We start from the raw sequence: 72,089 nt of genomic DNA, 5'->3' as shown, positions 1-72,089 counted from the left end.
TCTCCATCTTTCAAAGGTCAAGCTTTCCAAAATGTTTCCTAACATAGATCCTTTGTGTGACCTTTGTGGAGCATTTCCTGCTTTGCTAGGGCACATGTTTTGGTGGTGCCCAAAATTATTAACTTTTTGGAACTCCATATTCAAAACTCTATCTGATATTTCAGGACACACAATAGAACCCGATCCACTATTGGCTGTGTTTGGGGTACTACAGTCCTCTTAAAGGTATAGTTGGTAATGTTGGAGAGCTAGCAAGATTTGAAAGTGGCACCTCGTCTACGCTCCACCCCCTTCTCCCCCTCCCGCCAGTGCTCCGTCCAAAGCCCCGCCCCCACAAACTTGAACGCGCATCAGACAGTCCGTCAGCAGGGCAGAGGAGAGCCGTTAGCATTGGGCTAATACAAGCTACAAAAGTAGCTAAGTTGGCTAACGTTACATATTTCATTAAAATAACAAATCCCTCCGAAGCAAAACAAATAATTACCTGTCCAACAGAAAGACAGCAACCTCTGCATCACTTCTGGAAGTGCTACTTTTGGCTGCATTTTCTCTGCCATTATTCTCTCCTGCTAACTGTGCTAACTCTTCTTCTTCTGCTGTTGTTTTATGGCTGTTGGCAAACAACTGTTAGGTGTGCATTACCGCCACCTTCTGACCTGGAGTGTGTATCTCCTGCTAACTCCATATGGAGTGTGCTGAATATATCCGGCAACGGTGACACGTGATGAGTGCGCGCAGGGAGGAGGGGGGGACAGAGGGGGGTGCAGGCAGGACGAGACATGAAGGCATCTGATTGGTTCTTTCAACTTATTGAAATTATTTCCTTCCTTTTTCTGAACACATTATGTATGGACTACTCTCAGGATGGGAAGACCATTTCACCCAGTATAACAAAAAGTGTTTCTGAACAGGATTACCAACTATACCTTTAAAGGACTCTCTTCAACTATGGCGAGGTTTATAACCCTTTTAGTGCATAGATTAATTTTATTGAACTGGAAACAGGCTCAAGCACCGACCTACTCTATGTTAATAAGAGATGTTCTGCAGCATCTAAAGCTAGAAAAGTTCAGATTCACCCTATGAGGCTCTGTTGACAAATTTAATAAGACTTGGCAACCCTTTATTGAACATGTAAAAGTGGGGTAGAATTGCCCACTGCGCAAAGAGACGTCCAAACGACGTCTTTTCCAAGTCATTTTTGCACGTCTAATTTTGGTCAACTCAAGGTGCAGACTGTTACTCCAGACGACGTCTTTCTTTCAACGTATACTTGACGTCCATTTATGACGTCCACAGTACCGCCGTGCAGGAGCTATTTCTAGTCCAAATATGGTCGTTGTGGACGTCTTTTCTACGTCAAATTATAACTCATATTACTCTTTTTTTTTTTGCTGGTTTAGTTCCTATGCATAACCAAATGACGCTACAGTAAAATTAGCTGGTACAGGAAAACAGGTTCCTACCTTCTGGACACGTTTCTACAGTCACGTTATAATAAATCACAATCAAATCCTGACTGTTTTGTCACCCATTTTTAATTGCAGACGTCAGTTGACAATACAACAGCAGGCAGTATATACAAACGTGTAAAAAAAAAAGAAAAAAAAGGTTAGCTCTGATGTTCATCTTCGCTGTCATGACGCAGAAGTTCATCCATGTCTCTTTGGCCTTTACGCCATTGTCTCATTTTCATAGCCATCTGTAGACACAGATGCAGTACAAGTCAGTTTAGTCTGACAATTTATTTGACTGGGTGTGTGCAAAGGAGCATGAGGTCACAATCTGTACCTTGTTTAGGTGGCTTCCAAAGGGCAGGACACCTCACTCACTTTAAAAAGAGGACCAAACACCACCTGACAAAAGGATAAGAAAAAAGGATTTAGAAACACATTACTAACGTGGCTGTGTCTGAAGCACTCCCTCCCCCCGCCTGTATATTGGTCTGTGCTGCTAGCCCCATTAGCTGTCCCAGGTGTTAGCAAGTGCTAATCTCTCTCTCTCTCTGTCTATCTCAGCAGCAGCACGTCAAAGAAAAAGAAATAAGCGCTGGAGCCGCGGACCCATAACCGGCTGTCACCGACAAATAAAGCCTCGACCGGTAACAAGAAAGATGGCTGTGTTGTGAGGTAGCTCGATGCCAACTTCGACTAGCATTAGCGGTTAGCATCCGCTGCTAACACCCGGCCGCTCCCCAGCTCAACACAATGGCCCTCCTGCTCGTTAACACTGGAGGCCTGTTGCCAATAACGGTCGTGTAATGGCCCACGGCTCCAGCGCTTCACTCCATGTATTTATTTTTCGCCGGTTTCGTTGTACGTTAAACAAAATTGGTCGTGTTCAAAAGCTAACGTTAGCAGATGTAATGCTAATTGTAGCAACAACAGGTTTGAGGCATAAAGCTAAAACGGCAAACGCTATAAATGCATAAATGAACATAAAATTAACTTATGGGTCTATGTGCTGACCGAACTTACCTGCAATTTAGTGGACGACGCTGATTTTCGGGTTGTTGTAGAGGTCGAAGGTGCACAGAGCTGAGCGGCCATTTGCTTTCACCGTAGAGAAACACCTGGGCCAATGGGAGAGGCTCTTATGATGTACGTTGATGACGCAATGCCTCAGCCAATCACAATGGCGTTGACTGTAACATCCCCCCCCCCCCCCCCCCCCCCTTCCCCAAAGGCTACACCTTTATTGTTGTAATAAACAGAATAACACTATTTTAAAAGAGAAAAACAAAAATGTAAACAAACAAAAATATTACTTTTATTCAAAAATAATGTGTAATCACAAAATATGTCATCATGCCCATACTACTACTACTACTACTACTACTACGATAATAATAATAATAATAATAATAATAATAATAATGTAAATAAATAAATTACATCATGTCAATTACCTGCACCTGTCTTAGACGTCGAAATAAGTGACCTAGCCCGACGTTCAAATGTTCAACTGCATATTGACGTCCAAGTGGGGTCATGATTAGACGTCCAAATAGCAGACCTAGTTTGCACGTCGTGTAGTGGTCCAGAATTGGTCTTGGACCGACGGACACAATATAGACATGATCTGGACGTCTATCAGACGTCTAATGTTTGGTGGGTGACCCTCCTGACTTTCAGGAGTCGCTAGATTAAGTGTGGTGTCGTTGATTAATATATCAAGTAACCCTGTATTTTAATTAACATTTATATTGCACACTGGGTTTTTTGTTTGTTGTTTGTTTTCTTCTTGTCTTTTGTTATTGTGGATTTGGACATACATTTCTATGCTATTTTATGTAACTCATGCTCAATGTGTCCTGTTTTATAACTGAAAAACCAATAAGGAAATGTTTAAAAAAAAAAAATCTCAGCTGTACAATCTTACATTACGTTCCCAGTAGTTTGGCAGCAAGCAAGAAGATATTAACAGAAACATGTTTTAGGGTGTGTTTCCATTATACTCAGCCGATTGTTGTCTCATGCTCATCGCACCTCAGGACTACCCAAAGTTAGAATTGTCTGGCTGACAGCTGACGTTGATGTTCAGACACGTGGGTTTATGTTTTACTACTGTCTGCAGTGTTTCCTTGCCTTTCAATTCAGCTCCAGCTTCATCACAAATCCCAGTAAGCAGAAACTGAATAGTAGGAATAAAATGAAAAAATTGCATTTCATGCGAAAACACAGTGTGAATTCTGATGGCTGAAGTGATTTAAAAAAAACTGCTGAATATACTGGAAAATACTTGCCTGAAATGCAACAAGAAATCGTGTTCCGGTCTTTGCATTGTTGCACTTCATCCCATTTACCCACCTCTGACAGCTGATTCATACCCCACCAACTCTTATGAGCACTGCAACACTTTACTTGAGCACTGTAGCACTTTATTATATTGTATGTCTTTGGTTTTGTTGTGTTTCTCAATCCATTGTAGCACAACTCCAACAAGAGTTGTGCTAAGTTTTGTTCGTTTTTTTTTTTGTTTTTTGTTTTTTTTCTGTTCGATTTCTTTGTTTGTTGCTTTGTGTGTATTACTGTCTATCTGTTGTTTTTGTTCTCAGTAGTGTTTTCATGTCCCTTGTGTCATTGTATATTTAAATGGCTTTTAACATCTTGCCAGAGGACTACAGTTGGAAATTAGCCTCTGACTAACACTGGCACTTTTACGGTTACGTTCATTAATGTGCACTGTCCTCTTTAAATAAAGGTAAAAAATATATATATATATATATATATATATATATATATATATATATGTATATATATATATACATGTATATATATATATATATATATATATATATATATATATATAAGAATGAATGGTCAAGATTTTGCAGAAAAAGCTGAATTTTTAAAAACCTGAAAAGGCAGAAAGCTGAAAAGTACAGGGTTGAAAGAGCTTAAAAAGCTGGACATTTTGATAGCAGAACGGTTTCTCTAGCTGAACGTATGCTGGAGCAGTAGCAGAATGAAATTTGAAAATTTCCCCATAAGAATGAATAGGAAAACACCTCTCAAACTCCTGCAAGTCTAGAAAAAAGTGTAATGTTTCTGGCCAAAATGTTGTTGAGTAACAGGAGACATTTCTGAACTCTGTGATGATGATTTTATTTCTGTAGAATGAAAAATTAGGGAACTAGAGCGAGAGACAAAACTGGTACCGTCTGCTCTCCTCCAGAAATTTAGGCTCAACATTAACATTGCAGCTAATAGGGGAGTTGCTGGAGTGCTTGTCGCTCTAGGGCTTCTACGGCCAAAAATGTAAGTCCTACATCTGAAATAAGACCTTCAGCTGAAAGCCAACAAGATTTCCACCATTTCTATGTATATATTGTCTATGTGAAGTAAAAGATGTGGGATCTAAATCAAGCTGAAGATAATTTTTTCTCAAGTTTTTCCAGGAGCTCTCCACTGTATCAGCCATGTCACTCACTCTAGCTCACACAATACACACCCATTATAAAATCTGAAGACCAGCTAAAAAACCTTAAAACTAAAACTGTGATGATTTCAAAACCATGAAAGATTTTAAAAAAGGCTGAATACATGCCGAATAGTTCAATGTCTTGTAACTTGGAGAAACTAGAAATTATGTATGTAGCTCAAAGTATGATGGAGGAGAAGAGGTTGAAAGTTGGGTGGTTTTGAAGAGGATTTGAAGATTTTCCAATTCACTTCCATTGTCATTTTTTTTTTTTTGAAAAAGCTGAATATTTGAAAAAGCTGAAAAGTCAGGGCAACTCTTTCAGTACAAGGCTGTTAGGGCACATTTTGATAGTTGAATGGTTTCTGTAGCTCAAAATTTGTAGGAGGGCAAGCAAGCCGAAAAACGTACGGAAGAATAATAATAAAAACTTTAAGAAATTCCAGAAGAACAATATGGGTGCCAAGAAGTCCTACAGGTTGACATCAATAAACCAAATGTATTCTCTGTATTCTCTATGATGTTGGAGGAGACTGAAGAGATTCTGTAAGTGAGCTTAATCAATCACTGCTGCTTGGATTTGTCACTTACAGTATATGTCTCTATCAACAGCACATGGAGTTAAAGCTGGCTGGGTGAACCGCCGCTGTCTTTGTGTGTGATGTGATCTAGGTAAATATGTAGCTATTGTGTTCTTTAATTTATTTCCTTTTGGTAATGGACAGCAAATGCACACCAGAAAATCAATAACAGATTAAATGTGGAGGAATTAGGCTCATATTGGTTATTCATTTGTCCCTTCTTCAGGCTGTCTTCCATTGGCAATTCTTTCAGTCCTTGCAGACTTCTTGAACAATTTCTGACCAATAAAGATGCATAATCCATGCCACAGTATCCGCCTACACAAGAGGAGGACCACTAGCACCATCACAAGAGTCCCAGAAAACATGGTCCAACCTGCAATAGATACAAAATGTTATCAATACAAAAGTAAATCCTTCTATGTATTTAGTGTCAGTGTGCTTAAAATAACTTAGGTTGTATGATGTGTCATACAAAGTGTCTTTTAGTTTTTAGAGCCACACTTGTATGTGGTGTGAAAATTCTGCTATGATCTCCACCTTCTGTTTCATCCTCCCAGATCTCTCTATAACAACTCTTTTTTTGGTCGCAAAAAATTAATAGTGCAGATGGATTTCAGGTGCCGTTTAGTGAATGGAAAAGCACTTTGTCTGGCACATACTGAGACCTTTATCCTTCTATCAAGCTGCAATCATGCTGTAGGACTTCAATATAGATGGACAAGGGTCATTGCACTGCTTGACCCAATGTGAAAAATGACTAATGACTGGCAAAGAAAAGCACTAATTCTTTAACTACATGTGCTAGTACCAATTGAATTTCTGTTCAAGAGGAAGACACACTTTAACGTTGAAGCCATGAAACAGCTAGTGAAGTGTTATTTGCATTATGACATGTTTCCTGTAAAAACAAGCAGCAAGGGAGAGGGACTAGGGAAAAAAAAAAAGACTAAACTAACAGGAATAGAACTAAATATTTTAAATATAACTATATTGTTTCTAGAGCAGTAACAGTAATTTTTACAACAAAAAAGTAACTATACACTCAATAATATCTCAGTGGAAACAGACCAAAAAATGTCAATAAAAAATGTTCCTGTCATCAAACTACTGACTGAAGTTGAGAAAGAATGAAGAACACAGACATCAGTAGCCCTTTTCACACAGAGACTCCGCATTATCGCCGCAGCGGAGGTTCGCCAATTCTCCGCCTTTGTTTGTTCACACAGAACGTGTTTCGACGTGTTTCCCCCGGTGTCTACCTGTTAATCTAAACTAAAATGTACCCACTGACTGTTTATAATCATATGGATGCTGTTATAATGTGTTGTGATTGAGATCCTGACCCACCATACATACTGGAAAGTGACAAAGTTACGTTTTTCGCTCTAAATTACATAATTACATAATCACCATCAGTAAACAGGACGCTGTCCGACTCTTTCACTCGCGGGGAGGGATGCTATTTTCTGGGGGAAAGTTCACTGAAGTCTCGGCCAGGAGGGCTGACCGTTCCGGTGATTTTTTTCAAGACAGTAACTACAACAACACAATAGTGGAAGGAGACAAACACATGGTGAGTTAAAGTCTTTTGCCGGGGACTGACGCTGTTTTTCCAGCAGAAATGTGACGAAGAGTCGGTAGGACAGACAGGATGACAGACACTTCTCCACGTATAACTGCAGTATTTTTTTAGTCATATAAGTTACCAAAGACACTACTAGTTACTACGTTACTGATGTTTGGTCCTGTGACGTTGCTTTGTAGGACATTTCTCTTAATTTTGTTGAGTGAAGGATCTGTTTAGTTATCAGACTGTGAACACCATCAGACTGACACACCCCCGTTCCGCACCGCCGGCTTATCCATTCACACAGATGCCGGTTCGCCTCTGCTGTGCCTATGATACTACCTCCGGAGGCGCAGCGAAATTTCACCCCTCACCGCATCTGAAACTTTCACACAGAGGGGGATGCGGAGAATTGCCGCAGGATCCCGGCACTCCAAAGGGCAGTGTGAATGGGGCTAGTGAGTCCTCCTCCCTCTACTGATTCCCCTGCTGCAGGTACTGCTGGTAGAGGGAGGTGTGGATTGCCAAATTTTAATACATGGTACATGATAAACTTAATTAAACAGTAATTACATACAGACATTACATTACATTTTGTTTAAGCACAGCGCTGCATTGTTTGTAACCGTATGCTATTAGCTGAGCTAGCGTGCTGTCCTTGTGTAAAACAGCAGTGGTGGAATAGACTATGGATAGAGCATATTAAATTATTGCTTTCTACATCTTTAAATGTTTATGCTTGTTGAACAGGGGTAATTCTAAAAATTATGGCATTTTAATCACAAAGGTTTTAATTCACTTACAGTAAAGAGCGTTGTTGCCGTCAACTCGAGTAAACTTCAGTTATCTTCACCTGGTTCACTTCCCTGTCTCCACTGCCACTGCTCTGCTCTGCTGTTCACTGACTTAGGGGAGCTCAGCAGAGGAAAGGCTGCAACATAATAATAATCAATTACATCACAACGATAAAAGAACTGTTAACATCCAAGCTTATCAATACTATGATATTTCATAATTTAGCCCCGGGGTTAGTTTAATACCGGGATTCGGTAACCATCCCTATTATCTAGTTGGGAAGGAGCCAGCGTTGGTGCGGGAGGTAAAGAGGTACCAACTATATATGTATATTTGGGTTCACATCCACACACAGCACTGGAACCAAACTCCTGGAGAAGGGCTGGACTCTCTCCTTTTCTGGGGTTGCCCTGGATGAGAGGCATGGGGTGGGTGTGGAGATGCTCACAAGCCCCCAGCTGAGCGCTGCAGTGTTGGAGTTCTCCCTGAGGAATGAGAGGTTTGCCACTGGGCCACTGCCATTGCCTGGAGGAAGGCTCTGACTGTCATTTCTGCAGTCATTTGCGCATATGCACTGTGCAGCAGCTCGGAATACCCAGCCTTCTTGTAGTCTTTGGGTGGCGTCCTAGAAGGGGTTCCATCTGGGGACTCTCTAATTCTTCTGGGAGACTTTAACTTTCGAGAAACCTGGTGGGGGGTGATTGGAAGAAACAGCCTGCCTGATCTGAACCTGAGCAGTACTGTGTTATTGGACTTCCATTCCAGTCACGGATCAGCCATGACAAACACCAGGTGGTTCATAAGTATACTTGGTCACCTCAGGCCAAAGATCGATGATCAACTTTGAGGTCGTATCATCAGATCTGTGACAGAATGCTATGGTATTTAACTGATTACCACCTGTGGTGAGTTGGTTTAGATGGCGTGAAAGGCTGCTGAAGAGACCCAGTACGTCCAAATGAGTAGTGAGGGTGAACTGGGAATATCTGGCAGAGGACCATTGGGTCTCCCACTTCTGGAAGAATTTCTCACTTATCCCAGGGGAGTTTGGGGACGTGGAATCTGAGTGGGCCATGTTCATAGTCTTCATTCTACAGGCAGCAGCTTGGAGCTATAGTCAGAAGGTCATCAGTGCCTGTTATGGCATCAACACAAGAACCCGCTGGTGGACACTAGTGGTGAAGGAAGCTGTCAAGCTGAAGAAGGAGGAAACATAACAACACAAACTGTTCTCGACCGAAGGATTAGAAGAAGAGCTTGTATTTGTCTCTTTTTTGAGGTTTTTGTGCTTTCATCAATTTTTGTGTTTTATTTTGAAAATTAACCGGATGTCATGTTGTTGTTTCGTGTCTGACTTCCTGTTAACACACAACTTGCCAAGGTTTACGAATGTGGGGGAGGAAAGGAGGGAGGTGGAGTGCCAAAGCAATAACATCAATAAAACAAAACCATGCCTATACTATGCTAAATAATACTACATAATATAATACTACCTATACTAAAACAATGCACGAGTGGCATCCATCCACCATTAAAGTAGTATTTTTAGACAGAGTTAACTACGTGACGAAATGTATAGGGCACCCCAACTTACCTAACACCTTTTCACCAGCTTGGATTTGAAATTGGTACCTTGGTCAGTTTGAACCACCTTTGGCAGACCAAACAGCAAGAAAAACTGTCCTTGGTAATTACTGGAGCTGTAATTTTCCGCAGGGGGACAGCTCCTGGGAACCTAGTGGAAGCACACATGATCATTAAAAGAAACTGATTCCCAGCTTTAGTTTTCAGCAGTGGTCCTACACAATCAACAATCACTCTATCAAATGGTTCACCTGTTACTGGAATGGGACAGAGAGGAGCAGGGGGAATTCCCTGATTTGGTTTACCAACGACTTGACACACATGACAAGTGCGACAGTACTGCACCACATCAGATTTAAGTCCTTGCCAAAATAAATGTTTAAGGACTCTGTTATAGGTTTTTGTGACTCCCATATGTCCCGACCATGGGTGGTCATGAGTTAGGGACAACACCTGGGAACAATAAGCTGTAGGCAAAACAACCTGATAAATCCCACCCCAATGCTCATTCTCTCAGACATTACTAGGCCAGGCCACCGTTATCAAGGACAAAGGCCACTTTCCTTTGCTTAGCTGCTTCCTGGCTAATAACTGAGGAGTGACATTTTAAGAGCGTGACATCACCTTGTTGGGCCACAATCAACTCCAACCCCTGGACTGGGGAGGGACGACATCGTGTCAACCAGTTTGGTGAGGGACGACATTTTCATACGGCTGGACCTCAGGTTGACTGTTGGACGCAGTCACCACAACATCAGGAAACTGTTCTGCACTCAGAAAAGAATCAGAAAGGTCAAGGCCATATTTCTTTGATTGGGCTATTGTAACTACACTATCAGGAAGTGGTTGTGTGATGCTCACAGACTCTAAGTTTAAATCAGGACTGTCCAGTACCTCAGGGACTGGCATAACCTTGACCCCAGCTAGGTCATTACCTAAGATAATATCCACACCATTAATGGGCAAGGCAGGGCGTACAGCCACTTTAAAGAATCCATTAATCGAAGAAGACCGAATATGAACATGGTGCAAAGGAGCAGGTATGAAACTCATTCCAACACCCTGAATGATGGTGCTTGAGTGACAGGATGATTCAGAGGACAAAGGTAATATGCCTTCTCTAATAATGGATTGAGAGCCTCCCGTGTCTCGCAGCATCTTTACTGGCTGCTGGTCTTTTGGAACCCCTGTAACTGAGACAAAGCCCTCCAAAATGAAGGGTTTGAAACACGGATAAGGGTCGCTGTCATTTTGTGAGTTCTCAGTGCCTGGTGACTTACTCTTAATCAGGCCCATGCTTTTGGGCTGTGGCACGTGAGGCTGTAACTATTTACACTTCAGAGATAAACAGCAAGAACATGACCTTTCTTGTGGCAGTAGAAGCATTCACGAGCCTCACGTGGCGGTGACAGTGGGCTCTTAGCCTTCTCAAAAGAAGGATAGCCAGGATTGGGTCTCACAGAACATGATACTGGAACCATTTCTGGGCAGGAGGACGACACAAACACATTTTCGTGGGTTAAAACAAATTAATCAGCCAAGAAAGCAGCTTAAGACAGAGTAGTCATTTTTTGCTCATTCAAGAACACCACCATTTTCTCTGGCAAAGCATTCTTAAAATCTTCCAGTAGCATTAACTGCCAAAGGGATTCAAAACTGGCTTTAACCCCGCTAGCAGCGCACCATTTATCAAAGAGAACGCATTTTTCTCGTGCAAACTCAACAAATGTTTGTCCAAATGCAAATGCTTTATATGGATCCTGAATTTCTGCCTGTTGGCCTCTGGCACAAGCTCATAAGCACGCAAAATGTATTCTTTAAACACATAATATTGAAAGCTTTCTTCTAAAGATAGAGATGATACCACCTCTTGTGCTTTGCCTACTTGCTTGCAGTTAAGTAAGATGGGCCACATGCATTGAAGTAGGGGTCGACCTCTGACTCCCAAAATGTTGGCACCAAAGCTACATTTCTACCAGCATCAAAAACTTGCTTCTATTTCTAGCTTGCGTACCTGTAGTCGAGGTCATAATCTGCCTTACACACACTCTCCTTTTCCTGTGCCTCCAGCTGAAGGCGAGCTAGGCGAACCTTGAGTCTGGCATCCATACTGGATCCATGGGACTCTGGAGAGAAAGGCTCAAAACGAGTAGCAGGAGCAGCCCCACCTTCAGCCATGTCCGCTGGAGGTGTAGTCAGTGTAACCGGATCAACTTTGTCATCTCTAGGAGACCCATTCTCAAACGCGGTACCGAAAAACAATGACTCATCAAAACTGTTGATTGTCTTTTAGCTCAGGGAAAACTCTCTTTCTTTCATCTTTGTTAACTACAACATACATAACTTTTGTTGGATGTGAAATACTATTATTTACTGTCTTTGAGGAGAGATTGTGAGAAAAGCGGGCACCCATATTCGAATTTACAAGGTTCATTGCATCTTACTCATCTTTACGTGTCCAAGTTTCCAAGTTTGCTGTTTGGAACATGTATACAACACATATACCATATAACATAACACTTTCACCTTCAGATTTGCATTTGACATGGTATTACACAGTTTCTGTTTGTTGCTAATGTAGCCAAGTCCCTGTAACCAGGTTCAAAAATCTAATGGAAAACCTACCAGATTAGCAGAGGCAGTCAAAGCAGCAGGAATGAGATGTTCAGCTGTGGGCTGAATATTAGGGTGTCACATGATATAAAAACAACTAAAGGAAAAAGAATATAATATGTGTGTATCTATTAAAAAAAATGGAAATAAGATTGTGTTGAAAAATAAAATAGACCAAAAGCTAATTAGTTTTAGTAACAAGAGAAAAAGCAACACGTGACTTCCTTCCTCCTCTGTGTGTTTGTGTGTGTGTGTTTGTATTTCTCCTCAGTCTGATAACAATGATAGCTCTGTGGAGGGCCGCTCTACTACAACCCTTGATAGAGAGATACAGAGAGAGAGGGAGCAGGATAGAAAGAGCATAGAAAAAAAGAGGTCTGATTTGTGGAGTGTGCCTCACACCCGCCCTATGGGTGCCCCCTTATTCCCTCTCTCACTCCCTCTCACTCTCTCCTCTCATTCCTTTCTTCTCAGCCACTCTGATGTAATCCAAAGGCCTCCACGGGAGCAGCTGCACAGCGAACCAGCCTTCCCTCTTTCCCTCTCCCTTTCTCTGAATTTCTTTCTCTCTTTTCTTTGCACTTTCAGAGGCATGCAAGGCGAGGGAGAGGAGGGTGCTCAGACACAATTGGGGTCTTTTTCTGCCCTGAAAAAAGGGCACTATCGCCTCACATCTACTTCTGTCGCCCCTATACTGTACTGTACTGCAGCGGGGTGGATGGGAGGGTGCACTGGCACTTTGTCTTGGTGTGCTGAAAGGGCATCATAAAGACACTTCACATAAATACTGGAGCCAGAGAGCAAATTTAGCTGCAGACAAACAGTGGTGGCTTTAAACAACAGTATGAGCCGGGATGATGCACTAATACTGAGTATAGACACATTTTCTTTTGTGGATTTTACCTATAAATCACATCGTGAGTTCGACTTTGTTGACCATAAATCAAACTCAAGACTACAGCCACTCCCCCAAGGATCTGCACAAGCTATACAGTGGACAGTGATGTTATTTATCAAATTACAGTGTTGAATGGATTGAAGGACATGCTAGCAGTGAAATTATTATTATACACCAACAGGGATTCATTTTTAACCCTGATTAGGTTGTAGTTTAGCTTTAAATCTTCTCTAAATCTCATTTTAATTTTTACTCCAAACCTAGATTAAATTTAAACTTTCAACTCTAATTTTAGTTGTCATCCAGTATTAATTAATCAACACTACAACTGTTGAGTGGTCATTTTGACCGGTAGATTCCAAATATTCCAAACTCTATAATCTCTTGTGATAAATATCCAGTATAGAGAGTGATGCATTTGCAACGGTAGGATATCTTTTGAAAAGTCAATACAGGTGTATTAACTAATATCCCCCTCACAAACACAGACAGACATTTTTTTTAAATTGTGCAAAAAATAAAAATAAAAAAACAGTTGAAAGACATTGCTATTTGTAGAAGTCTAAGTCAAAGTAGAAGAGAGCTATAACACAAACTTTCAGCTAGTTATGGGCACTGAAAGGGATAGTGTTACAACAGTCCCTGGTCCTCAGCACAGCCCAGGGCAGTGGAGCAGACCTCACCTGCATCACCCGTGAATGGATCTGGATGATCAGTCTCTGATGAAAGTGACCGTTTTTTTGACAATAAACCATGATAGCAGCCAAGCAACCAAGATGCATCTCCCACCGTGCGAAAAACCACGGCAAAGATCTGTGCATCAACATGACTGCCAAAATAGGTAAAAAATTATTATTATTATTATTATTATTATTGTCTTTTGTGTAATTTATATAAAGAAAATTTTAAATGAAAATGCATACGTTTTTAATAGAAGTCACCAGCAGCATTGTAATTTATATCTGAAACGGTCAAAGTGACCGTCATGTCCGTTCTAGTGCAAAACTTGTACTTGATTAGGTTTAACCATTAACCTAGTATTTTTTAAATGGACTGAGCAAAACAATCAAGTTCTCAACTTCATTACGTTTTATGATGCTGCTGAAATTCTGCTAAAGGGGAACACTGGAACAACTGTCAAACAGGGCAGTGAAAGAGATGCAGCTGGCTTACAAATATGGCTTTTCCACATGTGCTTGCTTTGCTTGACTCGGTTTGACTCTGCACATTAGCCCAGCTCGGCTACATTACAACAGGGCTACCTTCTTTAAGGGTGTCTTAAACTATGAGCACTTGTCTTCAGCCAAACATATTTAAAAGAAGCAGGCTGATCCATGGCTGTGACTAGTGTTCAGGAGAGCAGCTGTAAACACTTTCTTCCTGCAGTATTATCGAAGTGGTAAACACTGACACTCATGGTGCCTGTTACTGTGTAATTCACATTTGATTTAAATTCTGATTAGATAAAGGACCAATTTAGAACAGCCACTAACATGATAGACTCAGAGATCAGCTAATCTAAAAGTAAACATGATTTTGACGAATTTAGTATATCTGTTGTTCACCTATCAATACTTCCCTAGTGGAAATCTTTCCAGAGCCAGTTGTATATTTTTAGATTCTTAATAGGAAAGATTCTTATGAAAGATTGAAGTTTCTAAAACACCTCTTAAGCGGAATTATTTCTTTTAGTGTCTGAAATTTTCCACCGGGACAGGATTTTACTATTGTATTACTGTGATAAAAATTATTATTCAAGTATAAAAGTAGAAAATTTAAGATGTACCTCACCTTCTGAAAGCAGGTTGAATAAAGGTCCAAGAAACCACAGCAGTGGAATGTCAGTGGAGTATTGACTTTCTAGCTTAAATGTAGCTGAGAAAACAACTCCTCTTACATCAAGCGGTCGCCTTACCCACTAGGAGTGAGAAATATGTCCTTGGTTTGACTTCTTTGATAAAGTGTATGTCAACAGTCTGCTGATAATAGACCAGCAGACTTAGGCTGCATTCAGACCAAATCAGGTGTTGCGGCAATTAGCCCCAGAGCTGTGCAGCAGTGTGGAGTGTTACTCCATGGCCCTTTTGAATGAGGTTTTGTGAACTGCCAATCAGTTTGCCAAAAGGAGAAGCTGCTATATTGTTATGCCACTAGCATGCTGGTCCTACTAGTGATCATTTGTCGACACCGAGAGAATAAAAATAAATAACCTGGATGTGAGACATATTATTACAGTGGGATTTAAACTGGGGCACAAACCAAACCGCTTCCAAGTGACACATAGTGCCACACAAAGAAATGTCTGTTGTGTTCCCCTTGTAGCATTTAGCCATGCTAAATAGCATGCCCCGCAAGAGGAGCCTTTCTACTCTGCCTCTGATCTGGGGTCGTGCCTCTGCTGGTCCTACAGTGATCGTCGGCATTGGACCCAAAACAAATTAGGTTACACACATGCTGCTAGTGTAACTGCCAGCTTACACTAGCAGCGCATTTATGCGTTTCTCCAAAAGTCAAGTCTGTTTCGTCTATTTTGCGGCAGCTGGCTAGAATTTGTTTCAGCAACCCTGCTGTCTGTTCTGCCACAGCCAAAATAGACTACTCTCATTCAAATGAATGGGAGGACGTTGGGATTAGTCACAATGAATCCAACCTTAGGTAGATTTTCACTAGAAGGCCAGTCATTTCAGAAAACCAAAGAGAAAGTGAACAGTAGTACAGATAATAAATCAATAATCTATTAAAGGTCACTTCAATGAATGTAATCATGCTAACAATTAGTCTGTTAACACTGTAGGATTCCACAGTGTTAACAGACTAATTGTTAGCCATGGTGCTTCTGCAATCAGTAAAGTTTTTCTTTTACTTGTTCCTAGTAAACCGAACTGTGAATACACAACAAATGCTTTGATAATGTTACTGCAGTTTAAATCTCTATTGTATTACATACATCAGTCATAGGTCATGGACATTCATTGAAGTGAACTCTCATAGTTTTCAGTCAACCTTGCTTTCATTTGCTGGGAAACCTCCCAGCCAGCCCAGTGTCTTCAGGACACCCCCCTGAGAGTCATGAAACACACTAGGACATCGTCTCCAGGACATCAGAAGAGCTCAAACTCCAAATGGCAAAATGGTTTATTGCAGGATAGGGCACCCACCTACCTGATAAACTGTCATCAATTCCACCTCTTGGTGGACATGGCCCAGGGTTCACAAAGAAGTGTAAACTGCTCTCTCAGGACCTCGCACCCCAGGGTGCTATGGCCTGTGTAGATGCTAATCTACATGCCTGTCTGCTAACTCACTCTATAGTCCTGTTCTTTCAAGAGCAAGGGGTAACATCCTTGGACAATAATAGTTAATTATAGTTATAGTTTACTTTAATTCTCTGTTTCATTTCATTATGCCCGTTTAAAGATATCAAAGTATCAATACATCAGTGTATGTAATGCTTATTAATTGCCACTCATAACATTTCATATTTAATTAATAATGTTAATTTTTCATGCATTTCTGAATATGTGATATTGTGTTAATTCATGTATTTGATATTTGGTATCATTTAAACATTGAGAGTGCCACCTTGTCAAAACTGTAAACCTAAACCTCTTCACAGACATCAATAATGATTTAATAAGATTTAAGTACAATGAAAGGTTGATATCTGAAAGGGACACGGGGGAGTGAAGTGTCACCTCTGGTGACATCATACGTCACCAGTCTCAAGACTCCTTTAGAAGAAAGGATGAGCTCTCTTCACTGGATAATAGCAAGGAGATATAGCCAAGAACCTAGAATCTACAGCTCTTTGGAAGTCCAGGAAAGCTTTTGTTGCCAGCATGCAGCTGAGGTCTGGGCGGGGGCCAGTCGGTAGATTTTTATTCGGATCTGCATCGAATTGTACTCACAGTCGATACAAGGCACCTTAATACTGTACGTCTGATTTTTTTCAAGATCCATACAATATTCCCTGTAATGAAAATATTGAAAAATTCCCTATCTCACACTATTAAAGAAAGTGAATCTGTCCCTTTTAGTGCACCAAAAGTTAATGGGGTCTATTCTGGGCTGAGACTAATGGTGCAACAGTACACAAAATGTTGTTGGACAGTTATTTTATTTATTTAAAAACACAAATAAATAAAGCTTAGATGCCGTCTAGATTCAGTGGTAGTGATGGGGACTGACAAACTTTTAGACATCTTCTGAATCTAAATCTACCTACTATTTGAAAAATCTGTCTGAATATGGTAATAACAAAAATCTTAGAAAGTGGTCAAATCGATGCATCACCACAACCTCCATCCCTCAACACATAGTACAGGACACAAAAGTTGTGAATGATGATGAGATTTGTAATGCTTTTAATTATCATTTTATTAAGACAGGCTGTTTGCTTGAAAAACTACTACTGAACTAATTCATCTTTGATGAGGAACATATTAATAACATAACCTGCAATGGACTCCAGCAGCAGAAACATTAACTGCGTCTCCCCCTTAGGAGAGATGATGCTTTTACACACAAGACAGAGTATAGTTTAACTTCAACCTAAAAGAACAAGATCCCTAAACTGATGAGCACGAGACGGACACAATTTTCCACAACCGAGCAGCTCTCCTTACATTCTGATTTTTGCCTATAGTTAAACTTCATTGATTATTGAAATCTCCCAAGTCCTGAGCTCCATCACTGCTGTTTCCTCTGGAGAATATCCTCTGTACTGTCCTGTTAATAACTGCAGGTTGTTGTTTTGCTGCTTAAATGAGTCGTGATGTTTGCTACAGTGACACTTTGTGCATGAAAAGGAAGCCTTTAAATGACTGAAAGCAGCCTCTCTAATCATTAAAGCACAATGTACATGCGTTGTGAACCCGCCTATGAAGGTGCATCTTACTATATGAATACTGAGCCCTCTATATAGCAGGTAAAACACTGCGACATTGACTTTAGGTCAAGGGCCCATCTTATTACTGCAACCACTTTCTGCTGCTCCCAGATGTGCCAGCAAAGCACCTGATCACACCTCATTCTAAGACCGTCGGTCTAAAACTAGCAACGACACTTGCTGCTGTGCACCACTTCAGCCAGCAAAAAGGTGGGCCCTGGTGCTGGAGGATCGCTGCAGGTTATGCTGTTAATATGTTCCTCATGAAAGATTAATTATTTCAGCCACCCAAGCCCCATCCCCTATTAATCAGAATGATCATCTGTAATTCCTGTCCGATCAGGGGACTGAGATCAGCCAATCACATAACACACACAGAGACACAGCAGTGCTCCTCCTCCTCCAGTTAAATAGAGCATTTTGTTCATATACAGTCGAATGGAGTTGATGTCATCATCTTTATTGATTATTGATCACTATCAAAGGCTGCGCTGGGTTGCTTGTATCTATGGTGCCTCCAGCTGATCAATGAGAAGAGAGCAAAATCCTTGTGCATGGATTGTGAATCCAAGAGCACAGATTTACAAAACTGCATGTGTGTGCATTTTACTGTGTTCAGAAATCATTTTAAAGAACTAAGATTGGGTCTAAATGACTCCAAGACCAAATTCATGCTTTTAACAAGGTTGAGGAAGTGTGACCGTGACGCCTATAGCATTCAGTCACTAAAAGGAACACAACTTCCGAGGCATTTGGCTGGGTGGTAATTTCTAATTTAAACTTGTTAAAACTAAAAAAAAAGGGTGCTGTGTATGCTTCAGGCATGCTTCTCTCTAGAAAATAGAATGACATTTGTTTAGTCAGATATATTGTCAGTTTTAGATTATGGTGACATTCTGTACATGCATGCAGCCCCTTCCACACTGAAATCACAAGACACAGGTGATGGTTTTAGAACACACCACTGAGAGCAATACAAGACCGTCAGCTGGTCTTCTCTTAGTGACAGACGGGTTACCATACTACCACACTTCTCTCTTGAAACTTATATCCACTTGCCATTGGACTCACTCCCAAGAATTTCTGTCCCTTAAAGTTCCCAAGATAAATACTGGACTTGCTAATTAGTTTTTAGTTTCTCTGTTCAGTTTCTCTTGTTTTTAATATTGTTGTATATGGCTATGCCAGCCATTTTTTTTTCTAGTTATTGTTTTTATGGATCTATTTGCTCATATTTAAGCCTGACAATATTGTTTATATTGTACAATGGTTACTACCACATCTGTTTCGTCTAGCGCATATGAATGTGAATTCAGGGCATTGCTGTAAAAGAGCTTAATGCTCAGTCAATTTCCCGGAATAAACAATGGTTGATGATTGATATTTATTTATGGCCTCACTCCAGTGATTGACAGATCTGGATAATGCTGTCCAGTAGGTGTTAGCATCTTCGACACGTTTCCACTCACGTACAACTGTGAGAACATCGCCAACAATCCATCCTCATCTGAGCCACCACTCACTCTGATACTTACCTACACAACTGATGTGAAAGCAACAGGCAGGTCCTCTAGCTCCACTGTGAATTAGCCATAGCTCATCAGTTTCTTCTTCTTCAACTTCAATTATCGTGTCTCCTTCTTCTGATTCTTTTGTTGTTTAGTGGCAGTTGAAAAACAGCTTTAAGGCACCACTTACTGAGTGTGGATCAGAGCAGTCATAATTTCACCTAATGACAAATGATCTGGTCTGTAAGTCAGACATATTCATCATATGACTGCGTGCACCCAACCGTGATGTCTGTACCAAATGTTCAGGACGAATATGTTTACTGTTACACCCCTAGTTGGGACCCATCCTCTATCTACGTTTCCTGAAAACCGCTTAGTAGTTTTGTGTATTCCAGCTGACAAACCAAACAACACATACACACAGGCCAAAACATACCCTCCTTGGCAGAAGTAATGAAGAAAAATAAAGTGCAGCTTTAAAGCCCTTACTTGTGGAGTGAGACAATTTCAGACTTTGTCACCACCTAGTGGCAGGTTGAATAGAAGCCTTTTGTGACAGCAATGTTGAAAGCAATCAACTGCACCAGCATATCAGTTTTCTACAAACCAAAAAAGGTTTGGCACCAGAGTCTTTTTAAAATGTTTTAATTTATAGATAGATTGGAAGTGTCACGTAAGGTAGCTCTTTAAATGTTTATGTGAGTTTCAGTCCATGAATCTGAACCATAAAATTATCAAACAACAAGCAGGACAGTTGAGATTCCAGCATCTGAGTTCTCTTTCTAATCTCAGTTCACAAGCTGAGAAGCACAGTTTATCCCAACATCCCTCTGACTTGACCTCTAACCTCATGACCCAGGGTGCCATGGCCTGTGTAAATGCTAAGCTACATGCCTGTTTGCTAACCGTCGCTACAGCCCTTCTCATCCAAGACAAGACAGAGCAATTCTTGGAAAAATCGTGTGTTCATTTAAATCCCTGCTTTCATTTCACTATGTCAAAGATAGCAATGTATCAATACATGGATGTATGTAATGCTTATGAGTTGCCACTCATGCATTTCTTAATATTTGATATCTTGTTAATTCATCTTTGTGATATTTGGTATAATTTAAAGGCAAAGAGTGTCCACCTTTGTGAGTCTGTAAAAAAATGAGAGTTTGATAACTGATAGGGAGACAGGGGATGAGCGAAGTGTCACCTCTGATGACATCACAAGTCACCTCCCAGTCTCAAGAATCCTTTAAAGAAAAAAATGATGCCCTCTTCAGTCAGGCATACACAGGTATTTCTCTTCACCTCTAGACGCCACCCAGGACTCGCCTCTGCTGGCTTGACCCCCACGAGGGGAGACCTCAGCTGCATACTGGCAACTCAAGCATGCTCAGAGAAAAGAACTTTTGAGGCCAGAGGTCTGCTACACCTTTGTGTCCTGACCCAACAAAGTCAGGGCTGTAGAAACTGAAGACTGCCTGCCCACCTTTCCAAAGGCTGAAATGGAACAGAGTGAGAGAGAGAGAGAGAGAGAGAGAGAGAGAAAGAGAGAGAAAGAGAGAGAGCGATAACACGCAAGACCCCACACCAATAAAGACCAACTGAAAGATCAACGCAATGCCTCCTCCCTCTTCATCCTTATCAGACGCATCGTCTCCTCCTTCCCCTAGTGTCGTCAGGTATAACAAACTACTCACTATTTCTATTGTGTTCTATTGGGTTGCTGAACACAGCTCTATTTGCATCTACCTGGTCCGAACCCCAAACTTCTTTATTCTTTGTTCAATGTCTGCAACATACTTTAGTATGTGTTTTGTTGTTGTCACATCTTTATGAATACATTTTTAACCCTAAACTCGTTGTTTGTGGTTTCTGTATATTTTTCAGTTCGGTCACTGAATGCTTTCCGATTTTGCTAATGCTGTACTTAATAGGTGTGTTAATAGGTCCTTTTCTGACTGTACAACAAGAGTGGTTTATTGAAACTATTGAGTGGACTAGGCTGTTATTTCAGTGGACAAATAATAGTGGGTTGCTAAATAACTTTTATTGGCACCACATTGATAATTTTGAGCTATAATTTTAATCTTACACCAACAAGCTCTCAGCTGGTTGAAATCATATCTGGAATCTCCAAAGCAATGTGTCAAAATTAATGGTACAATATCATCCCTTCGAAATTGTAAACTGGGCATACCACAAGGTTCCATTCTGGAGCTGCTGCTCTTTTTTATAAATTTACGACCTACCAGACAGCTGTGAAGAGGTTGGCTGCCAGATGTATGCTGATGATGAAATCATCGATGTATCGTCGAAGACCCCACAACAGGCTGCAGTGTTATTGAATAGGCAATAAGTTGGTGTCTCGCAGTGGCTGCAAAATATATTCTTAACTCTGAACTGTGCAAAAACTGTTTCAACATGCTTTCCAATAAGCTGAAAAATATGTGATGGTTTTACAAAAACTATTGAACAGAAGGAAATAGAGAAAATTATTGAGTTAAATATTAAGGTGTTGTTTGAATCCCTTTTGATTTGTAAGATCTTGTTTAACATTTAATTCTGGCAAACTATATACACTGATCAGCCACAACATTGAAACCACAGAGAGGTGACGCCACATTGATCATCTCGTTACAATGCAATGTTCTCCTGGGAAACCTTGGGTCCTGGCATTCATGTGAATGCCACTTGACATGCACCACCCACCCAAAAATGTGGGTGTAGACCACGTTAACAGCCTCGAGGCAATGGCACACCACAAAAAATGGACAGGAATGACCAATGGAACGTGACAAAGTGAGGGATGGGGCAGCTCCCACAGCCTGCACACACACAGACAGAGACCTGCTCAAATGCTCATTGTCCTAAGTGCAACAAGTCCTCTGCATGAACGTGCAGGGTAGACTGGGTAGGGTAGGGTGTGGGCAAAGGTGAATAAATGAAAAAGGTATATTTTAAAATGCAATATCTGAGATGGAAGAGATGGAATGCTCAAACTGAAAGCATTTGTAAAGATGAAATGGCAAATGGTTGTTGCACGCTCATCACATAAATGAGATATTAGAACATGAAGATGGTTACTTTCTACTTTTCTTTGGTGATGGAAGGGCTGATGATGAGGTGGACTACCAAAGTTCAGCAGTGTGATATCTTGTAAATTAGTAGATTTTGAAGCAGAGTTAGAGTTTCATAATATCAAAATGATTACATGCTCTGAAACACAAAATATATATAGACACAAGATATATATATATGTATATATATATATATATATATATATATATATATATATATATATGTATATATATTTGCACATCAACCAATTTAGACACTTTGGGTGAATAAAAGGAGAAGAAAGAGAGAGGTGCCATAGCAATAAGACAAAAGAAACACAATCAAAATGGGGAATAGTTTAGCTTAAAGTGAAACTCTCGCCAAAAAGCAACCGAGGCTTTATTTATGATTGGGTATGAGTCAAACCTTCACGTACAAGCACACTCATGACCAAAGAGGCACTTTTAAGATTTACCGTAGTTTCGTTTTGGGGCAAGCTCATTTTGAACGGGAGTACATAGGGCATACCACGACGGCATCAAAATGTCTATTTTTAGACCACTAAGAAGGCTCCACACATCATGAAACTTTACTGGTAGCATCACCAGGGTCTCTACTCATGACACGAGCAGTAAGAACATTGTTTGTGTACACAAAGTGTGTGAAAAAGACGGTTTTGAACTACTTACGCTTAGCTACTGGGACTCCGGCGCGCCGCCGCCATTCCAGGCAAAAAGTGTCGATCTCCGAGTGCGGCCATCATGACGGAGAGTAACGGTGGGACGCTCTGTAATATGTGGCTCCCTTGTCAACATGGACGTCAGTGTTGCTTTTGACTAACGACAGAACAACGAATTATCCGCGAATTCATCTGGAAATAAGCCCGAGGAGCGTAAATGTAATATAAGCAATAATATAAATAACAGCATGAGTAATAATCATAATAATTATCATAATGATAAACATATTAATCATCAACATTCAGGGAAGACAATTAGCCTACATCAGGCGCTGGCCCAAAAAAGGGTGATCTAGCTGGTAGAAGCAGCGTGGGTCACGAGGTGTAACTCACGACTGCACCAAGATGAGTACAAACCAAGGTTACTTTACAAACCAGGGAAGGCGCACGCTGATGAAAGAACATAGCCTGGTATAGGAGCAGAGAATAGAAGACAGTTGTGTTGCGTTGTTATTAATCCTTGTGGACACCGGACAGAGTGGCTGCCTGTGACAGTGTGTATGAGGCACAGCAGAGCTGCAACATGTGGGAGAAGGACACAAAGCCCTGTGAGTAGTTTGCACAGAATGATGGGGACAGAGCTTTATTTTATTAGTTACTAATTTCAATAAATTCTGCTAACGTGCTTCATTCACTATGTGGCCGGTGTAAAGATTGTGTTAGGTCCCCATCAAATGTTAAGATCGCTGACATGTTTGCAGCTCACATTGCATTCACAAGAGTTACAATTGACACATGAATGAAAAAAATATGACACACATAATGTGACTTAAATGTCAACCAAACTTCCTGTGAATAGCTGAAAACAGATCTACAGTTGTGGTCAAAAGTTAATATACTTATAAAGAACACGTATATCATGGCAGTCTTCAGTTCCAATGATTTCTACAGCTCTCATTTTTCTGTGATGGAATGAATGGAACACATACTACTCTGTCACAAAAAACATTCATTTAGTTCGGTTCAATAATGAATTTACTATGAGTCTTCTGAAAATGTGACCAAATCTGCTGGGTCAAAAATATACATACAGTAATTCTAATATTTGTAGTAATAATAGGTCTCTTGGCCAGTTTCACATCAATTAGGTCCTTTTGATTGGAACAGCAGACTGCACCTAAGACCCAATCTTCTGCTGATGATTTTAGGTTTTCCTGAAGAATTTGGAGATAATCCTCCTCCTTCATTAATACATTTACTTTCTTTAGAGCAGCAGATCCACTGGCAGCAAAACAGCCCCACAGCATAATACTACCAGCACCCTGCTTGACAGTAGGTTTGGTGTTCTTGGGGTTAAAGGCCTCACCCTCTCTCCTCCAAACATATTGCTGCTCACTCCGGCCAAACAACTCAGTTTTTGTTTCATCTGACCACAGAGTTTCCCCCCAGAAGGTTTTTTCTTTGTCCATGTGATCAGCAGCAAACTTCAGTTGAGCTTTAAGGTGCTGCGAGGGAGGGCTTCTTTCTATCACAGCAGCCTCTCAGCTCATGTTGATGCAAAACACACTTGACTGTGGACACTGACACCTGTCTTCCAGCAGCTTCTAATTCATTGCAGACTTGCCTTTTGGTGGTTTTTGGTTGACTCCTGACCATCCTGACCAGTTTTCTCTCAGCAGCAGGTGATAGTTTGTGTTTTCTTCCTGATTGTAGCAGTGACACAACTGTGCCATGCACTTTATACTTACAGTTTTTTGTACAGTTGATCTTGGGACCTGTAACTGCTTGGAAATGGCTCCAAGTGACTTTCCTGACTTGTTCAAATCAATAATGAGCTCTTTCAGATCAATGCTGAGCTCTTCAGACTTTCCCACTGTAGTGTTTGTGGCTGAGCCTAATGGGTGTATCAAACAAGTCCTATTAAAATGGGCCCAGAAAAGTCACCAGCTGTTATCAATCAGAATCAGTCAGTAGAAGTTAAGAGGCCATGCTACAAACAACATTTGATTCACACAACTTTCTATAATATTATCTATTCCAAAATTGATGGTTCAAGGTGCTGTATGTATATTTTTGACTCAGCAGATTTGGTCACATTTTCAGAAGACCCATATTAATTCAGATTTCAACTAATCTTCATAAATGTTTTTTTGTTTTTGTTTTTGTGACAAAGTAGTTTGTGTTCCACTCATTCCATCACAGAAAAAATGAGTTGTAGAAACCATGATATACATTTTCATTACAAGTTCATGTAAACTTTTGACCTACTGTAGGTAGATCAATTAGGAGACTGTGACCTTCCTCACATTATATACTGTGTCCTTTTCTTCTGCAGTGGTTTAACGGCTCCAACTGGAGAATTGTCCTCAACCAGTAGTAGTGGATGAAAGCATTCATTCATTTACATTTTCTTTGGACCTCTTTCCTGAAAAAATTCTGTTCAAATATGTACAGTATTTGGATGGAAACATGACAACTGACTAGAAGGCATTCATTTTAACATACAATTCTATAAATAATTTCAGCTATACATAAGTGTAGGTCAGGAAGAAACCTGAGAAGAATTAATTTATTTCCAGAATATATTTTTAACTTAAAAGCTATGGCCATACTTGAGACAAGGTATCATATGGGACTGTGGATACAGGGATACAAAAGGATACACTGAGTTCTGTGTAATTCTTATAGTGTGCAGACATGCTGTGTTAATTTATGTATTTCCCCAGATTTGACCAGTTAATTGATCAGTCAAAAGAGTTTTTTCTGTTTGCTGTCCAAGAAGCAGCCGGAAAACCAGCAAGATGAGAGGAGTCAAAGAAGAAAAGGAATCATAAGTAGCCAGACAAAATTAGCCACATAGAACGTGCAGTTCAGTGCATGACCTAAAACCATGTTCGGAACGCACGCATGTGTGTGTGTGTGTGTGTGTGTGTGTGTGTGTGTGTGTGTGTGTGTGTGTGTGTGTGTGTGGTGGACCATGGATGAACAGGGATGTTCAGCCATTTGTCTGATTTAACTACAGCTCACCAGACACCCATGGTGCCAAACTGTTTCATAAACTCAGACAACCTTCTGCCAAAACTGAACAATTTGAGGAACATCTCATTGATACGTTTCTTTTAATTTAATTCAAGTATATTATTTGTATCCGTCATCTAAACTACAGGCCGATATTAGCGGTCTACATAGTCTTCAAGAAAATACCACTGTACAAAGAACAATTCCGTAATCATCTTACTGCTACATTAAAGCAACATTATGTAGTTCAGTCAGACAACTCATGTTTGAAATGTTTATTAGAGCAGTAAAACATGGTTAGAGTTTGGCATCTAGGCTCATCACCTCATCACTCCCTGCAGATATGTTTACATAGCAATACTGACACAGGGCAGTGGCAGCATTGACTGGCAGAGGGAGAGATGGGAGATTTTTTAGGTTTAAATAGACCACCAAATTGACAGGATAAGTTATGTAGATGAGTGTGGAGAGTCGGGCATGTCATGTGTTTATCAATGCAGCTCGAGCCTGCCTGATTAAAAATGTCTTAATCAACAATCAGAGACGGGCATGGATACATCAAAAAGTATTTACAATAACAGATAAAAGATGCTTGCTTTTCAAATATATCAAAACAAAAAGTACTGGTCTGAGAAAATGCATTTAATTAAGATACAACTAATTTGTAATTTAAAAAATGCAAAAAGACATTTGACATAAACTGATATCACATTTTAGCCATTTAGCCGCCTCAGTATGGGCTGGATTTTGTTACCAGTTGTTGAACAGTGACAGACAGAAGCTTCATAATTAAAATAAAGTTATTTCATTATTCATACAAATTCAAGTAACTTAATGTACTTTATCTATTCTTTTATCCCCTAATATAGCCAACTCAGATTTTACCTCAAACACAGATCATGTCAGTGGTTAAAACAGTTTGCTAATGGAAAAAGATCCAACATATTTCCTATATTGTTAATGATTAATCGTTAATCGCTTGTTAAGGCAGCCAATTATCAATTAAAGCAATTACTTAAAATTTGCATCACTACTTACTATTAAACAGTCTTTTATTTAGCGAAGCTGTCAACTATATGCTAGTCCAGTGGCGGTTCTAGCATGTGTGACGCCCTGGGCGAACCTCACCTTCCTCTGTATGTGAGACTTTCTCAGCAGCAGCAGACGCACCTTTACAAAACAGAGGGAGCCCAGCCGCCCACTCCCCACATGGCAATATGACATAATTGACTTGACGTGTAAATGAGCAATACAAAAACTGAATGAAATGAATAAAAACAAATTTAAGGCAGCCGGTACGGGTCGGCACCAGGGTCGATCCACCGAGATGAGATAAGCCTGGAGGCGGCTGCTACAGAGCCGGTTACTGTGGCCGACTGTCCGCTCGCTTTTGTAATCTAATTTTTTTTTTTTTTGCGGGCACTCATGCCGCCCCTCCACAAATGCCGCCCTGGGTGGCTGCCCATATTGCCCACATGAGAAACTGCCACTGAGCTAGTCTGTGACTCTTGACTCTTGTCTCTTGCCTCTCTCTTGGACACTGTTTCTTTTTCTCTTCTAAGATTCCTCTTTCAATGGTCTCTTTGCCACTGTTGTCATGTCATACAAGCTGAAAAGCCCAGTTCTGTTGCCCGCTTGCTCGGCTCTGGTTGTGTTGCCCATTTTTGCCCCGAAACTGAAACCTTCTCCTCCTGGACCCAAATGCCGCATTCTGACCAAACGTGATGAAAATATTCACGTTGCGTTACTCACGCAAGTTTGATTGTGGGTTTATTCATTTTGTAACCCTGGTTTCTGGATGGGTAGCGTGCCAGGGCCGTGGGTATTGCGGGTTACAAGGGGCTAAATACTTCTCAAATGAAAAGGGCACCGTTACGGCAGAACAGGAAGACTTTATTCTTCTTCTTCACTTACAGGTCAGGTTCAACGACAAGACAACGTACACTCGGGCGAGCTAGCTCTCTCTCTTGTGCGTCTGTATAATCTGTCCCCACCAAAACAAGGGCACACGGAACCAACATCATACAACACATACTTTCTCTCTATCTTGAAAACATCTCTGAAGGGAAACACAGAGTGATAATAAAATATTATAGACCAACTTAAATAATTAATTAAATTAATAATAAAACTAAACTTATAAATTAAACTAATAACTAATAATACATAATTTAAACCCAAAATAAAACCAATGACATCCTGTTATATAATAAAAATAATTCTAAGGGTAACAACCTAAAGTTTATAATTAAAATAATAAACACATAATAATCTACACGGTTACAATTTCTTTAAATAACTGCCAATGCACGGCACATCGGTATGAACCCAAAACATAGACATTTCTCTGTGATCTGACTGCAATACATGGATCAGAAGGACACCGAAACCGGAAAAAAGCCTGAATTCATGCTATGTCAGGCCTGTCAGCCGGATGACAAGCAAAAATGTTTTAAATGCTTGTTCCCTGAATGGAGTTTGGCTCAATCAGACCTATGCTGTGCTATGCTGACATATTTCCAAAACTTAGCAGCCTGACCTTCTCGCTCACTTCCCTCCACTGCAGCTCCTTATTTGTCCTGTCTCAGTATGAGTAGATGTGTCATTGTACAGCTCTGGATGTCTGCAAACATCCAGGATTAGTGATTATTATCCTCTCCTTTATTGTTCATGTTCAATGTCTGGACATCAGCTGTTGAACGTCATGACGTCAGTGTGAACGTCAACACCGATAGGTTTGTGCGACACAGGGTCACGCAAAAATTTTGCTTGGGTTCAATATTTTCAACTCGCGCAGTTGTCGATTGATGCAATTGTTCACGTCATCATGTCTTATCATTGAATTTGTATGTTATGTAGTCACACAAGTAATTCACGTTGCGTTTGGTCTGAACACAGCATAAGGACAGGTGGAGATGACTGCAACCTCTGTGTGGGTTTGACTCTGTGGGTGGTGTTGTCTGGCTGGAGCTGGACAAGTAATGGACGATGCGGTGCCGAGGGACATGGATAACGGATGTGAAAAAAGAAAAAAACGTCGGTCTAGGCTCAAACGATTGTGAGAACTTGAGACGAACGAGAGAGAAAGGGTAAAACTGTGCACAGGTGGTAAATTGGTGAGGGAGAGTGACATGGTCTAGTTCCTGAACTTTAGTTAATAACTTCATTTCTGAATTTGCATGGTATTTCAGTAATGTATTGTGTTGTCTGAATTTGCAGCAATTGAATGCATTGCTGCATGGATGGATGGCAGGTAGCCTTAGCGGCATTCCAACAGCCAAGACTGGCCTCATTGTCCTGTGTGTGGGAACCTCTGAACAACCTTTAAGAGTGATTAACAGGAAACCTAAGATGCTGGATTTCTGACACTTCTCATGTTCACCTCAACCTGCTGTAGATCAAGTCATTCGACCCCCTTACTCATCCTCTCTCTTTCTCTCTCTCTCACACACACACACACACACACTCACACACAAAGCTTTGCAGTACTTTTTAAACAGTGTAACCAGATTACCACTCAATGATCCTTGTAGTACATCAACACTAACTAAATATCCAGAAAACTAGTCAGTTGCAGTATTTTTCAGATCATTCACCGCAGAGATGGAAAACATCTGCAGCAGTAAAATGACACATACACATTAATGCAGCAGTAATATTAATTTAAAAAAAACGTCAGATATAAAAAACAGTGGCAGAGAAAAGTTTACTGCAGAATGAGTACTTTTGTATTTGGTACTGTACTGGCCATTTGTCGGATAATTTAAATCAAACTTTAAATCAAACTTCAAAATAAAAATCAAAGAGCCACTGCTGACCCATGGGCTTGTAATGTACGCAGGCAAAAGAAGTTCAATGTCCATTCAACGTTCCTTTGTTTTTTGTGATTTATTTTCCAAAAACAAGCAAGCAAACAAAGATCAAAGGAAAACTGCGTGCCTCTCTTGCTCTGGAGCAGCAGTAGCTTTTTGATTTTTATTTTGAAGTTTGTATTAAGTTTGATTTAAAGGTCCCATATTATACTGATTTTCATCAATTTCACACAGCTGTCTGAAAGTCACTCAAGTGAGCTCTACTGACAGCAGGCTGTTTCTGTGCCTGCACCTTTAATGCTAATGAGTTCCGTCTGTCAATGCCTGCCCTGCCTGCTACACGCCCCTCTCAGGGAGAGGATGCCGCTCACGCTAGCGGTAGCATGCGCTAATGTTTACGGTGAATGTATCACTATGGCTCGCTGAGATGCTGTCGTTCAACCACACCAGTTTGACCCAGAATCGGACCCAGAAGGAGAAGCTCCTGAAGTAATACAGACTCTGCGGCTGCAGCAGGACATTTCAGAAGGGTTAGTGTGTCTGAATATGTTACTCAGTTACTATGGGTGTGCAGCGCAGCCGATATTTGTATCTGTATTTGTATTTGTTGAGGGGGGAAAAGTATTTGTATTTGTATTCGAGTTAAATTCAAAATAGGCGTAAACCTTTTTTTTTTTTTTTTGAGTTACACTTCTAATTTTCGTTATAGTGTAAGTATTCTTTAATTATCCATTATAATAATTATGGATATGCAATATTGGTTGATGTTTTTCCATAAATCCAGCAATGAACATGTAACAAGGAATGTCATTGAAAAGAAAATAACATAACAGCCATTACCTCATCCATGGTTAAACCAACAACTAATAAAATATCATTGTGAACATTATGAACCCCACCACCACCCGTCCTTGTTGGAGGACGTTGAACAGACAGAATAAAAACAAATAATACTTAAAAGAACTGTTCTTTCTAATGCACAGAGCTCCAAGAACTAAACTCGAGCGGAGCGGGGGAGAGAAACAATGTGTATTTCTTTTACTCTGTGGAAGATCTCCCAACGGAGTGAGGGACAAAGCAAGTGGGACAGATCTGCCCAGTCCCTGAGCAGCGCGCGTTTCACAGACAAGCCACAAGGCAGAGTGTAAACAACGTCACCTGGTTCAGCAGCACCATGGACAGCTGCGGGGGCGGGGGGGTCGGAACAGCGGTGTTTCGACGCCCCCACCCCCGACTCCTGAACGTCACTCACTCACTCACTCATCCGGGCATGTACTGCGGTCTCATGAGGAAACGTAGCTTTTTGATATGATGTTTTTCTTGTTCCCGAATACAAATATTTTTTAAAGTATTTGTTCGAAATAAGTATTTGTAAAAAACACGTTATTTGTGCCTTTCCGAATACCGTATTCGGGTTCGGCTCCACCACTATTAGTTACCAAGCTCCCTCGAAATATTACTAACATTAAACTTGCTACAAACGCCGTTGCATAGCGGACCAAAGCGGAGCTAACTAGTTAGCCAGTTTCAAGCTGACTTCACCATACTCGCAGGCAACTGTAAATACTATCAAAACGTGGCGACACTTACCTGTGGCTCGGGTGCAGCTGCTGGGTCCCGTATGGTTGGGACTGATCCTTTTACGAGGGTCAGTGTCGAGCCAAAGCCAGCTTTGTACTGACCCTCGTTACTGAAGCAGTCCGATGTGAAGTGGTTAGCACACACAAACAGACTTACAGGAACTGTAGCCGGCACGTTGTCGTTAAAAATGAAACGCAACCACTGTCTCTTCTGTTCTTCTGTAGCTGGGACAGAATATAGGCACTTATGTTGATTTTTACAACCAACAACAGAGCAATTTGTGTGTCTAGCTCTGAGTGACGACATTGTGAAACACTGCTATCTTACTGCTGGACACACCGAACTTCACGTCGGGGATGAACGCCCCCCTCTCGGATATCTCCGGGGAGAGGGGGAGTGTTTTCGCACAGAGGAGCCCAGCCTATGCAAATCACTCCTTTCGTTATGTAACGACAGGAGCTGGATCTGAACAGACTGTAGGCGCCCTGTTTAACCAGTGGGTGGGCTGCAGAGACCATGCAGGACTCGTTTGCTTTCCTCATTCTGGGAGTTGGTAGGCTCAGGGAGGACCAGTTTATATATGTAGAGACCAGAGAAAATATGTTTTTCATAATATGGGACCTTTAAATTATCTGACAAATGGCCACTACAGGTACTTTAAGTACATTTAATAAAGTTTTGAATGCAGCTATTCATTGCACACATCCTTCTCTGACTGTGATGCTTTTACCTGTTTCCCAAAATCTGATATCTGGTTTTTCTGTTTCCCTTTCAGAATGAGTGCACCACATGCAGCATGTGGTATCACACCATATGTGTTAGTCATCTACAGAGGGGGACTACTATTGTTAAGGCCAGTGTTGTGCCTGAACACGTTCAGTGAACGATCATTCATAAACTTCTGAACATACTGTATTTCTGCCTGATGAACGTTATTGTGAACGCGTTCATTCTGGCGCTTGTGAACTGCGCTCTCTCAGTGTTGAGTCAAAAGTCAAATCAGTTAAAGCTGGAGTTTGTAGAATATGTGAAAAACGCATGAGACTGGGATGGAAACAACTGCGCTCCCCCCTCCCCTCCCTGTTTAAACGCCGTAGCTTTCACTTACCATTCTCGTGGACGCGCGCTAGCGCTAGGAATATTCACATCGGAGCTTTTCTGTCATACACTTGCCATGGCCGAATTACAGGTAAGAAAGTACTTTACCTTTCTCTCATGAACAAATTGAACGCACGAACAAACAAACATTACTTTTGCATCGTTTAGAGACCGACGACAATTACTTCTTGCTGTCTCAGCATGACATAGCCTACATGTCTGGCACTAATAACGCTACGATATTTGTCATACTGACGTGATACTTATCATAATCTAATGACAACAGCAACGCTTATATATCACTGGTAAGAGGTGTGAATGCTAAGAATAATAAAACATATAACACTAAAGTAAACAATTGCACGGACTATCAGAGACAACCACTTTATTCAGACCGCAACCTGAAAATAAATAATAACTGTCACATCCATATCTACACGACACACGTCCTCTGTATGTTGTGTAGATATAACGCTACTGACAATACATTTGACGTTGACTTTGGCTCTGACTTGCTTGTAGCTGTCGTGAGCCTTTGGCTATGGTTAGCATAAAGCTAATCAACTCACAACATTACTCGTCAATTCACCGCAACCTGAAAATAAATAATAACTGTCACATCCATATCTACACGACACACGTCCTCTGTATGTCGTGTATATATAACACTACTGACAATACATTTGACGTTGACTTTGGCTCTGACTTGATTGTAGCTGTTTTGAGCCTTTGGCTACGGTTAGCATAAAGCTAATCAACTCACAACATTACTCATCAATTGTGACCACAAACCACCTGCTTTATTAGATTCATGGTCATTTCAACTACACAGCCAATTACTACCACACATTTAGATTATCAGCTATGTAAAACTTGCATTGGAGGCTCACCTGTCCAGGAGAAGAACAGCAAGCTCAGTATCCAACTTCAGCCCGATGCTATCGCTAAGCTCTCTCCACCTCGGATATGCTTGTCCAATGTTTACACGTGATTTATTCCATCTATTGTCACTCTCCCTCTTAGACTCTCGTTTCTCTACATCTGTCTTCCTTTTGTTGGCTTACTTAGCCGTTTATGCCTTTGTTGATAATGCCGGGATAGCGGCTTTTCCTGCCGGGACGTCCGCCATTGCATCTTCACCACCGATGGAAGGTGAACGCGCATCAACTTTGGTCGAGCAACCAATAGGAATGCCCAAAACAGCTTGCTCTGTAAAATGAACTGTGATTGGCTGAACACTGCCGTCACGGCACTGATTTTTTAAAGCCTGAATACAGAGCCAAGTGGAGACACAGATGTGCAGTGTTCTGTCATAACACTATGAATTACAAAATGCTCAAAGGTTATTATTGATTTTTGACCAAGTGACGCCAGAAATAACTTACACACTCCAGCTTTAAAGTCAAAGAAACCATGACACCTGTAGGACAAGTGGAGCAGTGTATTGCGTCCCTGTTGAGGAGAGGAAAATCCCCAAACTAACACCAGCTGATTAGCTGACTGAGAGCACCTGCCTGCAGTCTTTCAGCAGGATCACTCTGCACTCCAGTGTGGATTCAGACAACAGAGGAGAGACTACTGTTCAGCTTGGGTCAAACCATGAAGGAGCTACTGGTATGGATGAACCGAAATTATATTGATGTGTTTATATTAATGTTTGTTTTGTTGCTGAAAGCAAAAAAGGTGTAGTTTGGTTTCTTGCATGATTAGGATAGACAGCAGCAGGCCTATTCATGTTGAGCAGCAGTGAAGCAGCCTGCTGGGTTTTGTTCGTGTCTTTGCTGTTACAAATTGATTTCATGCTTCAATGTCAATGATAATTGAGAAATAATAGTTGATGATTGATGAATTGGAGGTACATGGTAATCAAATATTGTAAAGATGAAAACAGTTAAGTTAAAGTTAATAATAATTATAGTTTGAATAATAAATTACTTTAAAAAATGACAAACATTTAAGACATTTGTTTGTTTGAAAGTAATGATGCTTGTACATTTCTGTTTCTGTTTGAAGGTTTTCAACCTAATATCTCCTCCAATAAGAAAATAAAATTGAGAAGAGGAAAAGAGTTGTCCCATTGAATCCTTTATGGTTGGCCAGGCCATTTTTCAAGTTTGGGCAGAAGCTGAGCAGCGTAAACCACAGGATAACTTGTCACTCAGTTTAACTTCGTTCAAGAGAGTGCCAGATTTCGATAGAGCCTTCCAGGCGAAAACCTGGCTAAAACACACCGTAAACGGGCCTCAATATGTAGCTGAAAAACACCCAATCTGGCAACACCAGCCACCACAGAGTCGCATCGCTGCATGCGTCATCAAAATGCGAAGCATGGAGGCAAAAACAAATGAAGACCGCAGCACTACCTCAGACTCTTTTACATGCATGAGGCTCTGCTCTTGTAAAGCACTGACAGTCACAGGATCAGCACTGTCTTATCACTGTCTAACCTAGGCCACACAAATGTGGCAATTTAACCTAACTTCTGATAAGAAGTCAACCTCTCCTTTCTAATATTCATCTTTACACCTTGAGATGTGTGAGATACATGTCTAAACCATCATGTACGGTTGATACAGATGTTTGTATCACAAGAATGAAGAATACCTAGAACGATCGAATGTCTGTACTGTTTCACCTGTCCACATCACTGTCCTGCTTGCGAACTCGCTTTGCAACGTTAAAGCAATGACTGATTTTAAGAGCCATACCTACAAAACTGAAAACAATTGCACCGATGGGATGTAACGTTAATTTAGGCAACCCCTTTAAGAAATGCAAAAGAAACAATATTCACCTGTTCAAATATCAGGACACCGCCTGACAAAGCTCTTCGAACTGGAGGAAATTTCTTCGAGGAAAATTGAAGTTTTTCTTCTTCCTCTGCTTCTATTCTGGGATGTAGACATAGTCAGACACCACGACAGTGACGCAATGGACAACTGTGGTCATTGCATGTTAAAAAAACTGTGATGAAGATGCAGAATGGATATATTTTTCTAGTTTTGGCCGACAATGACCATTTGGGTGGTGGCCTGGAAATCAGCGAATGGCAGCACTTCCAAAATTAATATGCAGGAAAAACCCTGATAGGGTAGTGTGTAATACTGTGTATTGTGATACCATGCCATTTTCTGAGAGAGTTGCACCCTTAAAAATAGTGCCATGAGCATCCTGTTGTTTTCGCATTACTGCTGGTGTTTTGGTCAGCAAACCGAACAGTTTCCTGTTGCTTGACATATTTTGTCATTCCTATGACCAAATAAACTACTGCTGTAAGTCTCTTAAGTCAAATACTACATATATACATACAACATTCATACAAATCAGTGACCATTGTGCTTGCAGGTCACGTGACCAAGGGCATTTGGCTTTTTCTGTTCAGGCATTACTCTGGTAAGACGTCTTTACTAGAAACCATCTGGAAACACACCTCATCATTTTAAAAATTTAGACAGCTTAATGTACATGCACTGCCATGAAGGTCATCAAAAGAGACTGTAAAAAATGTTTGCTGCTCTTCCCATGTGTAAGATTCATAACGGTACTACAAAGATGCGCAACAAATGCATAAAGACACAAAATAAAAAGATAGGAGGTCAGAGAGGGAGCAGGATGCAGTATTGATAGTTAGAATTGTAAAGCCTGACTTGAGCTTGCTCCAATCTGGGGGGAAAAAGAGCATCAAAAATCTTCACTCCTCTGGTTAAACTTATGAAGCATACTCATGCCTCTAAAGTAAACATACTGTATAACATACTGTATATCATATTTGGAAAGAGGATGATGTCAGTCAGTCACGACAGAGAAGAAAGAGCTACAGAAACAAAGCACTTTCATCTAATTATTTATTTATGTATGAACATCTGATGGAACCAACAGGTATTGCCATCATTCAAACTGCAGTCGTTAACACATCAAACATACGGAACAGGTGTATCATCAACAAGTTCACGATAAAGTTGTACTCACACGGCCACGCGGTAACCACCCTGACCACTGCCTACCTGTAGGAGGATTCCCCCGAAAAGCAAAGGGTTTTGAAAAGCGGACTGAGGCTGCAATGACTCTTTGATAAACGTCATAGCACAGGTTCTTCAGTGAACGTCATAGCGTTGGTACAACCAACCCAAAAGTCCACAACAGATTTAACTTTTTTTTTTTACCCAACACATATACTGACTTTAAAATCTCTGTAAGTACATGTACAATACAGTTAGGGGGAAGGAATACAGCTCTGTAGTTTGGTGGAAATGTTGTCCCATGTCCAGTTTTTCTTCTGGTTGTCTTTATACGAGGCTAGAGCTGTGTTGTACAGCTACGGGTACTAAGACACCAACATTATCAGCTCCTCCATGTTTGCTTCTGACACACGAGGCCGGCTATTCTGTGATGCCCGCCCCTTTGTGTTTGATTAGCCAATGCCAGGAAGCTACCGCCAGAGGTTTAGCACAGTGAACTTTAGGGACGGAGCAAAATCTGTGCCTGTTCATGGAAATGACTGAATGACTGAAGGCAGAATGTTGCGGCGCAGCAGTGTGAAAACCCCTTAATTCAAGTAAAGATCCAGAATATTGTGTCTGTCTGTAGATGGGCTTTTTTGCTGCACTTTTCCTCTATAGAGGATCTGCACTAACCTGATATGGCGCTTTCAGGGCTGATACTGATACTGATTATAAAAAATCAAGGAAACTGAAAAACGATATTTGGGACTGCTATTCATTTGCAGTAGAAATGAAACTCTGTGTTAAAATTTCCAACAATCAGTGATGGAATGAAGTACAATTTACTCAAGTACTTTACTTGAGTATTCCCATTTTCTGCTACTTTATTCTTCCTCTAAACTACATGATGATACATTTCTGTGCAGATTCAAATTAATCACTCTATATAAACTATTAATTATGACGTGTTATCAATCAGATATTGTTGTAGGTAGGACATTGTGTGAGAGAATGTTGCATGAGCGCCAATATAGCATTTTAAAACTGGTTTATTTTAACTGCAATCTGACCTAAAAATCACCGATACCGCCAATTGAAAAAAATGCTGAATATCGGCCCCCGATAATGGGTCAGTAATTGGTCTGCTCCTAACCTGATCACATTCACTGCTCATGAAGATCATTCACTCTGTGATTAGAACCAGAAGTCATCTTTTATCCAAGGTAACATGAACCTCAACCTAGAGCTGCCAATGAGCTATGAATTGCCTAATCGATCTGAAAGAAAGCAAATGAGTGTATTTCCTAAAATGGTGAGCTATTAAGAAACATGAAGTCTGATCTCTGAGTATTACATTTGAGTAATGTATAACCAGGATATATTGTCATATTTAACATAACAAAGCACTGTTACACATATAGTATATCCCTTTAACATTCTGCCTGCATTAAAACTAATGGATTATGTGTGATTTGTGTGACCTGGAAGTTATTTATTATTCCTTCATTGACTCACACAGTAGGCCTGGCTCATAAACTGCTCTGTTTACCACAGTTGCAGTTGTAGCTTTGCAGGTAAACACAGTGGTTCCATAGGCCATTCTCTCAGCCTTCTGCTGCTCCTCTCATTGTCACTCATCCTTTGGAGCCGCTCTTCGCTGCAACTGCAGTGTCTCTGGACTCATTAGGTCGAGTGGTCAGGTGGCGCAGTGGCCCAGAGAGGAGCAGCAGACGACCATAATATATAACATCTGGGTCACACAAATTGGACAAATCAAATATCAAAATCAATTTGACCCATGCCACATTTTTTTAACTCCCTATTTTTGATCAGAGCATAAAATCAAAAGTACAAAATCAAAGTGTTATGTTTTTTTTGTTTTTTTGTTTTTTTTATCATATTCATAAACAATTAAATATTTTTTTCACTTACTGATTTTGAATTCTTAATTGAATTACAGATTATGATACCCAGACCCCTTTACAGTGAATTTTGACATAATGTTTTCAATGATCAATAAATCTGTTAGACTTTCAGACTGCTGTGTATTTAGGCAGACAGCAGGATTTTCAAGTTGCATGCTGCTTTTAAAGGTTAATCTTCAATGAAAAATGACAATGAAAGTCTTCATAAACAACTTTAGAGGTGCATGGTAGAATCAAAGGCTGATATTATTAACATCTGTTTCTGTAATCTAGAATCTGAATTCTTCAATCCATAGTTTTCACTGCCTCATCAGCCTCCAGCTCAGCCTCCAGCTCAGCCTCCAGCTCAGCCTCCACCTCAGCCTCCTCCTGTTTCTCCTCCTCTGCAGCAAGATCTGAGTATAAGCAGGAGGTCTTTCCATCTTTCCACATGACCATTATGTTTCCTGCTTGTAGCTCACTCACCTCCCCATTGGAAGGGGAGGACTTGTTTCCCTGCAACTGACAGTCAAGTGATGGTGATTGTTTGCCGCTGATGTTGTCTCTGAGCGACAGCAGCTCCTCACCTTCACTCTTCTGAGCTAGAGCAGCAGCTGCCTTGTACTTTGCAATCTCTTTTCTGTTCCTGTAAGGAAAATGACAGAAAACAATGTCACTCAGCAGCTATTAAAATATCAGTATTATACATTTTACCATAAGTGTTGCTATGACAATGTCATTGCATAATTTAAGGTCATACTTGTTGGCCATGGCTCCCATTCCCAACAGCAGAAAGCCTACAAGTAGGCAGACAAAGGCCAGTCCCAGCAACACAAAGTTCCATGTTGTCGCTGCAACAGGAAGAAGACAACATTATGTATATACAGTATGTAGTTGTATGTAGTTTATGCTGTTTAATGCAGCCAGGACTGCACAGATGTGTACATTGGGGAGACAAAACAACCTCTCCATAAATGAATGGCACCAGGGGCGGACTGGGGGGGAAAAGTGGCCCGGGAGTCATTGACAAACCGGCCCACTTCATGCGCAGTGTGGGGAGCCAGCCAGCCAGCCAGCCAGCCAGCCAGCCAGCCGGCAGGCAACACAAGTTTCATGTACCTTGATGAAAAAACTGCATTTGATGTTGTTTTGGACCATAATCATATAGTAATCATTAACCTGAAGCCTTAAGTAGCCTACAGTAAAATAATTACAGCAGTAAAGTGATTTTACAGCATGTAGTGATTTTAATGCAAACAGGTCATTGATACAATAAAATTTGGCCGACCAATTTGCCAGGCTGTTAGAACTGAATGACACTGTCTATACCATGAGTAAGCCACTGGAGGGCAACATAATTACAACCATAAGCCCATTTCAATAAAAATGTTATTTAAAAATCATATTTTCATTGTGATCAAGATAATGACATACACACTAAGTATAAATAAATAAAGTTAATTAAGATGTGGTAATAAATTAAATCTTGTAGCCTCAAATTATGACTTAATGACCTGTATCTTTTGTGCACATCAGCACATTATTTATTTTCCTCCCCATGACCACTGTTGGGCTCCATACATGTTTATTTATCATAAGTCATATCGTTATTGCAATATTGAACAAGGTTATCGCACATTGCAGTTTTTCCTCATTTCGTGCAGGCCTGTTACACACTCTGGAATATTATTACTGAATGAAGTGGTGTCTGTCTGATGATGATCCCATGTAGGATAGGCCATGTACAGACACATAAATAAACTATTCATTCATTTATACTCATTTAGTATTAGAGTCAATTCAAAGACAGTAACAGGTTGATTTCAACCAGACGATAACATTATCTATAGGCAGGTTGACAATACAGGAAACAACTGGTCAGTGAATGGTGCTCATTTTGGACTCCGTAGGTTAGCTAGCACTAGGCTAGGCACTTCGCGGCATTAACTAACGTTAGCCAAATGAGCATTTTCACCTAAAGCATCACCAAGTTCCAAACATAACTTAGCCTACCATTATTATATCACTGGTTCTTTGACTGGGCTCTGGAGGCCGCTTTGTTTCGTGCTCTGCCGTGTCAGAGTCAGACTCATCATCCTTGCTGGACTCAGGTGCATGTTTGGAAATATCCAGCTGTTGAAGCTCACCGCTGCTAACGCTGCTAGTGCTGGGTATGGCAACATCATCAGATTCTTGTCTGGTGGTGATGGCTAAACCCGAACGACCACCAAATAGGTTCGTAATTGTCTTACTTGCTGCAACTTCCCCGAGGGATTTCTTTTTTTTATCCCTAAGCTTTTCAGCACCACCTTTACGTTTTTGGGCTCGTTTTTTATGCTCCATCTGCCCAGAGAGCGCTGGCTCTCAATCCACCAAAGCTGTCTTGCGCCGTTAGCGCAGTGTGATTGACAAGTGACAGCTGCAACAGCCTGAGGAAATGGGTGGGACTTACCCACATGGACGAAATGTGATTGGCTATCAGCATAGGCAGTGATACATGAACACAGGTATAGCCTATCACAACAATAGCCGCCCGACCCAGCCCCTCAGCGGACCACAACGCTGTTGGCCGTTGCGATAGACTTTCTTTTTCTTTTTCTCATGGCCCGGCCCACCCGGGAAACCCCGTACGCCAGTCCGCCCTTGAATGGCACAACACAGGAGAGCCAACTCCTCAGGTCAAGACTCTGCTGTCCACTTACATCTGAAGGAGAAAAATCATTCCTTTGAGGACAACAATGTAAACATCTTGGCCAGAGAAGACAGATGGTTTGAAAGAGAAGTAAAGGAATCCATCAATGTCAAACTGGAACGGTGGATGGAGCGTGAGGGCTATGGTTGAAAAGGCGGAACAAAACTTTGGGAGCGAGCAACTCCTGAAGAAAACCAGCTGCAAGGAATGTCATGTCATCTCTATCTACTGCCCCACCACCAGGAGATTTTCTGGAATAAGTGGCGAAACATCAATGATGCCTCTGCAGCTAGCAATGTGGGCACCGGCGGAAGTTAGGCAAGCCTCGGGCTCAGCAGGAAGAAGACCTACCTGTACAGACTAACTGCATCTCTGGAGACAGTGACTCCTGTGGATAGGGCAGCTGGCATCCAGGGAAGACTGGAGGACAACCAGGAAAGACATCACTGACCTGCCCACATCACATGAGGTTGGGTGCAATGTGTGAAAGGCGAGGGCCGGGACCTGAGCGTACTGACCGCTGGCTTCGCCTACTAGCCCTTGGTACATTGAATGTCAACTCTCTGGTAGGGAAGGAGCTGGAGCTGGAGCTTTTGCGGGAGGTAGAGAGGTACCAACTAGATATAGTTGGGCTCATGTCCACACACAGTACCGGTTCTGGAACCAAACTGTGGGGGGTACTGTGGGAGAATGGGGTACTGGGCCCTTTTGCTATTGGCTAACCAAAGTGAGAGCTATGTCCACATACTCAGCACTAAGTCAAGCACGTTTCTATTTGGTGTTTGACTCAGCCATGGTTGTCCCTTGTCTCCGATCATGTCTGTGATATTCCAGAACTCAAGGTGCAACTTCTTTGGTCCGTGACCTCCAGCTGGTACTGGGGCAGTTTGCAGCCAAGTGTGAAGTGGTCAGGATGTGGGTCAGCATCTCTAAGTCTGAGGCTGTGGTTCTCTGCCAGAAAAAATATGGATTTCCCCCTCCAGTTGTGGCATGAGCTCCTTGCCCCAAGCAAAGATCTCGGGGTCTTATTCAAAATGGAGTGTGAGATGGACAGGCGGTTTGGTTTGGCGTCAGCAGTACTGCAGGTGCTGCGCTGGACCATCGTGGTGAAGTGGGAGCTGAGCCAGAAGGCAAAGCTCTTGATTTTCCAGAACATCTACGTTCTGACCCTCACCTATGGTCATGAGCTGTGGGTAGTCACCGAAAGAACAAATAAGTTCAGCTAAACGATAGAGTGAGGAGTTCAGACATCAACAGGGAGCTCAGAGTAGAGCTGCTGCGTCCTTCAGTTTGTGCATCAGTTGGGATGCTTCCTGGGTGCCTCCCCTTAGAGTGTTGCTGGGAACAAGAATGTCTGGAATACCCTTCTAAGCGTGCTGCCTCTGCGACCCGACCCCAGATAAGTGGAAGAAAATGGATGAATAGATAGATGCCCTGGTGATTCAAGCTCCCAGCTGGTCTAGGCTGATTCAGCTAGCTAGCTGGCTATCTAACGGCAGCTACAGTTAACAGCAGTTAGCAGTTACTTCAGCACCCAGTTTTTCCTAACCATAAGGAAAATCCTTAATTCACAGAGATGAAGCAGAGTAGTCAGAGGATATCAGAGAGAAAACAGGGAAACAAAATCTCCATCAAATATGATCCAGCTTCACTAATTGGTGGTGAGTGACATAAAGCCATTAAAGCAGTAAATAAAAACAGTTACATAATGGTGCTTCCAGAACGTACACATCCAAAGAAGAGGATCCATTTCAGAGACTTCTGAGTGGCCTATCTAATGATTTGACACTTTGCTCAGCCTCAACAGGTCTGAAATGGATCTTGAGGCTGAAACAACTGAGTGATCAGTGAAACCTTAAAATCCTTCCTATCGTATTGGTGGCAACAGCCATTATATGGTTGTTATTATTTTTATGGTTTTGTAGCACTAGCTGAGATCTTACTGGGGCTGCAGCATTTGGAACAGTCTTGAGTGATAAGATTAATGTCTGAGACACTACATTTTCATTTGGATGAAGTATTTAAGGAGCAGCAGTACTTACAGTCCTCTGTGCGGTAGAACCATCTTAGGTACTGTCTCTGTTCCTCCGTCATGGCCCCCAGCTCACCTGTCTTCTCCTCTGCAGCCTCAAATTCCTCTGGATCACCAGATGCCCTCTTACATCCTGGAGGGAGAACAAACACACACATAAAACACATGTTGTCCAAAGCAGTTTTGGTAAGAGCTTGAAAAGCCTGAAGAGTTGCTAAGTACTTGATCACCCTAGACTAGAACCCAATCTTTTTAGCTGTTGTAGGTGAGGTGCCACCTATTTGCCGATGGCACCACCCTACGATCCATATCTACGCCTCATATCCACCAACTGTGGTTGTAATTACACGTGTTCAGGAGAAATTACATATTTTATAAGTTGCTGTAAGTTGTATCGATTAAAAGATATGTGGTATCAATGTTGTGTTATATGATTACGTAAAAGGTCAGAGTACTCTTCCAACCATGGTCTGCCTTCATGTAAATACTCAGTTCAGTGTGGAACCTTTTAATGTTAATGAAAGGAATATGGAATAAAGAAATCAAATTTAATTTAAGCAATGCCTTGGTGGCCAACCTGGTAAAGTGTGTGCACCATGAACTAAAACGGAGTCCTTTTTGCATTGGAGCCAACCTTTTCTATTGAGGTTGGCTCTTTACTACATGTCAATCCCTTCTCTCTCCCCAGTTTCCTATTATTATTCAGCTATCACATCTATCTATCTATCTATCTATCTATCTATCTATCTGTCTGTCTGTCTGTCTGTCTGTCTGTATGTGTAAGTTCAGTTCCTGCCTGTTCAGCTCACCCAGCTTGTTTAAAGAACAGCATTTCTGTTCGTGTAATCGTAACTGACTTACTGAGTTTTTCCTGGCAGATGTCACCCACATCCAGAGATCTCCATTTTGAGAGTTTGCTGTCATGTGCGAGAATCAAACGCCGGCCATCTACTGACAACAGCTTTGATGTGTTCTTGCTGATCAGTCTGTCCCGATCACAGTCCCATACCAACTCTACAGCATCCACCTCTGGACCCTGGCAGGACTGGGTCTGGAAAGGCTCTCTCTGTACAGCCAATAAACATCTGGATGAAGCAACACACATCAGCATGCCCTGATTGATCCAGGTCCACTGTTGAGATTCTGAGTCCACGTTACACTTCTTCAGCAGGACTTCTCCTATAGCTGAGTCCTCCAAACACAGGCTGCTCTTGGTGTTGTGGATCATGAACGCCCTCACCCCTGCAGTTGTTGTGAGTAACAGGTTTTGATTAATTGATACTAATATATAGATCAGTTGTAAATGTCTGAATGAAGCATTAACTTACCTAACAGGAGGGAAGACAATAACATCCAGACACGAAACATATCTATAGAAAATGAGGCATTGTTATTTGAAATCACAGCTATTTCACCGTTTAATTAAAAGCAGTGACCTAAGGGTGTTATGGTTGTAGTTGTGGGTTTGTTATTTTTCATTTCCTCCCTTTGTGTGATTTCCCACCCTTTTTCTGTTTTCATCTGTGCCCTGTCAGCCTTGTGTATAAAGTCTTGTGTTTGGGTCCAATTCTGTGCACCCTGACTATACGAACTGATCAAGACATGAACCCAGCAGACACCAGCAATCAGATGGAGGAGTGGTTTTCTGTTTAAAGAATTTGTACAGACATTTCAGAGAAGGTGATGGCCATTGCCAGCTACCAGCCTGAGCCTCAGCCCCAGGTTACCAGCTACCAGCCCAAGCCTCAGCCTCCAGCCAAACCTGCTGCAAACCAGCCTGCGCTTCCTTCTGTAAGGCTCTGTTTTATCAGACACCAGACTCCTGTCAGCTCCAGTATCTGCTAGCCACCAGCCTGCTAGTCTCCCGTCAGCTCCAGAGTCTACTAGCCACCAATCTGTTGGCCTCCCATCATCTCCAGCTCCAGTGTCTGCTAGCCAGCTAGGAGGTCCCACGGCCTAGAGCCCCAGAACCAAGCCATCCCAGCACCCCAGAGCAAAGTCTGCCCAGTGTGTAATCTGTGCCAGATCCTGCCAGAACAGGATCATCCTGCCAGAGCAGGATCTGAGACTTCCCAGATTGGGACCAGCACCTCCTCTGACACTTTCAAAAACTCAAATACATTTTGGTTAATATATAATGTTATTTATTCTGTCCTTCCTTTATTCCCCACTGAAGTTTCTTCAGATGGACACAGGCAGACTGAACGTTTGATTGATTTGATTTGAACATGTCATTTAGTTTGGTTTCATAGCCTTCTGCTTTTTTTTAGTTTTATCTTTCAACACTAATTCCCCAATTCGACAGCATAGGAGGAAGAAAGAACGAGAGAAAGAGACGGAAATGTGCTGAGAAGGAAAGCATCAAAAGGAGAAAAGCTAGGAAGGAAAGTGGTACCAAAATCTGTAAAATTAGAGATGTCTTTGCTTGCAAGGAACATGGTTGGTGTTTAAAAAAGAAAAAATCACAGGAGGGCCGCCCTCAGCATGTCATATCACAACTACATTTGCCGAGTTGATTCTATGTTATAAAAACATAATCCCGCTGTTGGAAGCATAAGATGGAAATAATATGGGAAATGAAGACCTGTGCAGCCTACTTTTTTCTACCACGTGGGAGAGTTCTGAAAGAAATGCCAGGTGCAAAACAAACACTCCAAAATTACAGAATAAAGATATATATGAATATTTATTGCCTTAATTATTATTAATTACTAATTATAAGTCCAATTGACTAACTCTTGACACTGGAGACACGTGGCTGTACAGTAATCTTAAAAATAATATAACAGAAACAGAGTAAGTGGTTGTGAATGGAGTGAATGTGGAGAATGGCGTGGACTGATGTTAGATTCCTGGCCTGGATTATTATCCCAGTTTGCCCCTTCAATACAGAATTGATTTTAAACTTATACTAGTTACTTTTTAAAGCTCTACATGGCCTTGCTCCTGTCTATATCATAGTTGTACAAATCTAGATTTACTAGATTACCTATGACCCAAGCCGCTGCCTTCGATCCTCAAGCAAGAACCTTCCCTACTGTCCCCTCAGCCTGCCTCGCAACAAAAGAAAACTGGGCATTTTCCGCTAGAGCTCCACAGCTTTGGAACTCTGTGCCTGAAGAACAAAGTCGATATCCTTCTTTTAAATCTCACCTCAAATATTACATTTTGTAGGAAGTTTTTTTTTTAATAGTAAATCAGTTCTGGGTCTGGGTTCTATCTCCTTTATGTTATTTTACATTGTTATATTATACACTCATTTATTTATGGTGTGTTGTCTTTTTTTTGTTTGTTTTTATATTGGCTGTGTGTATGGTTTATATTTTTCATCTGCAAAGTACTTTATGGTTTTGTTTGAAAAGTGCTATCAAGTTGCAACCTCCGGGGCTAATCGTGGGACATACTGCCTGTTTGGCAGTATGTCCCACCATGCAGCCACCATGGACTTAACTTTAGTCCATGGTGGCTGCATTGCTCAGATGCTGCTGCTTACTCGCACAGCAGCAGCATGGCTCCTGCCTGCCCTCTAGTTTTACATGAAGTTTGCCTTTGATAATTATAAATAAAAATGATAACATGGTTTTCCTTTATCCCCATTGAAGGGAGCAAGAAAGACGGAGGGAGAAAGAGAAGGAGGATGGCAGAGAAGGAAAAAGAGGGGAAAAAAACCTGTTCACCTGTTGTCAAATCAAATCAAATCAAATTTTATTTATATAGCCCAAAATCACAATCACATTGCCTCAATGGGCTTTTTGTTGTGTGTATTCTCTTAATGTCTGTGACATATTCTACGGATACATACATTACAACTGTAGTGAAACACTGGTATGATGTTGATATGACTACAGGTCTACAGGTTGATTTGCAGAGAACCATGTGCAGGTCATGGTAAAAATAGGCAAGACTCCAAATCTCAGGATCCGGCTGCAGCCTCGCTTGACACGTGTAGGAGCCGTGCTACTCACGGTGGCAATGTGTCTGCTCTGACCTGGTTATATGGACACCAAAACTATCAGGCCAACTGTAGCTACACCTACGCTCCACCATTTTTGATTATAGTTGGGAGTTCTGCGGAGCCAAGTACTGCCAACAAGGCGACAGCCAGTATACATAGTTTGGGCTTCATTTTAGGTATGTGCGGTGACTCTGTTTACAATTTTATAAAGTCAATGAGTGCAATACAAATAAAGTTAATGTTATTACTATTTCAATGGGCTATACTTTACAAACCACTGTAGGACAGACCAGTGACACGCTATCCTAAAAAATGGCTTTTATCCAATGGCTGTGAAGAGAAAAAAGGTAAGGGGATGTATTACAGTATATGTTGTTTCATGTCAATCAAACTGCACAAACATGGGTAAAAAGAACAAGTTTAACCTGTCACCGTTCTCACTGCTACGCCCAACAGGATGCAGTTGAAATATGATGTGAAAATTTCAAGTTGATCGGGTTAAAGCTGAAGAATATTTATTAAAATATAACGTGCAAATTCCATAAAATGAGCAGAAAAATTCTAAATGGCTGACTTCCTGTTCGGTTGAGGTAGTGGCACCAAGATACTTTTTTTTAAGGTTTGGGTGCAAAACACATGCATGAAATGTGGTACACATTTATGTCAAACTAGCTGTTGGGGCTGCTGTTAGAAGTAAAGAAAAATGTAATTTCCAGTTGCCACTAGGTGCCACTCTGACTGTAATTGAATATTGGCAGGTAAATGTGTGCAGGCCATCCAACATGTGATGTTTGGGACAGATTTGACCATCTGGAGTTGCAGCAATTTTAAAATATGTTATTTCCTACTGCCACTAGGGGCTGCTATGATTATAACTTAATATTTGCATATAAGTGTGTTCAGAGCAGGACTCTCACCAAATGTCTGAAGTTCAGATTCGACCATGTACAGTGGCTTTACAGCAACTTCCTGTTTCATGGTAATCCATCAAAAAGCGGCATACTGCCACGGCCACGTCCTTCAAGAAAAGTTGAAGCTTTTGATAACTTTTGATCTGAAAGCTGTTTAAATTGGCCTGACAAATGTTGAAGTCGATCAGGTTGGAGCTGTAGAACGAGTTTGTTAAAGTAAAATGTGGAAAAACACCAAAAATGAGCAAGAAATTCAACATGGCTGACCTCCTGTTGGGTTCAGGCAATGGCTCAAGAGGCTTTTTTCTACATCTGGCTATAAGTGCCTACCAATTTATGTGCATGTATGTCTGCCATAATGCCATCATGGAGGCCTTAAGGATTTTCTGACTAAATTTGAGGTGGACCTGCTGGCAGATGGAGAGCTCAGAGATTACTTTTCAGCCTTTAGAAACTTCACTGTTTCTGGTAAATGCTGAGTTGAGCGAGAGACTAACCTAAATTGAAACACACAGACCTACACACAGACACACCCTCAATGCACGTCATTGCTACTATTATGGCTAATGGCTGATGTACAGTAATCTGGCTGTTTGGGTGTAATGCCAAGCATGCTGGTGCTTAGTTAGAGCATCAGGCGACAAAATTAACTGTACCATCACTCCAGTTTCTGTGAGTGTGTCATCACCAAAATCTGTGCATGCCCATTGTTTTTGGGTATAATGACCATGTGCCTGAAACAAATCAACAACAGTAGACTGCCCATTTGTTTACGTCCAGAAAGCACTGCTAGGTGTAATTACAAGTTCACAATTGAATTTAGTGGTTTTGATCATTTTATTTAAATAGAAAAAGCTCACTTAACATGCAGTTCTACAGTGTTTGACTTATCGTTGACTTAGGCTTTATGCCAACTACAGGCCTGGCCTGCTTTTATGTCCATGACCAGAGAGATATTTTGTAAAATGAAGGTTGGGTGAATACATTTTTTGTTTGTTCATTTGTTTTAAACAGATGGAACATGTATCTGTATATCTGTATCTATATCTGTAAAAATATCCATAATAGCAACTAGAGAAAACCCATCCAAACCAAATGTTAAATAGGCATTTCTCATCCTTTCGACTACTCAAAGCACTTTACAATACAAGTCAGTATTTACACATTCACACACTGATGGCAGAGGCCACCTGCTCATCAGGAGCAATGCAGTAACCATTAATGAACACATGTAGGAAAGTATGTGGAGAACTGCCAAACCTGCTTTTTATTTCAATAATTGAAATTGAATGCTCATTTTGATCGATTCTCAGAATTGAAATTGTGACATCCCTAGTACATATTATAGCTTACCGCATCATACCAGCACAGGTTGTAACGAAATGCCAACGAAACCCAAAATGACATAAGGTATTTCTAGTGAGGACGGGCTGTACTGTTCTGGCACACTGTTGGTACTAAAAGTTACAATGTAACCTGGGCAGAATGACACAGTATGTTACAGACCTAATTATAGTGTTTTTAATTATGAATGTCTGCAGATTTCATGACCCCTCAGGTAATGAGCACAGGGTTAACAAACTGGAAAAGCAACAACTTTACCCTCCACAGGAATGTTCTTAACAAAAAGTACAAAACACATACATCAAACAAGTATTACTAATTTTTAGTAATTAAACATTGGTAATTTTAATTCTCACATTGCTTTGTCAATGTGTGTATTATCATTTATGTTTTTCCATAAAATTATAGCTATATGCAGAGTTATTTGTACTTGTACTCACTTGTATGATGTTCTTTCTCTGGCTGAGATGAGAAGGAAGGGAAGTCTGAGTACAGCAGAGAAAAAAATTGAAAAAAAGAAAAAGCTTTCCAAAGGTCATGGGGAGGAGCCAGTAGATAATTTAATTACTCTGCTCTTACTCTCACAGAGAGTATACTGGATATGACATTATGTGTTTATTGTGGAATGGGTTGTAAAGCTGTGTAGTTTTCCAATGTTAGTTGATCAGACTTTTCATGTGTTTGTACCATATACATGTGATATCAAAGACTCACTTCAACAACTACTGAGCCTTTAAAACAAAGTTCAGACAGTTAAATTTAAGGTCTTTGACCCTGTTGCCTGGTTACTATTTAGACAACCTTGTCTTTTCTGTTTGTGAGTGTATATGACTCATCGGTTAAAGGGTTTTATTTTTATAGCATAAAAGTGGAGGGGTGAATAACCTCTGTGTCACTGGAAGAGTGAGGAAGAGATATTTGTATCTACTTGTTTTTGTTGTTTGCATTCAAGTTATTCTAAATATGGGAACGAGGGAATGATACAATAAACAAGTTAAAGCTTTTTTTTTTAACAGATACCCACAAAGGCTAATAATGTAATTTTCTGTCAACACTAAAGATGTCCAGCTATTAACCAGAACCATAAATGCTCTTAACTGGAACAGTGAATGCTGTTAATCACAACTGAAAGTGGTCACTATTCCAGCTCCCTCTGCTGGACCATTTGACTTACTGTACTAATGAACTTTTGCTAATTTGATTACTTCATATCCATTAATTGTGAATGCATCTATAAACTCTAAAAGATCCCATTTTAAAGAATTCTATGAACACAAAGGTCTTCATTTATCTTTTGAAAACATTTCATTGACAAAGTATAGATAAATCAATGGGCACGTCTTTCAGTGAGAATAGAGAATTGGAGGAAAAGAAGAGTTTTTCCTTTTTGATTAGATGTTATTTTGCTATATTTCTTTGGAAGCTGTACATGGATGATCTGCCAGGTGATATGGTATATCAGATAACAGGTAATGACCTCATAGTCATCACAATAACAAGATGAAACCGATTGTTGATCAGAGAAGAGTGGGTCTATTAACATACATATATTAATTTAGGGGAAATAGTTCATTGTTGTTGGAGCCATTTGTTTATTGTTAGTTTTGGTTGTTATTTATTTTGCTGATAACAAGAAGTATTTTTTGTTTGATTATTCTAGATGTTTGCTTTATTTAGATTTGAGTTTGAAAGCATTTTCTTTTGCTAGTTATTTGTTTAGTCTATTTATTTCCTTCCTTGGCATGTTCAGTTTTGTCCAATTAGAATTTGTTTTGTTTATTTTTATTCAGGAATTTGGGTAACACTGTAGGCACCTGAGGTTATATAGGCAGGATAGGTGTAGGACCATGATGCACCTTGGTGGGCCAATGGTTTTTTACCAGAGCAAGAGAGGCTGCAGGATTTCTTTGATTCTTTGTTTGCTTGCTTGATTTGGAAAAATAAATCACTCAACACCATAAGAACATTGAATAGACCCACTGAGCAGGCAACATCTGTGGACATCCAAAAAAGGTTGATATCATGTCCATCGGGCCAGGCCATGATCTGGACGGCCATTGACAGCCAGAATTAGTCGATAAATGACGTTGAGAAAAGACGTCCAGTCAGGCCATAATCTAGACATCCACTGACATCCAGAATTAGTTGAGAATAGACGTTCATACTGGCTATGATATGGATGTCTACTGACAGCCAGAATTAGTCGATAAAAGACATTGACAAAAGACGTCTGGCCAGCCCATAATCAGCTGATAAAAAATACTGAAAAAAGATCAAAGAAAAAAAGATCCCAGTTGGGGTGGAGAGACAGCATGGCTAAGAGACAGTGTATGCATCTTCCCATGGCCATATAAATGTCTATACAACTTCCAGAAGAGACGTATAAAAAACTTTCATTCTGGCTCCCCAGAGACGTCTTCTGGATGTCCATAAACTTGAATTGCCGTCTATACAACGTCCAGAAAAGACGAATAAAAAACGTTCATTCTGGCTCCCCGGAGCATGGGACTGTGATGTACTCAGGCAAAGAAGTTGCCTGTGTACATCACAGTCCCATGGTGCAGCAGTGGCTGTTTGATTTTTATTTTGAAGTTTGATTTAAAGTTTGATTTAAATTATTTGACAAATGGCCACTACAATTGTATTTCAAAGTAACGCATTTGTTCAGTGACAAAATGTACAGAATCCACAAACAATGTTTTTATTGTCAAACATTTATTCACTACTCTACAGACAAAGACATGACAACAACAAAACACAAGCTAAACTACTGTGACGAGACACTAAACAGAGAACAGAGAGGTTTGGGCCAGTTACATGTAAATAGTGTTGGGTAATGTTACTAACTCATTCCGTTACAAGATTACTGCCATTAAGAAATAACTTGTTATGTTACTGCGTTATCTCCTTGGAAAAGTAACACGTTAGAGTACTTTAAAAATTACGTAAAATTAGTAAAATTATGGTAAAACCTCTTTGCAACTTGTTACGCATGTCAGTTATATTTTCCAGATGGCGTGTAGCCAACTGTACATGTACCTTTGAATGTATTGACTTAACTTCATTCTGTAGCCCACAATCGGTAACTCAGCCACCTCATAAGAGGAATGACAGATAGAACATAACATTTAAAGCTCTTTATTTTGCTAACAATCTGACAGTGAACTGTGCAGAGGCATACAGTATTAGGCACAGCTGTTTCGATGAAAACAATACAACACAGGCTTTTATAGCCGAGTATATGATGTTTAAAAATGCAACTAATACATAGAAACGATTTAAGCACAAATCTTTTTCAAAACACATACGTACATACAAACTATTAAAGTGCTTTTTTTTTTTCAAACAACAACAGAGTTTTAGGGCCATGGCTAGCTACAAGCTCGTTAATTCCCTCTGGGTGACTAAAAAGCCAACTGTTGCTGTTTCGGAGCTGTAGCACCACGGATATCTTTCGCCTCCTCAGTCGGCCTTGCCACCAGAGTTGTGGAGCTGTGTTTAGCCTGCAGATGCTTCTTCAAATTTGAGAGCTCTTCACAGCTGCCAAGCACTTGACCTCCAGGCACAACTTGCATTTCACTATGACATTGTTCGTGTTCTTTTTGCCCAAAAATTAAAAATAATAGGTATATTTCAATGAAGTTAATGCTGTCCTCTCTGCCATCACTCTACAGTGAATTGCATGCCCACTGACACAACTGTAGGTTTTCCCTTCAGCTGGCATTCAGCCACCTGCTGAGCTGCAGGACAGAAACATAACAAGAAAATGCTTCAGGGATTTTATTTTATTTTTGTGGTGACAAAAGGAACGGATAATGGATTACTTGAATTGTAGAACTAACATGTTACATTACCCATTACAACAAAAAAGTAATCTGAGTACTCTTACGGATTAGATTACATCGGGACGAGAGTGGCCAAAGTTCCCCCTTCTTCCGGTTGGAAGATTATTTAGGGACACGGAAGTGCAGGCACAGCGTGAGGGGATGCCAGGCATTTGTTTGTGACTCCAGAATACTGTGGTGGAGGAGGAGATTGGTCGCCGTAGGCATGCTCTAAAGGCACACCGTAATCTCTGATTCATTGGTCATCACAGTAATTAAGCACACCGCTGGTCTGGATGCAATCAGAATGACCTCAAGGACTGTCTTCAAGTGCAATATGTGACTGTCACTGTTTTTTCTCATATTACAAGTGTAGTTAGGGAAGCAGGCCTTTTTGGTTTACATTTGTTTTCTTTGTTTTTGTTTTTTTTTTGGGGTATTTCTTTATTGTGGGCATGTGCAATATTGTCTGGTACTGTGCAATTCGTGAGCGACAGCTCGATCATTGGGGAGGTATAGGTCCCTTTATAAATTTAGTGTTCCCTATTTTTTGTTTATAGCATAACGGTGGTTGTAGTGTTAATCTGCCTGATATTCCCTGTGTGTTGTGATTCTTAACATGTGCAGTGATATTCTGCCCTGTGGGGTTTTATTCAATCTCCACCGTGTGTGTGTTGTGTCCTAAACTATATTAGTAGCACCTAAATTCCCCCCCAGTGTATCTTGGCTATCTATATCGAGTGAAAGTGTCAGTGCCTAGCTAACTGCACCACTCATTGTTTTAACATTGCTACTGTGTAGTTTATACATGTTCTTTTTACTCTCTATAATGATTTGAATAAATTGTTTCTTGTGAGCCACCAGCCTCCCATCCTGTTTATTCAGGATGGTTCTTGTTAAAGTATCAGACCAGATTGGGAATTAATACCTATCAGCTCCTTTAACTGTTGCCGTCACTACATCAGTACTGCATTGTAGGTGGGTGATAAGTAATGTTGTAGGCCACCTCCTCTGTACAAAGACGGTTGTTCCAGTTTGACATAGATGGATTCTTTTACTCCTCTTTCAAACCATCTGTCTTCTCTGGCCAACATGTTTACATTGTTGTCCTCAAAGGAATGATTTTTCTCCTTCAGATGTAAGTGGACAGCAGAGTCTGGACCTGAGGAGTTGGCCCTCGTTTAACATTCGTCTATGGAGGGGATATTGATTTTCAAACTATTTTCTGTAGAAATATATACACAGTATATTTACACACATTTACAAGTACTAAAAGGGAATATTGATTTATAAACACAAGTAGTTTAAGGGTGCTTTCACACCTAACCTGTTTGATTTGGTTAAAACAAACTCAGGTCCGTTTTCCCAGTTAGTACGGTTAATCAATAAATTAACAATATTTATTAAATATTATGAATAAATGAATCACCAAAACTGTCCAATCAACAGGTTACCTGTAAATCTGTATAACTTCATGTTTACTCCTCTTGGTTCATTTGTAAAAAGTCAGTGTGAACAGGAACCAGGATTGTCAGTCGTTTGTGAACTTCTCTGGTCATGAAAAGGAACCTGAGAATCACCTCCCCAATCAATTCTGGAAAACACACGATCCAGAAAATAAGAATTATATGTATTCCATATTTAGTAATAATTGACAACACAACAAGGAAATGCACACTGTTCATGAGGTCATTGATTTTTTTCTTCATCAATGTGTCCTCCACATCCTCGTGAATCCCGATGGACTGCATGCTGTATGTAAATACAGATACAAATGAGAATCACTGTCACAATAGTACTAAACCTTACAGAATGTACTACTGTTGAGTGCATTGCAAAATAAACTGTGCAAAACGGCATGCATGTTTTGATTACCTTTCTTGCAAGACATCCACCTCTCCCTTATCCTGAAGAAAACCAATGTCTGACAAGGCATCTTGCCTGAGAACGAAGGAGAAAGATCGCCATATTACTTTTGGAGATAGAGTGCATAGTCTCACAAAGTACCACTGCGTGTATAGTGTAAAGATTTATTATCAGCAGTTCTACAACATGGAGGCTAACCTTTCAGGTTTGGCTTTAATGCTGTATATATATAATAATGAGTAATCAAAATATTGATTTAGAGGTGGTGATTACAGAAATTTGGGTGAATAAAAGAAAGATAATTGTTATAGATCTGCATAATCCATGTAAGAAAATCAGGAGCGATGAACTAGATAGGACTGAACAGGGAAACAAAGAATTGTGTGGGAATTTAATGCCTACAATACATTATGGGGAGGGAGGGCAACAGACTACAATGGGAAGATTATAGATGAACTGATAGAAGCAAAAGGACTGGTTTGTTTACAGTAAATAATAGTCAAGGCACTAGGGTCAATTTCAGCAATGGAACAGAGTCCGCTATTGATCTTACTCTGGTATCCAGTGAATTAACTGGGTCTAGTAGTTGGAAGGTTTTAACTTTTCATGACTGTTTAAATGAAAAATAAATCAATAATCAGATGAATCAAAAGTGAATGACAGGGTCAAATAAAGTCTGACCTTATTGGCTTCACGTAATCAGTCCATTTAGACCAGATCTGGTAAAATGTTTCTTTTTGCACTCTAAGGGAAAACGTTTCCATGATGTAAATCTCATGTACGACGTCCATCCATTCCTCAATGGTGGGTGGCTCTACTTTTAACCATTTCCTCATGATGGATTTCTTACTTGCTACCAATAGCATACCAAGTAGCTTTTTGTTATTGAAATTCCAATTTCCGAACAATATATCACCCAAATAAAACTCTCCCAACTCTCAGCATTAATCATTACATTTCCCTCTTCTCCCACTTCTTCTTTATGTATTCTGTGCTTTCTTGTTTCAATTGTTGGATTCCAATATACAATCTGGATGTGATTTTTTTTTATCCTTTCCCAGCCCATATTTATTCTGTAAAGCTTCAAAGCACGTTTTTTGAGGATGAGAGGAGGATAGTCGATGTCCAGGTTTATGGTTGTCTTGCCAGGTGAATCCCTTTACCTGCCATGCCTTGCGGAGTAGTGCGTCTTTCGTTTTGAAGCTTAAAAACTTTACTATGATGGAGTGTGGTGGCAAGTCCTCCGGCGGCTGTGGCCCCACTGAACGGTGCGTTCTTTCAATCTGTAAATCTGTAAATCTCAATCTAACCCATCCTTGGATAGTCTGACACCCTCATGTAGTAAATTTTCCACAAATGAAGCCATCGTTGGTGACTCCTTCTCCACGCCTTCTGGTACCCCATAAATTCTCATGTTCTCACGTCTGGAACGACTCTCCAAGTCTATTAGCATATCCTCTAGCTTCATGTGTAGCTTTAGCATCTCCGTCATGACTTCTTCCACGTTTTGAATCCTCTACTCTGCTTTCTCGATTCGCCCCTCCGCTCCATCCAATCTGGTGTTCGCCTTCAAAATGTCTTCTTTGATTTTCCCTAATTGTTCTTTGGTTTCTTGGCAGAACCCTCTTAATTCTTGCAGAATAAGCTCCAATTCGGCCATTTCTCCACTCAGGGCTAGTTTATGCCACCTTGCTGCTTATTAGCCTTGACCGCCAATTATTAGCTAGCTGTGCCTTGTCTTCGTCCACCTCTGCTTTCTGTAGGCAATTATTGCTCGGTGTCTTGGTAAACATCTTACCCCCTTTCTTTATGCACTTAGTCAAAATGAATTTCTCAGTTTGTATGGGAGTATATTAATAATTACTCTGGTTCGGTCGGGAGCTCACTCCCTATGCTGCTCAGGTCTGATCCATGGAGGCCCCACCCCCCAAGATACAGGACCCAGAGGATCCACTATAAAACGCCCTGGTGCCAGACACCACAGGACACCCTCAGAGGTCTTAAGTCCATGTCTTGACAGGTCAGAGCTGTTTTGGCTGCACAAGGGGAACCTTCACAATATTAGGCAGGTGGTCATAATGTTATGCCTCATCGGTGTATATATTTGGCTATATATACAGTACTGTAAAAAAAGTTTTAGGCAGGTGTGAAAAAATGCTGTTAACTAAGAATGCTTTCAAAATATAAATAATATTTGTTTGTTTTTATCAATTTATAAAATGCAAAGTGAGTGAACAAAAGAAAAATCTAAATCAAATCAATATTTGGTGTTACTACCCTTTGCCTTCACACCAGGTACACTTGCACAAAGTGAGGGATTTTGTAGGATATAGTCAGGTGTATGATCAGCCAATTATAACAAACAAGTGCTAATGATCATCAATTTCACATGTAGGTTGAAACACAGACATTAACTGAAACAGAAACAGCTGTGTAGGAGGCTTAAAAACTGGGTGAGGAACAGCCAAACTCTGCTACCAAGGTGAGGTTGTGGAAGACAGTTTCATGTCACAGGTCATACACCATGGCAAGACTGAGCACAGCAACAAGATGCAAAGTAGTTATACTGCATCAGCAAGGTCTCTCCCAGACAAAGATTTCAAAGCAGACTAGTGTTTCAAGATGTGCTGTTCAATCACAGGCAGCGTTGAGGATCGTAGACGCAACGCCAAGGAAACTCCAAGGCCAAGGAAACTCAGTGCAGCAGATGAAAAACACATCAAGCTTATTTCCCTTCGAAATTGGAAGATGTCCAGCAGTGCTATCAGCTCAGAACTGGCAGAAACCAGTGGAACCCAGGTACATCCATCTACTGTCTGGAGAAGTTTGGCCAGAAGTGGTCTTTATGGAAGAGTTGCAGCCAAAAAGCCATACCTCCGACATGGAAACAAGGCCAAGTGACTCAACTATGCATGAAAACATAGGAACTGGGGTGCAGAAAAATGGCAGCTGGGTCTGTGCATGAAGTAGACTCAGACTCAGATGACTTTATTAATCCTTTTGAGAGGTTCCCTCAAGGAAATTGAAGCTCCATGTCACTCACAGCACTGTTACACACACAGTAGAAAGTATATAAAAAGGTATACATATAAATAAAAAAATAAATATAAAAAAACACTGTAAGAATAAAGTTAAATGTATTATATACACACACTTGTATATATATATATATATATATACATATACTTCAAGACTTTCCTTCAGTCTCTCTGTCTCACTGTACATCTGTACATCTTTTCATCTGTTCATCTGTTCGCCCTCCTCCCCCCCAGTGAGGAGTTGAACAGTTTTATGGCACGGGGGACAAAGGAGTTTTTTAGTCCGTTTGTCCGGCTCTTTGGAAGGAGCAGCCAACCGGCTCCTCTGGCTGTTGATGACAGTGTTGCAGAGGGTGGTTGGCATTATCCAGGAAGCCCTGCAGTTTGTTAAGAGTTCTCCTCTCTGCCACTGTCACCAGAGGGTCCAGCTTCATGCCGACCACCGAGCCGGCCCGCCTGACCAGCTTTTCCAACCTGGAAAGGTCCGCCTGTGATGTGCTGCTGCCCCAGCACACCACAGCATAGGAGAGAACACTGGCTACCACGGACTGGTAGAACATACACAAGAGCTTCCTGCAGATGTTAAAGGATCGTAGCCTCCTCAGGAAGTACATCCTGCTCCGAGCCTTCTTGTACAGCTGCTTTGTGTTGCTCATCCAGTCCAGCTTGTTGTCCAGCCACAGCCCATGAATAATGTATATAAGTATAATGAATCTGCATTGTTTAAGTTGTATAATGAAAAATCCCATTTTGGGGGTATTTCCTATTTCATTGTCGTAAGACATGTAATGCCGCTTGTTCCTCTATCCAACTTGTACAATGAACACTGAAAAAGGAAGTCGAGTGCCGGAAAAAGCCTTCAAAGTAAAAGTTGGGCGTTTTGAAGCGTGTTGGCCGGAGCTGTCAGTTTAACGAGAGCGAAATGAAATAAATACAACCTAACAAAAAATAGCCTAAATAATTTAGATAATTCATAACTGTTATACAGTGATATTTCCGCCACTTTCCCACAACTGAGAGAGATAATCACCGGGATTTTCAAAGTAAACACACCGTGTTTGAGACAGAGACTGAGCCGCTGCTGCTGCAGTCTCATGAGGTAAGTCAAACCTTTTTTGTTGATCTTATCCACCAAACGTCTCCAACCAAACACTGTTTAAATCTGTTGACCTGACAGGAACGTAGTTAGCTGTTAACTTCAGAACATAGCCAATGCTATCAGTGCTATTTTGTTTGCAGGTAAAGTTGCTAGCTGTTGTAGCTAAACAGCTTTTGTAACGTTATGCTAATGTTACTCGTTATTATCAGCTGTTTTGCATGTCATTCTAATATTTGTCCATCTAAGTCTGTGTGAAATGCCTTCAATTATGAAGTGAGTTAGCTGGACCCTGCTCAGTCATATAAGTAAGGCTTAGGGGTGTTTTGATATTAATTTTGATATATTAAACTGTAGTGTGGTCTATGTTCACAAATGTATGTTACCAGCAGTGTTTGTGCATGCAGACAGACTGCAAAGTAAAGAAATATTCTAAATAATATAATTAATGTCATGTATCACTATAATTAGTCAAACACGGCGTGTTTACTTTGAAAATCCCGGTGATTATCTCTCTCAGTTGTGGGAAAGTGGCGGAAATATCACTGTATAACAGTTATGAATTATCTAAATTATTTAGGCTATTTGTTGTTAGGTTGTATTTATTTCATTTCGCTCTCCTTAAACTGACAGCTCCGGCCAACACGCTTCAAAAGGCCCAACTTTTACTTTGAAGGCTGTTTCCGGCACTCGACTTCCATTTTCAATTTTCATTGTACAAGTTGGATAAAGGAACAAGCGGACGCTTTGTGGCGCTGAATTGCATTACATGTCTTACGACAATGAAAAAGGAAATACCCCCAAAAATGGGATTTTTCATTATACAACGTAAACAATGCAGATGAATTATACTTCATGCACGGACCCAGCAGGTGCTCTGGACTGAGTCAAAATTTGAAATAATTGGCAGTAGCAGAAAGCAGTTTGTTCGCCGAAGGGCTGGAGAGCGGTACAATAATGAGTGTCTGCAGGCAACAGTGAAGCATGGTGGAGTTTCCTTGCAAGTTTGGGGCTGCATTTCTGCAAATGGATGTGGTGATTTGGTCAGGATTAATGGTGTCCTCAATGCTGAGAAATACAGGCAGATACTTATCCATCATGCAATATCATCAGGGAGGCGTATGCTTGGCCCCAAATGTATTCTGCAGCAGGACAACAACCCCAAACATACAGCTAATGTAATTAAGAACTACCTTCAGCGTAAAGAAGAACAAGAAGTCCTGGAAGTGATGGTATGGCCCCCACAGAGCCCTGATCTCAACATCATCAAGTCTGTCTGGGATTACATGAAGAGACAGAAGGATTTGAGGAAGCCTACATTCACAGAAGATCTGTGGTTAGTTCTCCAAGATGTTTGGAACAACCTACCAGTCGAGTTCCTTTAAAAAACTGTGTGCAGGTGTACCTAGAAGAATTGATGCTGTTTTGAAGGCAAAGGGTGGTCCCACCAAATATTGATTTGATTTACATTTCTCTTCTGTCCATTCACTGCATTTTGTTAATTGATGAAAATAAACTATTAACACTTACATTTCTGAAAGCATTCTTAGTTTACAGCATTTTTTCACACCTGCCTAAAACTTTTGCACAGGACTGTATATATTTACCTTTGTCTATATTTGTTTGTATTTTGTCTTCTTTTTTTTCCAGTTTTCATCAATTTTTTAATTGATGGAAATGGCCCGTGTCTCACCATCATTTATTGAGCACAAAATATATTTTTGTTAGCTCAAGTGAAATTATGTTTCACTCGAGCATATTTTCTCTTCAACATTGAATTTCTGTGCTCAAAATCTCCCATTGCTCCTTAACGAATGTGGCACAAATAACAAGCCATAGTTAAGTGCCAGTTCTATTGTGGCTGACAAGTCAACAATAAATAATATTCCTATTGGGAATAACTTTGTTTCCTGTTTGAACTACATTTAGCTGAATAGGGTTGCCTAATTCTACTACTGTATTTTTTCATGGGTCATAATGGTGGTACTTAGAGAGCCGGATATTTCCTGAGGTGGTACAGGGTGTAAAAAGTTTAACAACTGCGTTAGATAATTAGTAAACAGGAATCAATTACACCCAGATATTCAGTAAATATAAATCAATTTCACTTAGATATGTAGTAGTTCTAAACTACTTTTCCTCGTGACATTTATTTGGATTTACTCAATATAACAAATATACACTGTTTAATCATAAAATAACATTTTTAAACACAGTTTAAACCACTTTTGGACCACTTTTGATAGATACTGACCACTGCAGACCCCACAAGAGCTGCAGTTTTGGAGATGCTCTGACCCAGTCGTCTAGCCATCACAATTTGGCCCCTGGTCAAACTCGCTCAAATCCTTACATTTACCCATTTTTCCTGCTTCTAACACATCAACTTTGAGGACATGTTCACTTGCTGCCCAATATATCCCACCCAATAACAGGTGCCATGATGAAGAGATTATCAGTGTTATTCACTTCACCCTTCAGTGGTCATAATGTTATGCCTGATCGGTGTACAATAAATACACTTTATTTTTGCGCAACCTTTCAATGGAGGTATGGAGGACAACACACATATACTGGACAAGCTGTAGTTGTTGTGATCATGTTCCCTGTTCTACAATATAGAAACCACCCACTTAAAACAGCACGTGCTAATCAAACTCATAAAACTTCTCGATTCCTTCTACATCCTGTCTGACATACGAAACCTCTTCAACACTACACACTTACCTGGCAGAAAATCAAAAGTTAATCCCAGATCAAAACATGACCTTAGCACCATAATCTTGCTATAAACCTATGGTGCAACAACAGCAATATACTGCATGTCTGTCAACAGGTAGTAACAGAGGCAATACTATTTCACCATTTTTATCAATGTCATTAAACAAAGAAGGGCTAGAAAGAATCCAGGTTGGCAAATAAAATAGAAACCTTTATTAGGGAGAGTTGAACACAACATTTATTCTTTGCTCGTGAGATAACTATCTTAAATAAATAAGATGCGTAGCTGTTTTTATTTCACCTACACATTATTCTCGTATAAGAACAGAGGAGCTGAGGTTAAAAGATACACAATCGGTCCTTGCTTTTATTCTGTTAAGTGATTGCATTACATTAAATATACAGGCAGCGAGGAATATCAAAATCTGTAGTTTTTCTGTCATGTTTGGGAGAACAGTAGGTGAGAAATAATGCAGAGAACAAAACATTTCCACATACACCAGGTTGTAAATAATGTCTACAGTTTTTCGTCTGCTGGCAGAACCAATAAGACTTGAACACAGACATCATTGCGCCTGAACTTTTCCTCTGTTTGTTGAGTGCACCTTTGTCATACAGATATCCATCATGCTGTTGTACAATGAGAGCTCAGTCTGAGGAGTGTTATTTATCCAACAATCACAGTGTCTTCGTCTGGAAACTCGTAGAAAGGAACCTCAAGGTTTAGGGGTGCGGGGCCTTTCCTGATGCGGCCTGAGGCATCATAATGCGAGCCGTGGCAGGGGCAGTAGTAACCTCCATAGTCGCCAGCGTTGGCAATAGGCACACAGCCCAGATGTGTGCACACCCCGAGGACAATGACCCAGCTGGGGTTGACCACACGGTCCTTGTCATGCTGAGGGTCTCGCAGCTCTGATATGTTCACTTCGGCCTCAGCAGCGATCTCCTTCTCTGTACGGTGACGGACGAACAGCGGCTTGCCTCTCCACTTGAAGGTCATGTTCTTTCCTTCAGGGATGTCGCCTAGCTTGATTTCAATCTTGGACAGGGCCAGGACGTCAGCTGATGCACTCATGGATGAAACAAACTGTGTGACCACTGTCTTGGCAGCATAAACTCCCACCACGGTTGTGGCACCGGTGACCAGGTACGAGAAGATTCTTCTAGATTCACTGCTGTCCTGAGATGACTTGTTGGGGTCCAGCACCTCTGGGCGCCTGTAGTCAGAGAAGTCTGGTACCCTGACATCTGTGTGGGCAAATCGGACCCCAGCAGGGCCTATAAAAAAAAAAAAAATAAATAAAAATCACCAGTTAGAGTGCATAGATAAACTGTGACCAACTCTGTCCACTGTAGATCCCCAGAGACATCTCTCAAACCTGAAATCAGTTGCTAATGTAAATGTTTTTATTAGCAATTGACCTAAAACTGATTTTAATTAGAGATGCACCAATCCATTTTTTTAAAGTTCCAATACCTGACATCTTTTCGAGAATCAGTGACGTCCACGTACTCGGGAGAACTACGGGCTAATTTCAGCTTGGATTTCGAGTCTCCGCCTCCCTCCCTGGGTATCCAGGGGGTTTGATAGATCGAAATAATACATACATAATGGGGGTGTGTCAGCTGGCCTTGAAAATACCCCCTGTATGCAAATTAGCAATGTGATCACCAGCTTGTGTGTCAATTGAACATGACATGACATGGCAGAGGAGGTTACGGATGGAGAGACTATTTACTTGTTTTGACTCCAATACATAGGCCAGGGTTTCTGCAGGTTTGAACAAGTCAAATTTAAGACTTTAAGACCTTTTTGAACTAAATTTAAGACCTACATGAAGTACGAAACAGTAAGGAAAAATAAAGTCCCAGAATTACTTACATTATTACATTTATTGCCATTCACAGAGCAACTCAAACAATGAAGAATGGAGTGGGTGTGTGTCAAGGTTATTATAGTTTTTAAATTTCATTAGGTTTTTATTTTAATTTGGTTTATCAGTTTGCTTTTTATTTCAGTTGAGTTTTAATTCATTTAAGAAGTGATTAATAGTTTTAGTTTAGTTTTTATCTAGGAATTTAACCTAATTTAGTTAACTCTAATAACCCACACACTTTTTTTAAAAACTGTACACACACACACACCCACACACACACCCACACACACCCACACACACACACGGTGTTCAAAATTCAAAGCACCTCCACTTTCAACGTCGGAGTTGAAACGAAGATGGTTTGAATGTTGCTCGACTGCTCGGCAATGGCGGTGCAGAGTTCGGGTCGAGCAGAACCGGACGAACTTGGACCTGGAACTGGTGACAAAGGCGTACAAAAGCGTGTGATAGCGTGACTTCGCTGGAGACTTTTAATAGCTAACTGGTGTTTTATCCGATTTTGTGTGTGACACCAGCGCTTTCACACCAAATGTGCCCAATTTGAGGGTCCTCTTGCAGAGCGTACACTGCGCTTCAGACTCATTATTATGCGGCTTTTAACCAACTGAATTCTGGTTGTTCAAGCCAACACACTAAATTTACACTATCCCATAGTGTAGCAGATTCCGCAGTCGAAGTCTTTCCGGAACTGGCGAAGTGTACGGTGATAAATTCCGACCGGGCTTACGTTCCTGGATACTTCAGAAAAAAGTACAACACACGGAGCTAACTGTGAATCTCACCAACACATTTCCCAAAAACGATAAACAAAAAAGGCGATGACAGAAGCGGTAAATGAACATTCATATTTAAGACCTAACTGAATGTTATTTAAGACATGCAAAATATGGACGTATTTAAGACTTTTTAAGGCCTTAATTTTAGATACATGAATTTAAGACTTTTTAAGGATTCGCGGACTCCCTGTAGGCAGGTTATGCATTCAGGTCAGAGTAAACCGCTGCAGAAATCCAGTGGAGAGAGGCCGAGCTGCAGCTGAATTAGCGTAAGACATAGTCGACAGCGACTTTCCAGAGCTGCTGACCATAAACAGCAACTGGTAAAGCCTTTGCTCAAATTGCCCTCCGATGCCAACAGAAACAGAATAATTCAGCTGCAGTGAATTTAAGCGTGGGCAGGTTTTGATACCGTCACCGACAACCAGCCTGAGGCAGTGCATGTGTGTTGCATGAAAGTTTTACTCCTGGCTTGCCTAGAGGTGTGCCAAAGACCTTCTTCAGGATCCCAAAGATAAACTGGAGAAACAAGACCAGAAGGGCTGAGAGGGAAGATGAACACCGAGTATGTACTTTGTCATCTAACGTTATGGCCAGCAAACTAGTAGCTACAGGGTCGGGCAGTGATACAAAGCAACAACAAGCTGTTTTTTCTCAATGCGTGTGAGGTGATGTATGGTTAAAAACAAAGCAATGCTGAATAAAACAGAACCTGTTAACTACTCATTTAAATAGAGAAATAAGAATTTATGAAGACCAAAAAGGAAGACATATTAATGCATATGAGGGTTTAATCCCAGTTTCCTGGAAATAAGCTTTTAGTAATTTCCAGTTTCTTGAGAAATATAAATCACAAAAAACAGGGAAAACAATTAATTTTTTTTTAATTTATAACATTTAAATATGTAGGCCTCCATTGTCCCTTCTCAAAACATATGCAAAAGCTGTTTGTGCGTGCGTCCGTGGAAAACACACACTAAAGCTTATTGTAATTAATAAACGCAAAGTCCCTAAATTCAAAGCATTAAGGATACCGAATGGACTTGTTGAACATCTAGAGCCATAAGGACGGGGGGAAAGAGAGAGTGTATCTTTAGTTGGTGGAGAGGTCACATCAAGAGCGGAACATGAAGAGGGTGAATCGAGCGCATACAGTACAAAGCAGCATCTCCAAGAGCACACAGGGCTGCAGCTCCAACAGGTGACAGTGAGTCCAACCTGGTGGTAAACCTGCAGCAAGCCATATTCCTGACCACCGAACCTGCTCCAGACGAGGAGAGCAGAGAAACCGACCTGATGAGAATTGCAACTGAACAATTACAGACAGCTCACAGCCTCTGAGCACTGACAGAATAATCCCTTTCAGCTTCATAGATTGACTTTGAAAACAAAAAAACAACAACTTGGTTTTAACCAATTTAACAAAGTTTAACTAATTTAGTTTATACCATGATGATTTTTTTTTTTAAATCATTATTAGGTTTAGGCCATCTTCCATATTACTGTTACAACATGTCTTCACAGTGATATGCTTCATAGATATGCACCCAGCAGGTTCCTCAGTTCCTCAGCAGCTGGCCTCCTGGTTGTACAAAGACTTCTGGAAAAACATATGGAGAGTAAGCTTTCAGACACTATGGCCCTCGTCTCCGGAACAGTCTGCCTCTGGGTCTGAGGGACTCCACCTCTGTGGAGATTTTTAAACGACATCTAAAGACATATCTTTTTAGCCTGGCTTTTACTTAGGGTGCCTCGTCATTTAGTTTTTGGTTTTTTTTTTAATGTTATTTATTTTATGTCACTCAGTTCTTATGTCCTGACTCTTAGCTTTATCTGTCTGCTTTTTATCAACACATCCCATTGACTCATTGAATTATTGTTGTCTATCTGTTTTATTTTATTGTTTTTAATTTTGCTCTGTGGAGCACTTTGGGCTGTATTCATGTATGAAAGGTGCTATATAAATAAAGTTGAATTTGAAGTTTTTATTGTGAAAAATGTTATTAATATTTTTCCTCACTAGATAATATTAAATAAACTGTATTATACAACACTACCAAATATAAACAAATATATAGCCTATATAGTATTATAACAATAAAAAACTACAATGGTCTCGTCACATTCTTTCTCTTTATGGGCAATGCCGTAGCTAACTTATTTCAGATGCCTTTTTCTACACAGCCCTGTTTGATATGCCAACCTCCATGTTCTGGGCAGGTTTAGGAAGTATTAGGGGGTGGAGTGTCAGGAGGTTGCACGCAATGCATCCTGGTACATCTAGGCAAGCTGTGCAAGCAGGAAAACTAACAACCCAACTTTCTCTTTCAAGACACCACACACTGGAACTTATTGCCTCAAACTTCTCCTTTAAGAGAGTATTTACATCTCAACAAATAGTCTGTTAAAGAAGTCTGTTAAAGGAAAAAAACTGTTCCTCTATAAAACGCTACAAACGAAACTTAAAAGATCATTTAACTGTTGTTTTGTAATTGCTTTTTTTCATGTATTGTTGTCCATGTCTCCATGTTTTATTTTGATTCACACATGCTCTAGGAATTAATGAATTTGGTGTATAAACCAATATTCCCTTCACCGACACACACACACACACACACACACACACTCACATTCTCTGCTTTTTCTTTGTCATTCTTTGTGTATTTTGAATACAGAATGACAGACGCTGCAATGACAGGTGACAGTGTGTTCTAGTATAAGTACCTTTACTTTTTTCTCAAAAAAAAATTCACGCTAAGGCTGTGATGGATATTGGGAGCAAGAGGGTCAATGTTCAAGATGTACTGTCGTGAAGACGCAGAATGTCCCAATTGTATGCATACCGCATGTGAGGGCAGCTGCAGTACACACTGAATGTAAGCAGAAAAAGTATGCGATCTGGAACGCACCCCTAGTTTTCTTGCGACTCTCCACAAATCCTCAGAGGGAAGGACCAAGGGTACAACCCATTTCACTTAAATTGCATCCACAATTCCCTTCCTTCCTTGTATCTTAGTCTCTCCAACCGAGGATTCGTGGAGAGGCGCAAGGAAACCATGGGAGGAGAGAGGAGACGAGGAAATGTGTTTTAAGAGAAATGAGAAGTCCTTTCCTCTGCAGCGTCACGTGAAACGCTGTCTGATTCAGATGAAGGCTGTCAAGTTGGCCTCAACAGCTGTAGAGACGTTAGGTGAATCCGTGCAAAAAATGCCATTATATATATATCTTAATAACACGGAAATAATAATTGTCAAGCGATTTAAATAATAAATAGTCAAACTGATGTGCTGTGTGGGTAGTTGCACACAGCTCTGCTAAAGGAGTGGCGCACTTGTATCGTTTCTTATAGTGCAGGTAATGTGATGTTTTCCTCATTAATGAGATGTATTATTTCACCCACCAGCAGCCATTTTGATATTAATCACAATGTTTAGTTTTATGACCTGGACCGCCCTATACACAGATTTCCCATGGACCCCATGGATATACCTGTGATTCGCGTATCACTAATATGTCAAAAGCAAATGTGTGTCTTTTACATGATTAAAGTTAAAGGGAATATAGTTTAGACCTACACTTGGAAATAAGACTGATTAACTTGATTCACGGAAGGGTAGACATTATTTATTTTATTTTGCAATTATACTTATCACTTCGCATTATTTCACCGGCTGTGTTATAACCAATTCTGTCCTTTTTACAAATTTAAATATCTTTAAAGAGAAGACAGTTTTGGGGGGACGATCACATTTTGAAAAAACACCTAGCCATGAGTCTTTAAAACACTTTCAATTGATGAGTCGGAGCTCTGTAGTTTATGTGCTGACCCACTGTCAGCCTCGAACACACGGAATAAAAGTAACATTATCCCTGAGCACCTGGGAGACACCATTTTCCACAACCGAACAGCACTCTTTGCACAGTTTTTGACTTATTACGTTACCACTATTTAAAGCTGACCTTAAGTGTAGGCCGCTCTTTAGCCACAAAGGCTAACAGGATGTTAGCCTACAATCTAGAAGAGACGATGCTAATGTTAGCAAGGCTAACTAAGTTATGCTCCAAGTTAACACTGGTTGGTATTTATCAGTGATAAATGTGACGGGACATCAACGTTACACAGATAGTAAATGGTCTTTAACGTTGAGTTTCAATGCACTGGTTACGACAACAGAAAGCTAACTTAAACAGCTAGCAGTCAATGAAAGACCTACCATTGATGCTAACAGTCACAGCAGGCCCTCTCATTGGGCTTTGACCGTTCAGCGATTCCCGGCACAGGAACTGTTTTTTCGGGTTCAACACAATCTTCTCTCCCTTTAAAACAACCCCAGGTAATAGAGCCTTCAGGGGGCCAGCGACCGCAAAAGCAGTAGCCTGCATGTAAGGGGAAAATGCCCCTGACCGGGCGGCAAGGGACATCATGTTTGAGGTTGAATGCTGCTCCGACGACCTTGTATGCCTTGATAGCGAAGGGAACAAGTTGGCGTAACGAATGTGCGTAATTACGTCATCATCACCTTCTTCCTCTATGGCGGTTGGCAAACAACGTTTTGGTCGATTACTGCGACCAACTGGTATGGAGTTTGGACCGGGAATCGAATTTACATTTAGTAATTCTGACAATGAAAAGAATAAATAAATAAATCCAATTAGTTTATATTCTCTCTATCAAGTTTGCTCTCTTGAGATACTGTAGCAAGGCTAAATAATATTTCTCACTTGAACTTCTTTGTAAAATGTCTCTTAAATCAAAACTCAACTTATAGTATAGTTTAACATATAACATGTTCCACAGTGTCCTCTTGGTCACAAAATTCACATCTTCCTGAATTATGTTTTCTGAACTTTAAATTAAGTGCTATTGAGTCCCGTATGACCAAAACGTAGCCTTGATAAGCGTAATTACATCGCACATAAAAACATCAGTAGGCCTACTCCTGATTTTACTTTATAATTAATATTAGTTTATTACTAATATTATTGCTTCTGTTGATATTGTTTTACATTTTCTATAGTTCGTAGTTTTTCTCACTTGTCTTAATTTAACTACCCAGTGGTCGTTTTCCTGTTTCCTGTCCACCAGTGAAAAGCAATACTACGTTCCTGCAGTAGAGGCGGCTGCACCATGGACCTATTACTACGGGCTGCAGTTTCAGGACCGCAGTTCTAGAAACCCACGTTTCTGACAACAATTGTAGGACCCCGTTTTTTCGCCACAGTGCCACCTACCGACTTGATGATTGCAAAAGCGCAAACAAGACAATTTTGCATTCAAATACTTTCTGTTATAGTTTTTAAGGTTTATTCCACCCAAATAATACTTTGCAACTCATTATGTATAATGTTAAAGGTTGATTCCACCCAGTTAGTACTTTCTGATCTGGTTTATAGTTTTAATGGTTGATTCCACCCAAATAATACTTTGATTCATTATTTACAGTTTTAAAGGTTGGTTTCACCCAAATAGTACTTTCTTCCAAGTAATTATGGTTTTAAAGACTTATTTCATCAAAATACTACTTTGCCTTGCAATTCACCTTGGTTGCCAAGACTTGCAATTTGTATAACGAGCAGAACTGAATTGTACAGTCGATACCTACATTTACATTTATATTTAGGGCATTTAGCAGATGCTTTTGTCCAAAGCAACTAACAATAAGTACATTTGTCACAAGAAAGAAACCACAACATATCACCATTGATAAGTAGAAAAGAAAAGATAGAAACAATTTTCAAGCCCTCATCTGAGCAAAGTAGCTGCTATCTATCAAGGATACCATAGTACAAAAGTGCTATGATGTAAGTTTTTTTTGGGGTGGGGGGTTTGGGAGGGAGTCATGCTATGCGGGGTCGAGGTGAAGTCTGAACAAGTGAGTCTGTGATTTCGAGAAGATGGCTAGTGATTCTGCTGTCCTGGCATTGGTCGGGAGTTCGTTCCACCACTGGGGCGCCAGGACAGAGAAGACTCACGACTTTGCTGAGCCGGTTTTGTTTGCTCTTAGCGATGGCGGTACTAGCCGGCCAGCTGATGTAGTAGAGCGAAGCGCTGGTGCTGGGGCGTGTGGTCTGACCAGTGTTTGGAGGTAGATGGGTGTAGTTCCGTTGACGGCCTTGAAGGCCAGTACCATGCGGGCCGCAAAAGGAAGCCAGTGGAGGTCACAGAGGAGGGGGGTCACATGAGAGAATTTGGGTAGATTGAAAACAAGGCGCGCTGCAGTGTTCTGGATACACTACAACGGTTTAGTTGCAGAGGCTGGGAGTCCAGCTAAATTCATTCATAAACTGATGGCGGTGGCCGCCATACAAGGTGCTGACCAGCACATCAGGAGCAGTTTGGGGTTCAGTATCTTGCCCGAGGACACTTCAGCATGCAGACCAGGGGAATTGAACCAGCAACCTTCCGATAACAAGATGCTGGCTCTACCCCTGAGCCACAGCCACCCTAAAGCTCCATATAAAAAGTGACCTCAGAGACAAACAGGGACATCTGCTATGATTTGGTGCGATGTAATTAAATTGACTTGACTAGATCTCAACCAGATATTTATAAGGTTAGAAAAAGGCAAGGCACAAGGATGATAAAGATATATATTACACACACACACACACACACACACACACATTCAAAAAACAATGAGCAAAAATAAACAATGATAGAAACACTTAACAATACCAATGAACAAACAGATTAAAGAAAACAATATGTACAGAAGTTATAAGTCTGAATCCAGTCCTCCAATCTCCAGTCCACCAGGCCTCAACGATTCTAAGAGCAAGAGAGAGAGAGAAAACCAAATAGAATTTTTTACTTTTCCTGACTGTTAGGATGGCAGTGTGATGGCTGGATATTTGAAGCAGGAGTGTGAGGCAGAGGTTTGGTGCAGACCAAAAGTGGGTGTTTATTTTCACTAGTGATGTGTCTTCCGTGTCGAGGCTTTAAAGCGTGTGTCGAATAGTCCAGGAAGATTTTTGTGAAGCGCGTATCGAGGGAGGCTTGTGTCGATGACGTATGTGATGACGTTCAAAGCCTCGCGAGCCGGCCGCACCATGTGACTGATTCAGGAAATGGTTTGCGTGCGATTCGAAATATAAGGGGCAACAAAATGCAATGGAGGTCCCCGTCACCTCACATTTTGTGGAGTTTGTGGATTTTGTTTGCAATGTATTCGAGCATCTTTTGACTTTCCGATGGAACCAACCAGAAAGAGGAGATTTTCCCCTGTGTGGGAACATTTTGAGCTGATCTCTCATAATAAGGTATACACATAGTAATTACTAGCGTAATATAAATGTTACAACACAGCGTATCCCTTGTTCTAATTTCTTTTTTCTAATTTCTGGTATTTTGCAATGATAAGACAGCATACAAACATGAAATTACAACATTAATTTACATTTTAAATGTGACTAATTAATGACATCTTTAATTGAATACTGCATTTTTTTTTTGTCATCAGGAGAGAAGACCGATGTGGATGAGGCCTTG

The 72,089-nt window shown here is 40.7% G+C and overlaps 2 protein-coding genes across 2 annotated transcripts; both read right to left on the bottom strand.

Moving 5' to 3' along the window:
• Nucleotides 1-36,430: 36,430 nt before the first annotated feature.
• On the bottom strand, nt 36,431-49,865 carry LOC311262400 (uncharacterized protein). Its single transcript, XM_084361740.1, has 6 exons — nt 49,822-49,865; nt 44,500-44,541; nt 44,033-44,413; nt 43,182-43,304; nt 39,208-39,298; nt 36,431-39,093 (listed from the first exon to the last, which is right to left on the bottom strand). The coding sequence occupies exons 2-6, from the start codon at nt 44,537-44,539 to the stop codon at nt 38,754-38,756; spliced, it is 975 nt and encodes a 324-aa protein (XP_084217866.1). The 5' UTR covers nt 44,540-44,541; nt 49,822-49,865; the 3' UTR covers nt 36,431-38,753.
• A 12,251-nt stretch (nt 49,866-62,116) lies between these two features.
• Nucleotides 62,117-69,092, bottom strand: uqcrfs1 (ubiquinol-cytochrome c reductase, Rieske iron-sulfur polypeptide 1). The gene is made up of 2 exons (XM_084362583.1): nt 68,815-69,092; nt 62,117-63,204 (listed from the first exon to the last, which is right to left on the bottom strand). Exons 1-2 carry the CDS (start codon nt 69,023-69,025, stop codon nt 62,594-62,596), a joined length of 822 nt encoding a protein of 273 aa, XP_084218709.1. The 5' UTR covers nt 69,026-69,092; the 3' UTR covers nt 62,117-62,593.
• Nucleotides 69,093-72,089: the final 2,997 nt, after the last annotated feature.

Source organism: Pagrus pagrus (assembly GCF_965226575.1).
Source record: "Pagrus pagrus genome assembly, chromosome: 1".
Taxonomy (NCBI): Eukaryota; Metazoa; Chordata; class Actinopteri; order Spariformes; family Sparidae; genus Pagrus; species Pagrus pagrus.
This window is presented reverse-complemented; position numbering and strand designations above follow the sequence as displayed.

What these genes read in the sequence shown, in the direction of transcription:
- uqcrfs1 (XM_084362583.1), bottom strand. Translation starts at nt 69,025, where the DNA reads ATGATGTCCCTTGCCGCCCGGTCAGGGGCATTTTCCCCTTACATGCAG. An exon ending in TGTGACTGTTAGCATCAATG is followed by an intron (nt 63,205 to 68,814) that starts GTAGGTCTTTCA and finishes TTTTTTTTATAG; the next exon opens with GCCCTGCTGGGGTCCGATTT.
- LOC311262400 (XM_084361740.1), bottom strand. Translation starts at nt 44,539, where the DNA reads ATGTTTCGTGTCTGGATGTTATTGTCTTCCCTCCTGTTAG. An exon ending in ATTGTCTTCCCTCCTGTTAG is followed by an intron (nt 44,414 to 44,499) that starts GTAAGTTAATGC and finishes CAACAACTGCAG; the next exon opens with GGGTGAGGGCGTTCATGATC. An exon ending in ATGGGAGCCATGGCCAACAA is followed by an intron (nt 39,094 to 39,207) that starts GTATGACCTTAA and finishes TTTTCCTTACAG; the next exon opens with GAACAGAAAAGAGATTGCAA.